Source organism: Mercurialis annua, linkage group LG7, assembly GCF_937616625.2.
Source record: "Mercurialis annua linkage group LG7, ddMerAnnu1.2, whole genome shotgun sequence".
NCBI classification, from domain to species: domain Eukaryota; kingdom Viridiplantae; phylum Streptophyta; class Magnoliopsida; order Malpighiales; family Euphorbiaceae; genus Mercurialis; species Mercurialis annua.
Window position 1 is genome coordinate 6,410,988 of NC_065576.1, and position 66,553 is coordinate 6,477,540.

The following is a 66,553-nucleotide window of genomic DNA, read 5'->3' on the forward strand; positions in this document are numbered from 1 at the left end:
CCAGAGATTGCGGAGAGCTGTATTGGTATCGGACCGGAGAGTTGGTTCTCCGGTAGGGTTAGGTTTTGAAGGTAACGGAGATGAGCTATGTCCGGCGATAAAGTACCGGAGAGATTCAAACCTGTAAGGTCAATGGACGTTATATGACGATTGGTTGAGTCACAGGTAACACCAGACCAAGAACAAACGTTTTTTGAGTTGGTTAAGCTCCAAGAAACCAGAGCTTGTTGTGGGTCATCAATGGCGGATTTTAAAGAGAGAAGAGCTTGATATTCAGACATGACACGAGCTTGTGACGTGGAGATATGGAGATGGAAATGGAGAAGAAGAAGTAGGAGCAAGAGCAGTCTCATTTTTAGGGTTTCGGAGTTTAGAAACGTTTTTTTTGTGGTTTTTTTTTTGGGAGAAGAAGAAGAAGAGGAGGACGAAGAGAGTGAGTGAAGGAGTGAAGAGAAGAGGAGTGGTTAAGAATTTAAATATATTTTGTTTTGTAGTGTAGGTAAATAGTGAAATTTAATATGACTTTTATGATTTATTGATTTTAAAGGTTCATTTATTTCTATGTTTTGGACTCTTATTGTTCGTTAAATACGGAAATTTTTAAAAACGAAACTATTCCTTTCAAACAAAATAATTGTAAATTTCCCTATTTAACCCATGAGTACTTTTTAAAATTAAATATTTATAAACAACTTATTCAATATTTTTTCAAAAATATATTTATATAAAATAAATCCATTTATATAATTAGTTTAAACTCTAATAATAAAAAGCTTATGGACTATTGTAAATTTAATTATCTTCTCCGTCTCAAAATAACAATTTTATTTTTAAGAAAATACATGTTAAAAAATATAATTGAAAAGTAGAAGCATGTATAATTTGTGTCTATTTTTATGATAAATAATTAAAAAATAAAATTTCAAATATTTTCTTCATCCCTTAAACATAGCAAAAGTAGCAATTTTTGTCCACAGACATAAAAAAAAGTAGTGACATTTAATGTTAATTTAAAATAAAATTAATAAAATATCCTCATAATTATGTTGTATGCGCATTAAATAAAGTGTCTTCATAATGATTCACTTTTAAAAAAATTAAAGGATATTATAGAAATTTTTTAATAAATTAATCAGAATTAATAAATTTTTTAATTCTTGCAAAATCGCTATTTTTTTTATTTTCATGCGACGAATAGAGTATCTCATTCAATGGAATGAATTTTTTGAATATCTCACTTAACATCATTTAATAAAAAAATATTGTCATCAATAAAGATAATATAGAAACAGCATAAATAAAAGGTAAATTAACTTATTATTTTAAGACAGATAAAAGTGGTAAATTGGACTATTATTACTTTGAAATGGACCGAGTAAATCATATAGTTAATACATAATCAAATAAAAAATGAATTACATCTTTTTTTTTATAATTGAAAAGAGTAAGCGTCTGTGGGAGGAATCAATACTCGCAACCTTGATAGTTTGCATGCTATCCAACGTTTATATCATTTGAGATAGAACTCGTCGGTAAATGAATTGCATTTAAGGTTTTTTTTAATTGAACTAAAGAAACATAATAAGGTTTGGTATTGGTAGTTGAATCTAATTATACATTATTTACTTTCAACACCTAAATAAAGAGCATTGAAATTAGATTGTCAATTTTCAGCCTGAATTACTTATATATCAATTTTCCTTTATTATGATAGAAAGTTTCCATTCTTTTTCTATGAAAAATTTATGGAACTTGCATGCTTAATAGAAAAAAATTAAAACATATAATTTGGAGAGAAAAGTACAATGATTGAAGATGGTGATCAATAATAGTTCGTAAACTAAATAGTCCTTGTTCCCAACCAAAAGGAAAAATATATTTGCATTAAATTTTCTTGCCCTTGTCATTATTTGCTTCAAATGATTTTGTTGTTTTGTTACATCTTCAAAAAAAATTAGTCTCATTTTGTGTCTTCACCCATGTTATTTTGTAAAATTGTTGTAAATTAAACAGTTTGATTATAAACTCAAATTCCACTAAATAACATGTGTATCAAAAACAACATGTGTATCAGAATCAAAAGAGGGTGAGTAGTTTATTTTAGCCCTATACTGTCTCTTTTTGTATTGATGGATTCTCATTGATATTACTATATCATAAAATAAACTTTAGTGTATTTTATAATTATAATATAAATTTTTAATTTTAATAATTCTATTAATTAAATATCAAATATTTTTAATAAAAATATTTATATAGACATCAAAATAGATCATGATGATATGTATCAACATTCACGCTAATTTTTTTAATCAAAAATCAATCTAACACTTTTTCTTGCATCAGTATTGTTTCGTGCCATGGTAATACTGATCAACTTTATTATATTTTCTCATTTTTAACCGGTCTAATTTTAAATTAAATTTAATTCTGCAAATTTATAAAAGTAATATTTTATTTTCTCTATTTTGATAATGATAGTTTAATTTACATACACATTACACTAACTATTTGTTATATGTTTTCTAAATAAGTATTATACAATTATTAAATAAGTACCATAATATGACTCGTAATATTACAGCTACTGCTGCATTGCTTCTGATAGTAAGCTCACAAGCTTCCTTCAACTTCAAGTAACAACAAACACATTTCTGTGTTTGTTCTCATCAGCAGCTGCAACACAAGATCCATATGCACAGCCTGGAATGAGCTGTCATGAGCTGTCATTTGAAGAATCACACGGATTGATGAGCTGTCATTAGTCATGAGCTATGTGTGTGAGAGTTAGTTAGAGATAGCAGTTACTAATGTGCATTCTCTCCTTGTGTCTATAAAAGGAAGATTGAAATGCCATTAGCTTGTAATCTTGAAATTTTCTATAATCAATAAAGCTTCTTCTTTCTTTCTATTATGGTATCAGAGCTTGAAAAGCTCTCTGAGTTTTAATTTTCTCGAGAAACAAACAGGTATTCCTCTGTTTTTGATCTTTATTTTCTCATTAATCTGCTGCAATGGCAAATCATAGACCAGAAGAAACTCTTTCTAGTCCTTTCTTTCTTCATCCTAATGAAAATCCTGCGTTAATTCTTGTTTCTAATTTGCTTGATGGAAGCAATTATCATGCTTGGTTTAGAGCTATTAAAATGGCCTTAATCTCTAAGAATAAGTTCAAATTTGTTGATGGATCCATTAATGTACCTGATGTGAATGATCAAATCTATCCAGCTTGGGAAAGATGTAATACAATGGTGATGAGTTGGTTGTATAGATCTGTAATTCCTCCAATTGCAGAAAGTATTTCATGTTTAGATACTGCTTTTGAAATCTGGAAAGATTTAAAGGACAGATTTTCTCAAGGAGATGCTTGCAGACTCAGTGATATTCAGGAAGAAATTTATGCTTTTCAGCAAGGATCATTGTCTGTGACTGAGTATTATACTCATTTGAAGACACTTTGGGATGAAATGAATAGTTTGAGACCTTTGCCAGTTTGTATTTGTATTCCAAAGTGTGCTTGCAATGTTACAGAAATTCTAAAGAGAAACAATTCAAATGATCAGGTTATAAGATTTTTGAAAGGATTAGGAGATCAGTTTGGAAATGTAAAGCAACAAGTTCTTATGATGGAACCTATGCCAACTATGAACAAAGTTTTTTCTCTGGTTATCCAGAATGAAAGACAATTGCTAAATTCTTCAACTCAGAGGAATGGAGTAGATTCAAATGCTTTACTTTCAAAGACCTTTGCAGAATCTGGTTATAATGGATCTTATGAGTCAAATGTATGCTATGCAAGAGGCAGAGGAATGAATTTCAGAGGAAATTACAACAGATTCAATAGTTATACTCCACAAGGGAAACCAAAGCTTTGCTCTTATTGTGGTCATACAGGCCATACTATTGACATATGTTATAGAAAACATGGTTTTCCTCCAGGATTTGCATCTAAGCAAAGGCCAGAAAGTTCTTTTGCTAATCAAGTGGAGTATGCAGGTGGCTATATACCAGATAATGTTCATGATAATGCAGGAAACTACAACTTGCAGCATGATCAACAGACTGTGAAAGCTGAAACCATTCCATCATCTGGTTCAGTCTTTCCTTTTTCACAAGAGCAATGTCAAAAGCTTATGGCTTTAATCCAAAAGGATGCTGCTAGTTCATCTTCTGGAACAGCTCATGTGAATTCTTTATCTGCAACTTTTGATCCAGTTCCTAATGATCCAGGTAATATACATCAGTGTTTATTTACTGCTACTTCTTACAAGAACACATGGATATTAGACACTGGAGCCACTGATCATATAGTATGCAACTCTGCATTTTTTCAAACATCCAAACATGTGAAAAATATTCATGTTAGATTACCTAATGGTCAATTAGTACCAGTAGAGCAAATAGGTACTATTCATCTGTCAAGTAATCTGGTACTGCAGAATGCTCTCTATGTGCCACAGTTCACTTTTAATCTGATTTCAGCTGGAAAGTTAACAGATAACAAGCAACTATGCTTGATTCTCTATCATGATTCCTGTCTCATACAGGAACTAGCTACATGGACAATGATTGGCTTAGCTAGAAAAAGAGAAGGTTTATACTTGCTGGATCAAACTGATTCAAACACTGGTTCAATTTCTGCTGTTTGCAATAATGTGGCTCAACATGCAGATAACAGAAAGAATACATCAAGTCTTTGGCACAATAGACTAGGACATTTATCTTCTAATAGATTGCAATTACTTCAGACTATTGATTCTTCTATTCAAATGTCAAAGTTGCAAGTCTGTGATACATGTCATTTTGCAAAACAGAAAAGGTTGCCTTTTCCAACCAGTACTACTTGTTCTGCTAAGATTTTTGATCTAGTTCATATTGATATATGGGGACCAGTTTCTACTGCATCTATGCATGGATATAAATACTTCTTGACTCTAGTTGATGATTACAGCAGATTTACTTGGGTTTTTCTTATGAAACACAAGTCAGAAACAAGAAGTCATATGCAGCATTTTATCACTTATGTGCAGAACCAGTTTGATACTACAATCAAGATAATGAGATCAGATAATGGACTGGAGTTTTCATTTTCTGATTTATATCATAGATATGGCATTGTTCATCAAACAAGTTGTGTCTACACACCACAACAAAACAGTGTGGTTGAGAGAAAGCATCAACACATACTGAATGTCTCAAGAGCATTGAAATTTCAGTCCAATTTGCCTATGAAGTTCTGGGGTTACTGTGTTCTTCATGCAGTCTATCTCATAAACAGGATTCCTTCTCCTGTCATATCTGAAAAAACCCCTTATCAAATGCTCTACAAAAAGAATCCAACCTATACTCATCTAAAAGTATTTGGTTGTCTTGCTTTTGCTTCCAATGTGCTGACTCACAAGTTAAAATTTGATCCCAGAGCTTCAAAGTGTGTATTTTTAGGATATCCTCCTAATACTAAGGGTTCAATCTTGTATGACATGAAAACCACTCAGGTTATCATTTCAAGGGATGTGATCTATTATGAAAACACCTTTCCATTCTCTGAAAATGCAGTCATTTCTCCTGCTATTCCAACCACTTCTGATCTCAGTTGTGAGTTATTCACTCCTTCATCTTCCTTACCTTCAAATACTACCCCTCTCACCACCTCAACTTCTGAACCATCTTTATTCACTGAAGCAGATTTTCCAACTCTAAGAAAATCTACCAGAACTTCTCAAATGCCATCCTACTTAAAAGACTATGTTTTACCTACTAAACACACCACTTCACCTCATCCCATCACATCTTTTGTATCCTATAACAAACTTCCTGAATCTCAGAAACACTTCTCTTTATCCATTTCTTCAACTTCTGAGCCTTCAACTTACAATGAAGCTGCCAAAATTCCATGCTGGCAGGAAGCTATGAAAGCTGAGATACAGGCTCTTGAACTTAACCAAACATGGTCCATCACTGATCTCCCTCATGACAAGCAAGCTATTGGATGCAAATGGGTCTATAGAATCAAATACAGATCAGATGGGACCATTGAGAGATACAAAGCAAGATTGGTGGCAAAAGGATATAATCAACAGGAAGGCCTGGATTATCTTGAAACATTTTCACCAGTGGCAAAAATGACAACTATAAGAACTTTATTGGCATTAGCAGCTGTTCACAACTGGCAACTACATCAGTTGGATATTAACAATGCATTCCTTCATGGTGATTTACTTGAAGATGTTTACATGAAAATGCCACCTGGATTCAGTAACATTTCTCATTCACAGAAGGTATGTAAACTTCAGAAGTCTCTTTATGGTCTTAAACAGGCTAGTAGGCAATGGAATGATAAACTGACAAAGGCATTAATCTCTCAAGGTTTCACAGTTTCTACTGCTGATCCATCACTTTTTATAAAGCACACTGCAGATTCATTTATTGCTCTTTTGATCTATGTTGATGATGTTATCATTGCAAGTGATTCTGCTACTGCTATTTCAAACATAAAAAGCTTCCTGCATCAAGCATTCAGTATCAAGGATCTTGGAAAATTGAAGTATTTTCTAGGTCTTGAAGTCATAAGAACAGCTTCTGGTATTAATCTATCTCAAAGGAAATATGCCATTGATCTCTTGCATGAAACTGGTCTTACAGATTGTAAACCAGCACCTACTCCAATGATTACTTCTAAAAAGCTATGCAAGGATGATAATGATCTTTTATCAGATAACACAGAGTACAGAAGATTAATTGGTAAATTGTTATATCTTTGTACTACAAGGCCAGACTTGTCTTTTGCCATTCAACAGTTGTCACAATTTCTGGATTGTCCAACTTCTGCTCATATGCAAGCTGTTCATAGAGTGCTTAAATACATTAAAGGAGCTCCAGGCAAAGGTCTTTTCTTCTCTTCTTCCACTACTATCACACTCACAGCTTTTTCAGATTCAGACTGGGCCTCTTGTGTTGATACCAGAAAATCTGTTTCTGGTTTCTGTGTTTTCATTGGAAAATCTCTTGTTTCATGGAAAGCAAAGAAGCAAACCACAGTTTCTCGTTCCAGCTCTGAGGCTGAATACAGAGCATTGGCAAGCTTAACCTGTGAGATTCAGTGGTTATCTTATTTGTTGCATGATTTGCATCAAATTTTCACTCTTCCTGCTCAAATTTTCTGTGATAGTAATTCTGCCATTCAACTAGCACACAATCCTGTGTTTCATGAGAGATCAAAACACATTGAGATAGATTGTCACATTGTCAGAGAAAAGATTTCTTCAGGTCTTATTCACTTACTTCCAGTTTCTACTAGCAATCAAGTTGCAGATTGCTTTACTAAGCCATTACCTCCTTCAACTTTTGATACTGCCATTTCCAAGCTGTCTCTATATGATGTATATGATCCAGCTTGAGGGGGGGTATTACAGCTACTGCTGCATTGCTTCTGATAGTAAGCTCACAAGCTTCCTTCAACTTCAAGTAACAACAAACACATTTCTGTGTTTGTTCTCATCAGCAGCTGCAACACAAGATCCATATGCACAGCCTGGAATGAGCTGTCATGAGCTGTCATTTGAAGAATCACACGGATTGATGAGCTGTCATTAGTCATGAGCTATGTGTGTGAGAGTTAGTTAGAGATAGCAGTTACTAATGTGCATTCTCTCCTTGTGTCTATAAAAGGAAGATTGAAATGCCATTAGCTTGTAATCTTGAAATTTTCTATAATCAATAAAGCTTCTTCTTTCTTTCTATTACGTAAGATGATGCATATAAATTTATATATATATATATATATATATATATATATATATATATAATTGGGAATGAAAGAGTGTTTGTGGAAGGATTTGAACCCACGGTCTAACGGTTTGCTGTCTACGCTTATACAATTTGAGTTATAACTCGTTTGTATCTAAAATTATTTTAATGCTTACTTTATATCATTAACTCTTTAAATTAAAATTTATACAATATGTAAAACATTTAAAATGAAAATAAAATCATTTTGAGACAAATATTTTTGAATAATTAGTGAGATTTACATCGACACCCCTTAGTTTTTTTAGCATAATTTGATCCCAAAACAATACCAAAACTTGGTTAAACAAATGTATTTTTTAAAAGATAAAATGCATTAATGCATCAAAATATGTTGCTACCAATTATCATGAGATGCTAGCTTTGGATCCTCCAAAAGATGGAGAACTTTTTAAAAAAAGAGATGAAACTCCAAAAATAAAAGAGTTGGTAAGGATTAGATGGTGCCATAGTTAAAAAAAAGGAGTCCATTTTGGCATGTTTGCTCTATAACACACCAACTAACAAACAAAGTTCTCATCAAAAATTCTTGATCTTTGATTATCATTTAATCAGAGGGTCATAAACCACTATCCTTCGGTAAAAGTGGGCCCCACATTATTTCTGATGTAAGCAGTGTTAAGAACCGACCGGACTGATGGGTTCAACTAATTCGACCAAAAACCAAAATTTTGCCCGGTTCAATCTTCGTAGAATCAAAAATACATGTCAACGAACCGTAAAAGGCTAGAGAATTATTGAACCGATTAAATTATAAAATTATTTAATTTTTGATTTCTAAGTTAGAGTGTGATTTATTTATATGTGTTTATATTTAAAATTTATATATTAAATTTCATATATATTTATTATGAATATTTTTATTTTTTATTTAATTGGTTCAGTAAATAGTTGATTTGGTTGCACATTTAATTAACGGCTACAATAACGAATGCATAACCGATTTAAAAAAACAAATTGAATTTAGATTATAAAAGAATAAAAAACTAACTGAATCAAACAAGATTAGTTGGTTCAATTGCTTTTGTAGTTTGATAATTTCAGTCCGTTATGTATTGTAATTTATGTATAAATCCAACAGAAAAATTAAAATTTTCAAAAATGTATTAATTAAATCAAATTGAATTTGTCGATTTGATCCGGTTTTTCGGTTTGCTTTGGTTTTCCAATCAGGGATGCAAATGTAGGAAAGTAAAAATTCAGCAGTTGTGGGTCCGTTTCATGATATGAGAAACAAAGTGGAACCCTTTAATATATGACCATACGATAATAATACCGTATGATATAAGAGCAGCAGTAATGCTTTCACTTTTTCTATTTTATGTAAGTGAGTGGGGTTCTGGTGTGACACTGTTATAGAATAATAAGGAGAGAAGAATCATCATCACCATCCATCTCTTCCTAGCAATCATTAATCAGCATCTAGCTAATTGACTCCTATGATTCATCTTAAAGAGGATAAAACCATATTTGAACACCCAAACTTTTGTTATTTGATCATTATAGTACCTTAATTTTTGATATAACTCAATGGGAACTTTGATTTTTAATATGCAAAATTGAACTTTGATTTGTTCCTTTAAGTATTGATATTTTAAATACTTTTTGGCACATAATATTAAAAAAGTTCAATTTTGCAAAAGCGGATAATCTTTATCCAAATTTTGGCCAAATTGTATTAAAATTCAACTTTTCCTACTCTCATCTCCGATGGTGAAACACACTCTCCATTAGAAAATGATAATTTTTTTAAAATAGTCTTTAATATTTATTACATTTATAAATTAACATTTAATTATTTTTGATTTTTTTATAATTTTAAAGTTTAAATATTATATCAATTGTTAATAGTAATCTAAGGACCTCTTATGCCTTTTCAACATTTTTATCTTCTTCTACCTTTAAACCAACGAATTTGGAACTCCTATTTTTTTAATCTTTTTCTTCTTTTTTGATCGGTACCGACAGAAGTAATCTCTCGTCCCACATCTATCTTGTCTGGTGGCAGCTCTAAGTAGTAATTGTGAACGGAGCGGTTGTTCGGGGGCTCGCTCGCCCAGACTTATAGTTGACTTCGAATTTGAAAAGATTTAAAAAAATATGGAGTCGTCATATAGTTCTACTAGAAAATATATTTTTTACCGCTAGATAACCTTACTCGCTTATGAGTGAGATTATTGTGCATCAGATCAAAAGATCGGGTTTGTAGACATATTATCGAAACTCTTGGACTTAGCTTATCAACTGCATTATTAATTACATGACATATCTGACTATCTCATCTCAACAATCACGCAATTCATTAGATATAATGCCGGAAATATAAACACATTTGAAAGCAATAAACACGTTTAACATGCATATTGACTCGATCTGTACTGACATGTGATACATGTAGCATGCACTCGCCAACATTCATCTAACTATAAACCGAGACGATTAAATTTTATTTTTAATTAATTTAAAAATAGAGAATATTATTTTTAGTTGACATAAGAATATAAAATATTATTTCTAAATAATAAAAATTATTAAAGTTGAGTTATTTATTTATGAATTACAAATTTAAATATCTAATTGACTCTTTGCATTTTACCTTTTTAAGTTTTAACATTTCTTTATCCCTTCAAGTTTTATAAATTTTGTACCTCATTTTAATAAAACTAATTATTTCCCTTTTAATTTAATATTCTAATTCGGCCTCAAAGTAAAAGTTTATTTATTCTTTTAGGTGCTCTCTAGAATTTTTTTACGAAAAAGGGAAAAATGATTTATAATTGTTAAATGGTAATAATATTGTTGGTGGGGTAAAAAACAAAAGAACAACTGGTCAAATCTTGTTGACTGACATGAGAAGTGGTGTTTTTACATAGAACCCCACCAACTTCTTTTTCTCCTCTTTTAACCTTTGCATAATGACAGACACAAATATTCTAATTTCCAATTTTATCCCCAAGTAATTGTCAAAATCACATCCTTCTACTTTTAACTAAGTGACAATAAGGGGACCCAAGATAGGGACATACTAGTAAGATGGTCCTAAAATTAGGCTAGGAGAAGATGATTTTTAAGGACCTACTGTGTCTTTTTATGGACGATATTACCCTTTAGGATTATGGTGATAAGTGACCTATCTTTAGGCATTTGTCTCTTTCAATGCATCAAACAGCTCATGAGGGTTTCCAAGGCTAGTTTAGTCAAAGTTATGAAGGAATCAAGACTTAAATATAACAATTTCCCCCAACTTTATAGGTAAATCAGTCTTAAATCACTGATGCTTACTATCATGTTGTTTATATATACTTTGATAATGCTTCTAATCTGGTCCTGAAAAATAAAATTCATCTCGCTCCGCATTCTTCAACTCAAATGACATCATTTGATAACAGAATAACTCTTGATCGGTTACGAAAACTATTTTTTCTTGAACCTCATTTGCCATAGGAATCTGGTGATATCCTACTTTTGCCATTATTGCAAATTAATTTATAAATTGAAAGACAAATTATTAATTAAGGGGCAATTAATTTACAAATTATGGGGTGAATTGCAAAAATGAGATTAATTGACCTTAACCACTAATTTTAATACTAATTTATTTATAAAATTAATTTATATACTAATTATTCATTTACAAGTTGACGGGACAAATTAATACTTAAGTCAATAAAATAAAGCCATTGATTAGGAGTATGATCTATTGTTACTATTTATCTATAACTCGGATTAACAATTTAACTAAGTTACACTAATATTAAATGTGAATGATACTACTTGAGGTCTTAGTCTAAGAGCTAAGTCGCTCATTATACACTGGTTCGTCTAATTTAAAAAATAAACATTAGTAATAATTAATCTCTGTTAATTTTTACTAATAATTAATTTAAACTAAATCTTTCTGATATAAAATTCATATGATAAAAAAATATTAAATGTGTTCAATTTATTGAAATAGAATATGATAACATAAAAATAAATATATATAATAATATTATATTTAAAATTCATACTGTCTCCTCTTAATAAAATCAGGCAATTTCTCTTAATCACTTTCTAAGTTTTTCTACTAAGGGTATATTTACTAGAGATGTTTTCTATTCGGTGATTCTCCATCATTTTTGTACTCGTTTTGATTATTAGTGGATGACTCGTTTCTTTCGCATGTAGATGTACGCTTTAATGCGAAACCACGTAAATTTCTAGTGTTATTTATTTATTTTGCTAGATTAATGTTTTTTTATAATTGTTATATTATTATTTGTTGATCAAATTCATAATTAAATACTTATCGAATGGTTTCGATTACGCCGCGTGTACCTATTCCGTCAGGAACCGGTCACGACAATTGGTATCATGTTACAATAATATTTTATATTGTTAAATAAAATGCCAATAAAATAGGTATAGTTACATGTTAAGATAATATTTTTAAACAAGTTCTAATAATTTGTAATAATTTTTTTCTTTTAACTCAATAAATTAGATAAACTGTTTCATTTAATTAGAGTTTTAAACATTATTCTTATAATTTGTAATCATTGTTTCTTTTAATTTCAATGTATTATATAAAATATCTAACATTACAAATTGTATCATAAAAACAACTATTAGTTTTTGTTTGATGAATAAAAACAAGGCCTAATGTCTTAAAAACTCTCGACCTTTTAGCCCCTTTTCAATCATACCCTGACGTTGTAAATTTGTCAATTTTACCCTATTTTGCATTTTTGTGTTTCAATTGTACCCTGAAATATTAAATTAACGTCTTTTGTGTTTGGAAATTTGTTTAAAACATTCTACATGTCTCGCATATATTAATTGTATATTTTTAAAATTTATTTAAATTTAGTTAAATTAATTAAGAGTTTAAATTAGTGTTAATTTGATTATGGTTTTTAGTTAGTTTTTAAAAATAAAGGACTTATTTGTACTTTTTTGAATAAAAAAGAATTTAATTTCATGTTTAGACTTAATTAATTGAATGATTTTATCATTTAAGTAAAAATATTAACAAAAATTAAAATATTGGGGTACAATTGAAAACGGAAAATTCAAAAGTGGATAAAATTGGCAAATTTTCAACGTCGGGATAGAATTGAAAAAACAATTAAAGCTGAGGGGTTTTTGAGTGATTAGGCCTAAAAACAACTATTATTTTAAATTTTAATTTTATAATTTGTTTTAAGTAGTATAATTTGCATTTTTATAATTTGTTTTAAGGAGTATAATTTTATAATATTGAAAAACTATAACATTGTAAAGCTTGGGGTTAACCCAACGCTAGTGTTTTTTCAAACTCTTTCACGTAGTACTAGGAAGAAAAACTTTGGGGTTAGAGTTAAAAAAACAAAAACGAAAATAAAAATTAGTTGTTCTAAGCCCAAAGCATTTTCCACCCCAGAAAATACGTTGTCTCAATTCGTAATTTAAGTCTTGAAATTTGTTCCTTTTGTCTCCTCTTCTTTGGACCTCTCTACTCCTTTTATATATTTCCTCAATTACTACTACTAATCTCTAGCTTTGAAATAAAACTTCTCCTTAATTATCATAAATTATCCTTAATAAGTAATTAAAATTTTACTAAATGATCAATCCCATAATATTCCTACTAGTCTACTACTACTAATATAAATTGCCATATGCATGATTTTGTCCCATGCAAATCTTGGTGCTTTGTTACTTTCTAATCCACCAAAATATAAATAGAACTTAGATTAGAATAGCGTCATACGTATCCTCAATTCGTATGTGAGTTGATGAGACGTTAAATAAGGCTATAAATTCAAATCGTACTTATGAATATAATTATTTAAAATTTATAATTAAAGTTTTATCTCTCACAAAAAAAATCTACTTTATTTGAGTGAGGATTAAATATAATAAAAAAGATTTAAATGTGACGTCTTAAAAATACCCGTATAAAACCCCTCATATATCTGTTTTTTTTAAAAGATTCAATGATTAAAAAAAGCTAAATTTTTTATGAAAGTTTCACAAAAATATAAACTTTTCAATTTTACCCAATTTATCCTAAAACGTATGATTTCGTTTCATTTATGTCAAACTACACACATCAGCGCCACGTAGATGCCACATGAGCAAAATTACATAGTTGGACATTATTGAAACGAAATCATGCGTTTCAGGACGAATTGGATAAAACTGAAAGATTTAAACTTTTATGAAAAGTTTGACCTTTTAAAAAATAGTGTCATTTGATTATTAACATGAGCAATATGTTTTATTACTACATTAACTTTATTTTCACAGAGTTAATGAATTCTATGTATTTGAGCCAATATATATATGGTGGAGTATTTTTTTATAAACCGAAACTCGTATGAGAAAATAATTAATTTGAATTTTGAACTTTATATTGCAAGATTATATAATTTATTTTCAGTCATTCTGAATTTTTGATCAATTTTTTTTTTTGATAGTTGGGGAGAAAAAAATACTTGTGGGAAGAATTAAATCCACGATCTTAACATTCAACGTTTAACTATTTGAGCTACAATTTGTTGGTTACCATTTTGATTAATTAAGTACAATTATTTTTATTTTAAATCAAATAAGAATAAAACTATATAATATGAATAAATTCAAAAATTTAGATGATCCAATATTATCGGTAATGGATATCAAATAGAGTAGTTTATTCTTAATTATTTTAAAATAAAATAATTGTTATGAGATGATTAAAATAACCAAAAATGAATTAAAAAATCCGAATTATAAATTTCAAAATTCGCCCTTTCCTCAATAAATAATTGATCAAATTACTATTAAACCCTTCACATTTGACATAATTCACACTTAAGTCCCTTCTGTTTGAAAACTAAACTATGTGGCCCCTCACTTTTGCTTCCGTCAATATTTTAGTCCCTCCATCCATTTTTAGTGTTAGTCAACAAAGTTAAAGAACTAATGGGTAAATTAATTATCAAATTTGAGGGACGAAATCGTTCATAAAAATAAAAGTGGGGTTAAATCGTTGAGAAAAATAAAAGTGAGAGGCTATATAGTGTAATTTTCAAACAAAAGGGATTAAACTATAAATTATATCAAATCTGAAGGGCATGATAGTAACTTGCTCTTAATAATAATTACGTAAAGGGATGATTACGAATACGAACTCACAAACCCCGCAAAAGTCCAATTTCTTTGTCTGGCCTTTACAAGATTGTAGATGGGAACCAAATTGTATTTAATGTTTCTTTAAATTCAACTTTAGGGAAAGGGCTAATAACTCATTTGAAATTGCATTACTATATCCCGATCAATGCCTTCCCCACAAAAAATGGCCATTGCTATATCCATATGTGACTTTTAAGGGCATGGATTGGCAGGCTTATCATTTTCAATAGATTAATTGAAAATTATTTCAATAAATAGAAAGAAATGAGTTAACAACTTTGTCACAATAAGATTGTTGTTCATTTAACCCTTAGATTTAGTATAATTCATATTTATATTCTTTTTATTTCAAAATCAAATAATCTTTTATTTTCACTAACATTTTAATTTTTTTTGATTTTTTTTATTAGTCAATAGATTTAATTGATAAAATTATAATTATAATTTAGTCTTTAAATTTAAATTTAAATTTATTTTTAATATAAATATAAATTATATTTTAATGAGATCTATTGACATAATGCGTTTAATTATTTTTTAATATTTTTAATATTATGATTCTAAAAACAATAACTTTTTAGCTTTAAAAGTAAGAAAATTAAAAAAAATTAATAAATAGAAAAAGACAAAGAAAATAATAAAAAAAATAAATAGAAAAAGACTTAATCATTTAATTATACTACCTTTCGACTTTTTTCATTTAAATTTCAAACTTTTACAATTGTCAATTATTACCTCAATTTTCAATTTTTAATTTCAATTATACCTATTTTTTATATTAGAGTTTTTACACTTGAAAAAGTTTAAACATGTCTCTCATATTTGACATATAGTTTTAATTTTTAGTACTTTTTTAAAATATTAAAAACTTATTTGAACTACGTGTTAAATATGAAAGGATATTTGAACTTTTTAGAATAAAAAGGTTCCGGATTTTGAAAGTTAGAATATAAATAAAAAATTTAAAAATTTAAAATGTTTTTAAATGATTAGGGAGAAAAAATGTGAGGATGAGAAAGATGTATATTTATATTTTATTTAATGAAAATGGCATCACAAGCAATGGAAAATTCTTATCTTGTTCAATAAAAATTCGTAAATTTTGTTCAATCAAATGTTAAAAAAATAAAAAGAAAGAAAAGAGAGAAAATTAAATAAATTTTTTAAATGTTTGATTGGATAAGTTTATAGATTTTTCATGGATTATATAAGTCTAAATAAGATTTTTCCGCCGAACTATGTACATTAAAACATCGTAAACTTAAAAAAAATATGTCAATTATATTTTATTTGAATAGTCAAAACCGAATATATTGAAATCACTTATAAATTTGAGTTAGACCTACTTATAAATTCAATTAATTATATAATTAAATAACTAATCATATGAATTAAACCAAGTTGATTAAGCTACTCTAACTATCTATAGGATAGCCACAAACTATACTGCTGATATTATTACTGCATGCATGATAAATAACAACAATAAATTATTTTGAAGTTTTATTTTGTTAGACAATGACAACTTCTAGAGAAATATAATTGTTTATCAACGTATCTTAGCTTAATTAATTACTATATCTTAAACATCGTTATCTTTTTCAGGATGGCATAATAATACTATAATATCTAGTCACTAATCCAAACGTTATAGCTAAGCGTCGTTGTTCGCTATCGTAGGTGTTAGTTTCTACAAACCTATTCAAAGGATCATGTAATATATACTATCTAATTATATTAGGGGTATGAAAACAGGTTCACAGGTCGAGTTCGTTCCGTTCCGTGTCGTGTCAATTTATTTTGTTGACATAAATAAGATCAACACGAATATGATGTATTTAATAATCATACTAACACAAACACGACACAAAAATTAAACAAATTTTACACGTTAATTTGTATAGCTCATTTAATCTGACGGATCGATTATTAATTATAACAATAAAATTCATTTAACTTATTTATCATAAATGAATTTTATCTATATATTAAAATAGATCGAAAATAAATAATACAATCACAACATATTTAACATTTTTATTGATAACGAGTTAGGCATGTTGACTTGAATTGTGTTAAAAACGAGTTAAATAGGTTCACGTGCCAATTCCGACACAACATGTTTTAAACTATACATAAATTAATTGACTTATTTATAGTACAAACATGTTTAACTTCAATCACAATTTATACTAAACAAAATCGAATTTGTGTGTTATAATTCATTTTGACAATATTACTATTCATATAAATTGTCAATAACTTCTGTTTTCAAGTTGTCCCGACTATACGCTCATTAGATTTAATTTGAATAAACCTTTTAAATACTAAATTAAATATCTATTTTGCAAGCTAATCAATAAATTATATATATTAACCTCATGACGTAAATGAGTTGATAAAGTGCTCTTTTAACTTAAGTGAGATCGTGGGACCGTGCTCATGTATGCATCCATTTAAAATTTGGACTAGAATTTGCCTCCTGCAACTATACGGTTCGTATGAGAATTAGTTTGATTGTAAAAGGCTGAAAGATGCCGTTTCATAATTGAGACGTATTTAAAAAACTTCATACACTCTGTAAAAAAAAATTATATATTTTGAGATCACATTCTAACTATTGGAATGTGGGGCCGGGGTGACGAATTAGGAGCAAAGACACTCCCTCAGAAATGAACCCTAGTGCTAAGGACATGCCAAAATAGTCAAAAAAAAAGAAGAAGAAGAAGATGGTGGTCCTTGTAATGGTATTGTGGGGGACCAAAAAAGCCCTATCCTTTTCTAAACTTGGCCCGACTCAGATGTGGGCTTTTTAATTGGATCTTGTCTTTATCTTTGTAAACTGAAAGAAACCGCTGCTTCCACCGCTATATTATTTATTTTTCATCTACCCAATTGGATGCTCGAATTTTGTATATATTTGTCGGAAGAATCAAGCTACAAGATGAGCCATCGCTTTACTAATCCTTAATTATCGATCTGTTTTTTGTTTTTGTTTGTTTAATTTAGTAACCACATAAGACCGATCAATTCAAATGGATTGATTATAAATCAGAGTTCAATCCGGTCTCCTTTTTAAATCGAATTTTATGTTTCGAGAAAACCGGAAAAAAGAACAAGAACTATCAAATCGGTTAATCCCGAAAGCTGTTCGGTTTTCTGTTTATTAGTTAGACTCTGATTAATTTATTAAGTTCTAGATCTATTGTAGAAATATATTTATTTTTTGTTTAAGCAGTTGAATCAATGGTCACACATATAGTTTTTAAAAATCATTATATGTATGGTGATGTATATATTTATAAGTTAAATGTTTGAAATATAGGAATAAGTGTTTTAAAAATCAAAACGGTGGTCAGACTAATCAAGACAATATTTTAATTTAACCAGTTCACCCGCCGATTGAGCGGTTGAGTGGAATTATACATAAAAATAAATGTTGGAAGTTCAACTGCTGGTTTAACAAGTTCAATCACCTATATAGTTGCCAGTTTAATCTGATTTAACCAATACAATATGATTGGATATGATTTGCATTTTATAAGATCAATTGAACCGTAAGCACTTTAGGAATGCAATCAACCCTTTTCATATAGTTGGATACATTTACGTGTTGCACATTTTTTATTTTTATAAAGTTAATTTTCATGTTTTATTTATTTAATCTTTCTATAACTTTTTTTCTTTTAAAGCAATGCAATTTTTGGCTTTTGGTATCATAAAAGACACTAAATTATCTACTTTTTCTTAGTTGGATTTGCTTTGATGTGAGCAATTTGTAAAGAACAAGACAAGCTCTCAGCAATTTCGTTTGTTTTGTAGCTTGTATCTCAAGTCTTTTTCACTGTGTTTTTGCTTGATAATGCAGTGTTTGTCAATTTGTCGCTGGTCCTGAGGTTCATCAATGTCATACTGATACATATATATGTTGAGCTTGTGATACTGCATTGATTTTACCTTTTGCATACTCAGAATCATGCTCTACTAAACTCAGCTTTTCTATGACAATTTCACTTGGCCCTTGTTTGTTTTGTATCCTTTTACCCTACATTTGGTCTCCTATCATTTATTTGATGTTTGTCTTTTTAGTATTGAGGAATGAGAGTTAGATCCTTTAACAAATTTGAATTTCTAATAATATCCTCAATGTACTACTATACATAATAGAGCTATTTAATGGGCCGCTTACCCATTGGGCCCGCATAGGCCCAGTTAGATTAAACTGAATTTAAATTCTTAATTTTTATGATTTAAGTGTGATCTTGTAGTTGTCCACCTTTAGCTATAGGCAGCTTCGTCCATATTCGAGTCAGACTCGAAACACAAATAAGAGGTTATGTCTAGTTAATGGCAGAACCACATTAAGATTTCCTAATTTTTTAGGAGAAAAAGTTTATAATGAAGTCAAGACATTCAAAAACCGGTTACCATTTACATGTCATTTAGTCCGTACTAGAAAAAAATATCCCGATTTCATTAATGAATCTTATTCAAATGTGTCTAAATCGGGTACAACACATAGTAATTTTTTATGACACCACTCGAACTCGAAACCTTGTAGTGGATCTAAAATTGAGTTATATCCAATTTATATAATCTGCTACATTTAGTTGTAATAAAATCCATTAAAATCAAATCCAGAAGTAACATGCAAGAAATGTATTCTATGTAAACCCTAGAACTAGGAATCAGGATTATGTGTTTGGCAAGCGGCTAGAAAAAGGGCACCAGCTCCAGAACCACCATGAGAAGGCTCAATTAATACATTGTCTGAATGCTCATTCCCAAGAATCTCCCAAACACTGCTATGTAGATAGTTTCTAAAGACTCTATAATGTTCATAAAGTCCTCCTTCTACACTTACTACACTTTTCTTGTTTTCGACTCTTCCGAGTTTCTTTATTATTCCGACAATTCCGGCCCCAGCGAGACGGGCTCCACGTTCCGCTACTATGTCACAAACCTCGGCGACAACAGCCCTCGCGGCTAGTGTTGGATCTGCTATCTAAGATGCAACAAAGTACAATGAGCTCAGGGCTGGTCCGCCCTTGATCGCGACGAATATTGATATGGTGACTGATATAGCATTAAGATTAATTAAGAAATGTTACCCCAAAAATTTCTTGTAGCTTTTCACCAACTATTCCACGATCGTCTGATGCATCTTGATGCATTGCAGCCATATCAGGTGAACTGTTGATGAACCAATATTTAATTGAAATTGGTTAATAAATTAATTTGATTAATTTTAGAATAATTTGAGTTGGCTTCATACCTGAGTAGGAATGGAATAGCCAGTTTTGTAGGAACATGATCTCCAAATAATGATGTTTCTTTAGCTATTTTTAGTAACACTCTTCTCACTATTTCTCCCAAGTATGTTGCTGAAATCATCTTCTCAAATATCTGATTTAAAAAAAGAAAAATTTAAAAGATGAGTATAACAACATCGACTCACTAAATTAGACCGACTTATATGTGTTGACACGTATAATCCGTTTATTTTTGTGTCGTGTTCATATTGGCATGCTTAATAAATTAATGAGTCGTGTTTGTATTGATCCTAATCGTGTCACCGGAATAGATTGATACGATATAAACACAACCCGCTAGCCGGTATTAACATTCTTAGAAAATACTGTTGTTGCCTCACCTTGGTACCAGGATTTGAGCTTTCTGAATCCAAAGTAGCATCAAATTCAGTAATTGGAAGTTCAGCACAATTGAAGTTTCCCCATTCCATACTTATTGCCTACATAAAATTGTGTACATTTTTTGAATAATTAATAAAATTTCATCTCTATAGTTGCATTTGTGGGGTTAAATTTTATTTCAGTTACCAAACTGCAATGTTGAAATAGTCAATTAAAAGTAAATATTCGTTTTGAAATAAACATATAGTTTTATAATCTTAGATTAAAAAATATGGCGAGTATTCGATTTCCATTGTTCACGTAAATAAAAATTCACCGAATATTATCTAGTGATATATATACCATTGGTAAAATTAAAATTTAGTTACTAAAATGTAAGAATTTAAAAGTCACATCCGTTTTTTAAAATCATTATAGTTTGGTAACCGAAACAGAATATACCCCTGCATTTGTAAGTTCAATTAATAGGAAATTGGAATACCATTTCCCCTGAAAGAGGTGAAGGGCCATGCCATTTTGAAATTGCTTGGACTGGTTCTACATAAGCAGCATTTGTGGTTGATGCTAAAGTTACTGCAGCCACTGTATCTTTATTGTAATATCTTCCTCCACCTAAATTTCCTACTGTTTCATCAACCTGATTATAATTATAAAGAATCAGAAACTAATTTTTTAAAGGGCTAATGTCACCATTTAGCACAACCTTTAGCGGTTTTTTTTCGATTTAAGCCCAACCTTCAAAACGTTTCAAATAATAACACAATCTTTCATTATGTGTCATATATTAGCATAAATATCTAAAACGACGTCGTTTTGGTTGTCCGTACGAACAAAAACGACGTCATTTTAACAAAAAAACAAAATGTAAAATGCATATCGGGCTATGAAATGAAAAAGTTGGGTAAATGGATGAGACGTTTTAAAGATTGTGTTTAAATCGAAAAAAAAAACACTAAACGTGGTGCTATTTGATGAGATTAACCCTATTATAAATCATTAATCAACAAAGACTCAAATCAAAATAATAATAGATCTAATTTGTTTAGGCTTACCATTGCAAAAACTTGCATGTTTAGGCCTTGTTTCTCTATAGCTCCATTAATATCATTCAGTAATGCTTTTCCAACCTGATTCATATCATTATTTGTTAATTTCATTATATTGAATTCCATTTTAAAATCAGTTGATATTAAGTGGAGAATCTCAACCGGCATATAAATACATAAATTAACTTAGTTAGTTCGATTAATTAGAAAATTTCAAACTGAAAACTGAATCGAATCAAATCAAATTAACTAAACTTTTCATAAACTTATCAACCATAGCCAAACCGAGTTTAAATTTCAATTTAATTTGATCGGTTATATCCGAAGGGGAATAGCGCACACCTCTCTAGCTAATTAATTTAACTTGATTAGTATTTAAAGTCAAGATTATGGGATTTTAAATTTAAACTCGGTCACCAAAATAAAATAAATTAAATATTCGAGAGAGACTGAGAAGCAAACTGAACTGTATCATCAGCTGAGAAAGTTTTCCATTGAATAGCAGAGCCGGAGGTGGATGCAATTTGGTCGACTGGATATGAGACTGTAACACCCAATTTTTTCATTCTTTCTGATCCATCATTTGCAATATCCCCAGGATTTGCTGCAACAAATTTAGCTAACTCCACCGCAACATAATCAAATAATTCCTAAACAATATATCAAAATTTTAATTTATCTCAAAAATTTATCTCAAGTACTGATATTTTATTTTTATTTCAAAAATTTATTTATTTGAAAGTGCTTGTACAAACGATGGATCAAATCAAGTAAATTTTAAAGATCATATTTTATATATCTGATGATGAGTTACAATTGCTGATAATTGAATGGCAATAGGTATAAAAAAGCTCTTCAAATTATTCATAAAGATCATGTAAGTCCTTTTAATATAGTTTCGGCTACTTAAGCCTTCAATATTTTAAATGTGCAAATAAACCTCCGCGGTCAAAAAAAAATCACAGAAGTGCTCTCTCCAAAAAGAGTTTTTTTTTTTGCACCACTTAAAAAAATTAAGAGCTTTAATAGCCAAAAAGAGCTGAAAAGACTTATGTGCTCTTTCTAAATAATATGAAGGATTTTTTATACCTTTGGCTTAAATAAATATATTTTGCAAAATAATAATAATGACAATTGTTCTAAAACTGCTTTTAGATTGTGGATCTGTTTTGGACTTATTGAGTTGCTGTTCCAGGCCCAATAAGAATATGCAATTTCAAGTTTCTAAAATTGGAATTCTTGATTTTGTTTACCTAATAAATAATAACAAGTGGATGAATAATACAATTTCATAGCTACAAAATCACATTAATTAATACAATTACTCTAATTCATACCTGAGAAGTAGCAAGCAACAAATTGGAGGGTATAGAAATCTCTTCCCTATGTAAATCAGTAATAGGCTCATCCTTTCCACCAAGTCTAGCACACAAAATCAAAAAATTGTTCCCCCTCAAATTTAATCCGTAGTATTGCCCTTTTTCGTCCCTGACATCAAAATAATCGCCACCAAATTGTTAAAGTACATAAATTATCACATTTTAATAATTTTTTTTTTGATAAATGTTAATTTTATTAGCACATCCACGAAGCCGTGGTTGGATAAGAAGGGCCAATCATCAAAATCACAGATCAAATTTGGTTACGGAAAAAAATCCGAACTCCTAAAAACATTATTACAAGCAATTTTTTCGACGGTAAACAAAGTGATAAGATAGTACCCATTAGGCAGTGAAGTAGCGTACGACACAAGCATGTCAAGAGTAGTATTTTCCCCGGCAGCAAGAGATGTCTCCATATCAGATGCTAATGCATTAGCCACCTTTAAAAGCTTAGCGACCGGAGTCGCGCATTCTCTTGCAAACTTACGAACAATACGCTGCGTTTTCTTCAATTGCTTCTCTTTTTTTCTTTTGTATTGAGTTATAGTTGCAACCGCCACCACCAGTACGGCTGTTGCCACCGCGGCCACCGTCACGACCACCTCCTTTCTCATAGATTCTTGAATTTTCTGTGTTGATTAATTAGTGATCATAGGTTTAGTAGAAGAAGTTTCTTGATTTGGATTTGTGGTTAATTGTGATTATTTTGGGAAAGAGAGATCAAGAATAACAAGTATCCGATACTCATGCATGCATAGAGGAACGAGTAACACGGAACAAGGCTAAATGCTATCATTGCTGTTTCTAAAATTGGTGAGTTAAATATTTTTTTTAAATATTAATTATCAAAGATTCAAAATTCAATATTATTGAATTTAAGAATGTTATATGATCTCACATCAAAAAAGAAGAAGAATTAATATTTGATCACGTATTTCTTATTTTTATTAAAAAAACATAAATAAAGTGGTATTTTTTTATTTTTTTCTTCAATTTATGTACTTTTTATTAGAAAAGGTGATAAACAAAATAATGCGATAACTAAACAAAATATGAGGTAGTGTGTGAAGATTTTAATTTTTTTTTCTTAGAAAAGGTAAATGCCAAATCGAGCCAAGACACTATAAGTGTGAACAGTGTCAGTATCAAATTGGGACGATGTCGTAATTGTTATAAATAATACTCCCTCCGTCCCACTCTAATTGACAAAATAACCAAATTACAATAAACAATACAAACTAATAAATGACATAGATAGTTACTTCTATACCCCTCTATTGATAATGGAGCTAATTAAAGCTATTAGAATATTAGTTAAATTCTCATTAAATATTCACCATTTTCCCATAAAAAGTTTAAATTTAAATGAGGGTAAAAATGGAAAGTTAAAGGGAAAAATTATAGTTATTGTTGGCTAAAGGTTACCCCTATTTTTGATATAACATAAACTTTAAAGAAGTAAGGCTAATGTTGAGTATTCAGTGGAATTTGAGTAAATGCAGAACCAGGCTCAAGCTAATTCTGGAAGCAGAAGAATAGTCAAAGATCAAGAAAGAACAAAGTATGAACAAGTCTGGATCATCAAGCACAATGGGCCTCAAGGATTTATAGATTTATCTGTAAAGGTAAATGGGCTAAATAAAGTCATTAAAATTCTGAAGCTCTAGAAAATGTTTTTGATTCCCTTTTTGATCAAAACGGTTTTAAAGATTGTGACATTATCAAAATGTCCTTTTCAGTCACATGCACACACAAAGAATAAAAACATTCCTTTGTTTTCTAGTGTAACGGTTTTTTCACAAGCAATCATTTTCTCTTTCCTATTGCTTCTAGAAACTGGATAGGTGGCAAATCTTTAAAGGAATCTTTGTAAATATCTGAGGGATTTTTAGAGAAAAGGTTTTCTATAAATAGACCATCTTCCTCACCTTTATCTTCAAGCAAGATTTCTGAGTAAACAATCTTTTCAAAGCTTTTCAATGGAGGTTTTAATGTTTTGCTAAAAGATGCTTTTTACTCTTCGGTTTTAAATCTGAGCTTCATTATTTAATGCTTTACTTAACTCGGTTTACTTAATAGGTTGATTTGTATTCAACGAGTTATTTTGCATAAACAGTTTTGGTTAAAGGTTTTTGTAAACACCTAGGTGATAAGTTTTCTGGATCTTGGTAAAACCAGTGGTTGGGAAATCAGACTAGAACGGGTAGTGTTTAGCTCTGTATTTCAAGGCTGTTGTTTCTTTCCCGTAAAAGAAACTGGATAGTGAAAATCCCAAGAGGTATTCCTTAGGGAGTGGATGTATGCAGTTGCAGAACCACTATAAAAATTCAGTGTTCTTCGTTTACTGCTTATCTGTTTATTTCCAGTTTAGCTTTAATCATATTTGCATTAGCTTTCGAATATTTTTATAAGCTATTTTTACTAAAGTTTTTAATTCTCAATTCACCCCCCCTCTTGAGAAGCCATCTGGACCAACAATTGGTATCAGAGCAGGCTCTGCTTGCTTCTTGCTATTTTAGCATTCTCAGAGTTGATTAATGGCTACTCATGGTGGATCTTACCTAAGTGCTTCTGGGCTACCAGAAGGAAATTCCATTACTAGACCTCCTCTATTCAATGGATCTAATTATGATTATTGGAAAAACAGAATGAAAAGTTTCATTCAGTCACAGGACATTGAATGCTGGAAAAGCATCTTATATGGAGTCACTCCTCCAATCAAGGTCAATGCTGATGGAACAGAAGTAAGAAAAGATGAAACTGAGTTTACTGAAGCTGATTGGAGAGTGGTACAGACTAATGCAAAAGTTATTACTATGATTCATTGTGCTCTTGACATCAGTGAATACAATCGTGTTAGAAACTGTGTCACTGCTAAACATGTATGGGAAAAACTACAGGTTACCTATGAAGGAACCGACCAAGTAAGGGAAACTAAGATCAATCTTCTTCAACGTGATTATGAGCTTTTCCAAATGAAATCTGATGAAGGTATGTCTGAGTTTAGCTCCAGATTCTCTAACATCATCAATGGTCTCAAAAGTTTGGGAGAAAACTTTACTGATGAACAGCTGGTGAAAAAGATATTAAGATCTCTGACTGAGAAATGGGAAAGCAAGACCACAGCAATCATTGAAGCTAAAAATCTGAAAAACTACAGCTTTGATGAACTCATGGGCTCTCTCATGACACATGAAATGGTGAAATACAAGGGAAAGGAGATAGCTCAGGAAAGAAGGAAGAAAGCTGATCTGGCTCTGAAAATTGAATCTGAAAGTGATGATCAAATCAGCTCAGATGAAGAAATAGCCCTGATGACCAAGAGATTCACAAAGATGTATCGCAAGGGAGACAAACGATACAGAAACAACATGAAGAAATTCATTAAAGGAAAAGTTGACTTGGAAGGAGCTGATGGCTTATGTTTCGGGTGTAACAAACCTGGACATTTCAAAGCTGATTGTCCAAAACTGAAAAGATCAACAAGATTTGAAAAACCAAAGAAGGGTCTAGCAGCTTGGAGTGATTCTGATGACTCAGATAATGGAAATGAAGATAAACCAGAAGAGAAAGCTAATCTCTGTTTAATGGCAATTGAAACCGGAGATAACAGTGGTCAAACTGATGCATATGAGGCTGATTCATCTGACAATGAGGTAGAAAATCTAAAACATTTATCTTATGATGAATTACTTCATAACTGTAATGATATCTTTATGGCTTATAAGATTGTCTCAAAGAAGTATGTCAAACTGAAAGCTAAAACTAAAAATGTCATTTCTGAAGCTAATGTCAAAATTTCTCAAACCAATGAAACTGAAAAAGAAAACAAAATGCAAAAGGATTTTGACTTAATGACTGAAAAGATTCAGAAAGCTGAAACTGAGGTTTCATTCCTAAAGAAGGAACTTGAAACTTCAAACAACCTTAGAATCAATCTTTTGCAACAGAATGATGCTATGCAAAAGAAGATTGATCTTCTCATTCAAGATCTCACAAAATTCACTAAGGGAAAAGCTAATCTGAACATGCTTTTGGGAAATCAACGTCCCTATGGAGATACTAGCGGTATTGGTTTTGAAGGTTTTACCAAACCAAAGAAAATGGAATCATTCCTAAAAAATATTCCCACAAAAGTCAAAACCATAACCAAAAGGACCTTCATTCCTTACATGTCTCATGCTACCTGTTTTTACTGCAATATCAAAGGTCATGTTTCGAAGTTTTGTAAAGCTAAACAGAAAATATTTCAGACTAAACTTATCTGGGTTGTCAAAGGAACTAAACCTGAGAAAGTCACTAACCCAGAAGGACCCAAATCAGTTTGGGTACCTAAACATGCTTGATTTGTTACAGGTTTGCCTAAGGAGCAAGGATGATCAAAATTGGCATATGGATAGTGCTTGCTCAAGGCACATGACTGGTGACAAGTCAAAATTCACCAGTATCAAACTAAAGGATAGAGGAACAGTCTGCTTTGGTGATGACAATAAAGCTAAAATTATCGGAATTGGAGCTATTGGCAAATATCCATCTATTGAAGGTGTCTCTTTAGTGGATGGACTGAAGTACAATCTTTTAAGTGTAAGTCAGCTCTGTGATAAGCAAAACAGAGTCATCTTTGAACCAACTCACTGTGAGGTACAGGATCTTCACAATAATAAAACTCTCTTCTTTGGTAAGAGATTTGAAAATGTGTATCTGGTTGATTTCAATGACTCTCCCATCCCTGATATTTGTCTTGCATCTCTTATGGATGAAAGTTGGCTTTGGCATAAAAGATTAGGACATGCTAGTATGCATCTCATTTCTAAACTCTCTAAAAAGGAGCTGGTTCGTGGTTTGCCTAAACTGAACTATGAGAAAAATGATGTTTGTGATGCTTGCTTAAAAGGTAAACATGCTAGATCTTCTTTTAAATCCTCTGGTCATATTGCAACTACTAATTGTTTAGAGCTGCTGCATCTTGATTTATTTGGACCAATTACCCCTTCTAGCTTAGGAGGAAAATTCTATGCCCTTGTTGTTGTTGATGATCACTCCAGGTACTCATGGACATTATTTCTAACTCATAAAGATGAAGTATTTGAGAGATTCGAAGTTCTGTGTAAAAAGCTCCAAAATCAAAAAGGACTCAAAATCATCTACATTAGAAGTGATCATGGAAAGGAATTTGAAAATAAGAAATTTGAGGATTTCTGCAACTCCCAAGGCATATCTCATAACTACTCTGCTCCCAGAACTCCTCAGCAAAATGGAGTTGTTGAAAGAAAGAATAGGTCTTTGCAAGAAATGGCTCGAACAATGATTAGTGAAGCTAATCTACCAAAGTATTTCTGGGCTGAAGCTGTGAGTACTGCATGCTACATCCAGAACAGAGCCTTAGTAAGGTCTACCTTGAAAAAGACCCCATATGAACTGTAGAGAGGAAGAAAACCCAATGTAAGTTACTTCAGAATTTTTGGCTGTAATTGTTATGTTCTTAATAACAATAAAACTCATCTTGCAAAATTTGATGCTAAATCTGATGAAGCTATTTTTATGGGTTACTCTGAGCACAGCAAGGCTTATAGGGTTTTTAATAAACGATCTCTTCTTATTGAAGAATCCATGCATGTAGTCTTTAAAGAAACTAACAATCCTCTACCCAGTAGAGATTTGTCTGGAGATGAACTCTTTACAGGTAACAGCAACAACTCAGAAGAGAATCAGCAGCAAAATATCCTGGATGAACAGAATGTAAATCAGGAACAAATTGAAACTGAAGAAACAGAGAACCAGACTAATGAGCAGTCTGATCAAGCTAATTTGCAGAACGAAGCTGTCTCTAACAGCAATGAGGATCTGCCAAGAGAATGGAGATATCACAAGTATCACTCTCAAGAAAATCTTCTTACTAGTCCTTCTCACAAAATGATGACTAGGAGTGAGCTAAAAAAGATGATTGCCAATGTAGCTCACATAGCCTATGTCTCAAAAGTAGAGCCAAAAGGAATAGAAGAAGGGCTAAAAGATGAAAACTGGCTTCTAGCTATGCAAGAGGAGCTAAATCAGTTTGAGAGAAATGAAGTGTGGAATCTTGTGCCTCGACCAAGGAACAAAACCATTATTGGAACTAAGTGGGTGTTCAGAAACAAACTTGATGATCAAGGCAATGTTGTCAGAAATAAAGCAAGACTTGTGGCTAAAGGTTATAATCAAGCTGAAGGCATTGACTATGATGAAACATTTGCTCCAGTTGCAAGGCTTGAATCTATAAGAATGCTTTGTGCATATGCTAGCTACATGAATTTCAAACTACAGCAAATGGATGTAAAAAGTGCCTTCCTAAATGGTTATCTAAATGAAGAGGTATTTGTGGAACAACCTCAAGGTTTTGAAAGCTATGAGTTTCCTGATCATGTGTTCAAACTAAAGAAGGCTCTGTATGGGCTAAAACAAGCTCCTAGAGCATGGTATGAAAGATTAAGCAACTTCATGCTTAAAAATGGTTTTTCCAGAGGGAGAGTTGATAAAACATTATTCATCAAGAAGCAACTCAGAGATATTCTCATTGTACAAATTTATGTGGATGACATAGTTTTTGGATCCACCAAAACTAGCTTGTGCAAAGAATTTTCTGACATGATGAAAAATGAGTTTGAGATGAGCATGATGGGAGAACTCAACTTCTTTCTGGGTCTGCAAATCAAGCAATGCAAGGATGGTATCTTCATCACTCAGTCTAAATATGTCAAAGAACTTCTCAAAAAGTTCAAAATGACTGAAGCAAAAGCTACAAAAATTCCAATGAGTGCCACCTTCAAAGTTGAGAAAGATGAAAAAGGTAAATCAGTTGACTGCAAACTTTATAGAGGTATGATCGGTTCATTACTTTATTTAACTGCTAGTCGACCTGATATTCATTTCAGTGTTTGTGTGTGTGCTAGATTTCAAGCTGATCCTAAAGAGTCTCATATTATTGCTGTTAAAAGAATTCTTAGATATCTTCTAGGTACTCAAGAACTTGGTCTTTGGTATCCAAGAGATATCTCGTTTGATCTTGTGGGATATAGTGATGCTGATTTTGCAGGAAGCAAAACAGACAGGAAAAGTACTTCAGGAGCATGTCAATTCCTAGGTCATGCATTAATTTCTTGGTTCAGCAAAAAGCAAACCTCTGTGGCTCTATCCACAGCTGAAGCTGAATATATAACTGCTGGAAGCTGTGTTGCTCAAATAATCTGGATGAAACAAGAGCTAGAAGATTACAACCTGAGGTACACCAAGATTCCCATTATGTGTGATAACACCAGTGCTATCAATTTGACAAAAAATCCTGTCATGCATTCTAGAACTAAGCATATTGAAATCAGACATCATTTCATTCGTGATCATGTTCAAGCTAATGACATTGAGCTAATTTTTGTTCCAACTGAAAAACAGCTTGCTGATATCTTCACTAAACCCTTAAATGAAGAAACTTTTTGCAGGATTCGTAGAGAGATAGGGCTTATGATCCTAGAAAGTTGATTGCTCATGCATCTGCATTTTTTTCTGCTCAAAATAATATCTTTCCTGTTTTTGGGTTTTAAATGCATTTTCAGTTTTTATTTGATTTCTTCTAATAATCAATCTGTGCTACTTCTCTTTTCTGAATTATTTTTATCTTGCATCTTTATGATCTTATCTTTAATAGTTATTGTATTAAACAAAAAAAAAGGTGCATTTAAAAAAAAAAAAGGGATCAGTTTTGTCATTTGAGCTCAAATAGCAGAAATTTGAAAATAAATTATCATAAGCTATCTTTTCAAATTTCGAAGAATGCTGGTAAAAAGGATAAAACTGTTTCTAACGGATCTTTAGCTTCTAGACTTCTCTTTAAAACGGTAATATGTCCTTGCCTCTTATCTCTGCCACGTGGAAAAGATCTCCCTTTATTGAGAATATCCTTGATAACACGTAATCTCCACAGGATCAGCTCTTCAAAATTCAAAAAGAAACCACCTTTGGTTTCTTCTTTAAAAAGAAAATCACTTGACTGATTTATTTCTATCGTTCAAATCCCTTAGAGTTACTCCTCAACACATCGGTCTCACTTGATTCTTGCATCTTCTCTCAACCGTCTGCAATGGTTATTAAAGGAAGGAAAAGGGCTGCTGTCATTGAGTCTGATGGGTCTACCTCAAAGACTCCCACTTCGAAAAAGGCAAAAACTGAAGGAGCTAGTTCAGTCAAAAGCAAAAGTTTGAAGGAAGAAGGAGGAATGGCTGTTAACACTCTGATCCGGCCAAAGTTTATAGATTGGAAATTTTTTGGGAAAAAGGACATGCCTTTTAGAGAATGGTTCGAAGTTCAAGGATGGTTAAGCTTTCTAAAGATCAAAGAGGTGATGTATGTTCTGTTGGTGAAAGAATTCTTCTCTACACTCTCTGTAGGAAAAGAAGACTGCTTTAAGGTGACTCTTAAAGGTAAAAGCTTTATCATTACTCTTGATGTTCTTTCAGAAGCTTTTGGAATACCAAACAGAGGAGCTAAAATAGCTAAGAAGAGTGAGATCAAGAAAGCTTCAGACTTTCAGGAGGATCAATTTAAAAAGGAAATCTGTGAAGGAAAAAGAGCTGGACTTTTAGATGTTTCTTCAGCATCTCTGAGTACAAACTTTCGGGTATTACACAAGTTCATTACTGCTTTTATTGCCCCAAAGTCAGGTTCTCTTGATTATGTGAGTAGTATTGAGCTGTGTTTGATGTGGCACATTGTTAAGAAAAGGAAGTTCAACCTGTGTTACTTGATCATGAACTTGCTAACCAACTCTTCAAAATCTAAAGGTATGCCCTATGCTATGTTGTTAACTGTGTTGTTTGATCATATTGGTGTAAACTTGTCAAAGGCAGTCTCTACTGCTTTGAAGGAGTCAGATGTGATAGGTCAAGGCTTTGTGTCAAAAACAAAGAAATTTAAGGAGTCCAAAGAAATTGAAACAACTCAGTTTGTGGATGATGAAGAGCTGGCAAGTGGTGAAGATAAGACTCAGGAAAAGGAAAAATCAGAAGAGGCATCTGAGAAAGAGGTTAGCTCTGAGGAGAAGGAGGACTCAGAAGAAGAAGCAGAATCCTCAGAAAAAGAGATTTTTGAATCTGCAAAAAGAAAAGATTTGGCTTTGGAGGTTTCTGACTCTATCAATTCAGAGAAGACTGACTCAGAAGACTTGGAGACTCTGCAAGAAGCTCTTCAAAAGAAAAGGAATCAAGGCTTCCAGATCAAGGCCACTAGTACTCGAATTCCAAAGCTTCCTATCCGAAGAAAAATTGTGTTAACCAAGCATGGTGTTCCAAAAGAAACTGCTCACAGGAAGAAGGATTCAAAAACTCCCTCACAGGAGCTTCCAAGTTACAACATTAATGACATTGTGGAAACTGGGAAAAATACAGAGGAAGAGAACATTGAAACAAAGAAGGACATTGAGCAGACAACTTTGGGGGACAAAACAAAAGGGGAGACTAGCAAAGCTAAGAAGACTGTTGAAGCTGCTTCCACTGAGGCTAATGTGGACACATCTGAAGCTAAAACTCGAGCTCTTCTAGCTGACAAATTTCAGATGTTTGATAGAGCTGCAAGAGAAAGCTTGGATTTATGGCTTACTGAGATGAAAAAGGAGTTTCTGAACTTGATGATTCCAACTGCTCCTATCTCTGCCTTATCTCCATTGAAGCAAGTTGAGAAGGAATCAATAGGTACTGATGTTGTGAGAAGTATCTCTGGAGCTGATCCAGAAACTACTGAGCCTTTGAACATTGATTCTCCTATCTCAAAAGCTGTTCAGTCCAGCATTCCCCCTTCTGTTTCTAAAAGAGCCACCCGTTCATCCACCAAGTTTGAAACCGCAAAGATCTCACCTGGTGAAATAGGTTCCAAGGACAAACCTGCTGTTTTAGAAGATTAATCTAGCTGTTTCTAGATTTTTAGCACTTTTTTATTTTTCCTTAGAACTATGCTCTTTATGTTTTGCTTAGATAGCTTATGCTTCATTTTATTTTCCTATCCATGCTATTTTGTTTATTCCCCTTACTCTTTTTGATGTCTGACAAAAAGGGGGAGTAAATACTTGTGCTTTTCTTTCTTGCTCTTATATATATGAATGCCATTTGCTTGCAGAATTTTCTACATTATCTTTTCAGTATGGCTGTTTCTGCTATAAGTCTTACATATTCTAACTGATCTCATCCACTGTTTGCTTCTATCAAGATAATTTGATTAAGAGTCTTCGTGCAGTTGCTTTTTAGAAAGAAGTTAAAGAAACTCTTGAAAATTAGTTTGGCACAAATTCAGGGGGAGCTAATTTGAGCAGAAATCAAACTAGTTTTTGAAAATCTGCATCTCATTCATTCATACTGTGATTTACTTCTTGTCTCTTAAATCATTCTACTTGTTCAAAGTTTTGTCATTATCAAAAAGGGGGAGATTGTTGGCTAAAGGTTACCCCTATTTTTGATATAACATAAACTTTAAAGAAGTAAGGCTAATGTTGAGTATTCAGTGGAATTTGAGTAAATGCAGAACCAGGCTCAAGCTAATTCTGGAAGCAGAAGAATAGTCAAAGATCAAGAAAGAACAAAGTATGAACAAGTCTGGATCATCAAGCACAATGGGCCTCAAGGATTTATAGATTTATCTGTAAAGGTAAATGGGCTAAATAAAGTCATTAAAATTCTGAAGCTCTAGAAAATGTTTTTGATTCCCTTTTTGATCAAAACGGTTTTAAAGATTGTGACATCATCAAAATGTCCTTTTCAGTCACATGCACACACAAAGAATAAAAACATTCCTTTGTTTTCTGGTGTAACGGTTTTTTCACAAGCAATCATTTTCTCTTTCCTATTGCTTCTAGAAACTGGATAGGTGGCAAATCTTTAAAGGAATCTTTGTAAATATCTGAGGGATTTTTAGAGAAAAGGTTTTCTATAAATAGACCATCTTCCTCACCTTTCTCTTCAAGCAAGATTTCTGAGTAAACAATCTTTTCAAAGCTTTTCAATGGAGGTTTTAATGTTTTGCTAAAAGATGCTTTTTACTCTTCGGTTTTAAATCTGAGCTTCATTATTTAATGCTTTACTTAACTCGGTTTACTTAATAGGTTGATTTGTATTCAACGAGTTATTTTGCATAAACAGTTTTGGTTAAAGGTTTTTGTAAACACCTAGGTGATAAGTTTACTGGGTTTAAGTTTTCTGGATCTTGGTAAAACCAGTGGTTGGGAAATCAGACTAGAACGGGTAGTGTTTAGCTCTGTATTTCAAGGCTGTTGTTTCTTGCCCGTAAAAGAAACTGGATAGTGAAAATCCCAAGAGGTATTCCTTGGGGAGTGGATGAATGCAGTTGCAGAACCACTATAAAAATTCAGTGTTCTTCGTTTACTGCTTATCTGTTTATTTCCAGTTTAGCTTTAATCATATTTGCATTAGCTTTCGAATATTTTTATAAGCTATTTTTACTAAAGTTTTTAATTTTCAATTCACCCCCCCCTCTTGAGAAGCCATCTGGACCAACAGTTATGTTAGTTTTGTCAATTAGAATGGGACACCAAAAACTCCATATTTTGTCAATTAGAGTGGGACGGAGGGAGTAGGAATTATAGCATGACATTATATTACTCCCTCTGTCCCACAAAAATAGGCCATTTGGATAAACACGGAAATTAAGAAAAAAATAGTTAGATTAGTTAAAATTAGCTTATTTATGTACTTTTCCATTTGTAGCCTTTAATAATTTTTTAAATAAATAAATAATATATTTATGACTAATTTTTGTATTGCTGTATTTTGCATTGATATTAAAAATTGACATTTACTCCACATTGAATCATAGAGAAATTAATTAAGTTGAAGATAACAATGTATATTTATTAGGGGTAACTAAGATCTTTAGTTTTAAAATTACTAACCAAAAATAGAAGGTGGCCTATAATTTGAAACGTCAAAATAGAAAGGTGTCAAAATAGAAAGGTGGCCTATTTTGTGGGACGGAATGAGTATTTTTGAAATATATATAGCTTGACATTGTATTATTTTTGAAATATAAATTGAGATTAAATAATAATAAGTAACTAGAATAGTAATTAATAGATCCATCAATGCAGTTTCACAAAAACTGGAAATTGAAGTTTTATTTATTTACTCATGTAATATAAATTAAATAACACGTTTGACCTTACATCACATTTTTGTATTCTCTCATCATTTCTTTTTATAAACATTCTTTCATCATTTTAGTTAATACTCCCTCTGTCCCACTCTAATTGACAAAATAACTATATTTCAATAACCAAGACAAGTTAACAAATGACATAAAAAATTATTTATATACCCTTCTATTGATAATGGAGCTAATTAATGCTATTAGTATATATTGGTCAAATTTTCATTAAATACTCACCATTTTCCATAAAAGACATGGTTTTAAATGAGGGTAAAAATGGAAAATTAAAAAATAAAATTATAGTTATGTTAGTTTTGTCAATTAGAATGGGACACCAAAAACTCCATATTTTGTCAATTAGAGTGGGACGGAGGGAGTATAAAACAAACGTGTATTCATAAAAGGATTGCACCCATCACCTTTTAATTTCATTATGTGAAAATTTCTAATTCGATGCCCAAAAACTGGTAAATTAATTAATGCAAAGGTATTCTAGAAATTATTTGATTCTTTTAAAAGTACCCAAAAGTGAATAAAATTTGACTTAAGTAATAATTTGTTCCTTCAACTTATAAGTAATGAATAATTAATATATAAAATAATTTTATGAAAAAATTAGTTATGATTTTGGTGATTATAGTCCATTAACTCCATTTTAATAAATTAGCTTATTAGTTGAAAGAGCAATTTGCCAATTGAAAGACAATTAGTTTACAAGTTGAGAAGATAAATTGTCAAAATGAAATTAATTGTCTATAATATTCAAGTCAGACTGATTTATCCACAAAATTTATTTATATAGTAAGTGTCCATTGTTTTTAAGTTGAGAAAAAAAATTGTTACTTAAGTCAATAAAGAATAAAGTTTAGTGCAAGAGGATCTTTAGAGTAAAATAGTCATAAAATATATGCAAAATCTATTTTAAAATTCTCGTATTTTTTCCCTAAAAGTTGTTTTTTTATTTGGTTTTTATATTTCTGAAAACAGTTTTATAAATTTTTATGTTGACAAAAGTGTGAATATGTGGTACACTCTCAGAGATCAAGTAAACTGCTATTGAAAGTACACAAATTAAGTAATTAAAGAAATAAAAAAGACTTCATACTGTTTTAAAAGTGCATAGTTTATATTTATACTACAATCATTTATATTAGTTTTGTTCTTCATATTAATAGTGTTGTTAATGTAGTTTCAGGCTTTGCAGGTGCACCCAAAACAAAATAAAGGTTTGTTTTCTCATTTATTTTTATACTTACTCGCTCTTTATTCTGTTTTGAATGAAGCAGATCAATTTACAGAAACCATCGCAAAGAACCAGAACAACAACAAGAAGAAAGGTATGACTAAATAGCCTAAAAGTGAAATGATCAGCAATAGTAATAATCAGATTGTTGTTTACAAACAGAAAAACTTAAAGTTTTTAAAAATTCATTTGGTAGATCGTCTTCTCAGAGATACTTTTAAGTATCAATTTATCTTTGTTTTGATTCATAGCAGTATTAATTTAGTGATAATTAACGATTTTTTTTTTCACCATCTGGATGGACTCATAGTGATAACCCTACTGAGGATCCTCTTTGTTCTAGGTCGGGGAAATCAAAGAATTCAAACAAGAAATTGATGAACTGAAAAGGTGAAAGAAAAAAATCAAATATATTTCTCTATAGTTTTTATACTTATCATTTTATTTTTATTTAATTAATTTGTTTATTCTACCTAATCAAATTAGCAATTAATTGTGTGTTTCTGTTTTTGATGTACAAAGCAATTTTTATTCTTTTAGTTTCCTTTTTTTTTCCTATCTGGATTCTTGATACTTTTTTCCATTGATTTTTAGGATATTTAATTTTTTACTATTTTCAAGTTCAACACTCCTATTCTCTATGTCAGTATCCTTGATTCTCTGATTTCTTAAAGGTATAATGTTTTTTAATCAATAATGGCTGCATCAAATCATGACTATAACATACACTTATTTGTCAATTGATATGTAGAAATTGTTTTCCGTTTTATTTAAAATTCGATTAATCAATTTCTGTTAGGTGCATTATATCAATTCTTAACTGCTCTTACTTTACATTTTTATTGTTTTTGAATGGTCCTTGATGTTCAAAGTTGTTTAATTTGAGATCCAAGAGCTAAAGTCCAATTATATTTTGCTCTGGTCAAACTTTGATAAAGGGTGGTATGTTTTTATTTTGAGGTTTTTTTAGCCTTTCTTTGTTTAATTTGATTCTTTTGGTGTTTAATCTCTCGCTTATGGAAATGATGATAATTGCTTTGGTCTGTTCATTTATATTTTTATGAGATTCTTTTACTTTGTTGTTTTGACTGATCCATGTTTAACTTTCAGCCGTTTAAGTTATATGCTAAGACCATGTTGTCAATTTTTCTGTTTTTTTTTAAATGTTTTTTTTCTTTTCGCTATGTTTTGTAGCTGTAGGCTATAGTTTGATGATATTAGATTTTGAAATGTCTCATTTGTCATTGATATCATAATTTGAAATATAGACACTTTCGGTTCACTACTTATTAATTACAGTATTTCATTTCATGTATAGGACTATTAATTTTGTAATTTGTGGGCAGATGGAACTGAAGCTTTCTGAAATAAAATACAAGATTGGAAGAGGTAGACACATGAAAATACTTTACATTGGACTGTATCTTACTGAAAAAAAAATAAAAACTGGATATGGATATAGTGAAGCTTGAACATCTAATACCTGTGTTGGAGTATCCAAATCAAATTAACCGTAACTGGACAATGGATGAAATTTCGTTATGTGCAAGTGTGAACTTGCATGGTCTCGGTTCCTAATTAATTAGTAGCTGAAAGTTCAATAATTAGTTGAAATATTTTGGAAATTATTTGTTTTTGTAGCCTTTTTGGGGTTTTTTTTTTAATAATTGTTAGAAATTGACAAGTGTTTTCTTACTAAAATGTCTTCCTGTTAGGCTTGATTTACATTGTTGGTCAAATATTTTTATTCATTTATAACAAAAAAAATCATTTAGGCTTACTAATCTAAAAAATTATCTATAAATGATTATACTCCTAAATTATTTTCATTACATAATTTGAGTGCAAATTTTACACTAAGATAGTACAATTTTTAAAATCTAATATGGTTGACATTATTTTTTTATTTTTTTAAAATTATTTTTATATTTTTTATACAGTAGTGGATCATTGATCACTTTGTTTATTGACTTATTATTTTAATAATTTTTATTAAACTAACATAAAGAATTTAATAATTAATATTCATATTTGGAATTTTATGTATTTAACGTTATTACTTTTTATCTAACAAATTTAACATAATTCAAAATATTTAACGGTTATATAACGGTAAGGAAACTTAACGGTAAGGAAACTTAACGGTAATAAAACGGTTCTCTTTTTTACTATATATACTCACTTTACTATTTCTCTCCACTACACAATTTATTTCATTTTTTTTATATAAATTTTATATAGTCTTTAGAAACAATATGAAATTGTTATTAGTTTTAAATATTATAATTATTATTTTAATGTTAATTACTATGTTTAATATGTCATTAAAAGAATTCTATTTCTTATTAGTTTTTTTTGTATTTACTATTCTACCTTTATTAGTTATTGCAATATTTATAGATTACGTATTATAAATATAAAATATAATAATATATTTTTATTTTTATTACTCCCTCCATTCCATATTGTTTGACGTTTTAGTGTTGGATACGCAAATTAAGGAAGCAATTAATAGACTAGAAATTTCCTAAACTACCCTTAAGCCCATACGTTGTTTGCATTTGTTGTTTCTCTTTTGTTGCTCTCTCTGCAACAATTTTGCCAAAATCAAAACCAGTGAAAAGCAATCAAAACCAGTAAAAACGAATAGATTAAAACCAGCATTTTTTTGGATTCAAGTGCATCTGTTCAAAGCAGCCCAGATCTGAGCTGTTCTTCCTTGAAGAACAGCCCAGAGCTGTTCTTCTTTGAAGAACAGCCGCCATGGGCTGTTCTTCCTTAGAAAGAACAGTCCATGGAGGTTGTTCTTCCTCCTTAGGAAGAACAGCTGACCTGTTCTTCCTCCTTAGAAAGAACAGTCCACGGCGGCTGTTCTTCCTAAGGAGGAAAAACAGCCTAGCCGAGCTGTTCTTCCTTGAGAAGAACAGCCACCGTCGGAAAATTTTTCCGGCGGTCGGTTGGTGGTGGCTTTTTTTAAAAAAATCTAAAAGATATTTTGTTTCGGTTTAAAATCGAAGGATATATAATTTTTTTTAATTAGATTTAAATTTTAAATAATATAAAATTAAATTAAATTGATTTTACTGAGTAAAAGTGGGAAAATATGGTCCGATTTAAAATTAATTTTCTATTTAAAAATTAATTTTTAAATTTTTTTAATGATATTTTTAATTGATTTATATTTAATGTGAAATTTATTAACTTTTGAAATTTTAGGGAAGATGGTTTTATTGTTGAAATTTTAATGTTAGGTACTATTTAAAATATTTGTTGAAATATAAAGTATTGATTTGAACTTTTTCCTGTGAAAAGATGTCAATTTAATACCTTAAGGGTGCAATTGAAAGACGAAAGGTGAAAATTTGGGTAAAATTGAAGATTTTACAACGTGAGGGTGCAAACGAATTGGGGCTAAAAGGTGAGGTTTTTTTCCAGAGGATAAGCCTAAAAATAATATGAGTTAAACATTTGCGGCAGCGGAATGTATTTTAACTGCAATTAACACTTTTATTAAAACTATTTGTGTTTTCAATATTCGGAAAGTGGTAAATGATCACTATAGCATTTGAGTTACCTTTAAATGAAAAAATTAGTTTCGTCCGAAGCAACGCGAGGGTTTTGTACTAGTACAAAGTAAAGATATAGTATAAAATACAAAAAGCTTAGATAAAGTCTAAAATATATCCGAAAAATACACATACAAATGTAAAATTAGTGGTGTTAAACTTAGTAAATTACATGTAAATCACATTATTTTATTAGGTTTCAGGGATCCTAATTTCCGACGATTTTCAAAGAAAAGGAATTTGGTAACTATTTTCTATTCGGTTTGATATTTCTAGTTATATTTGTATTAAAATTGGATGTAGTTTTTTTTTACGATTAAAATCGAATAAAAAAATCAATCTTATAATTTTGAATCTAACCGAATTGAAGTTGTCTATTCAATTTGATTAATCGGGTTTGATTCGGTTTTGCACAAAATTATCTGCTAAGGCTACTCATCAAGCTTCACAAAGCTTGTTTTCTACTAAGATCATTTATGAGCTTCACCAAGTCTTCAGCCATGGAAAAAATAATAAACAAAATTAACTTTATACTAATCTTTAAAATATTATTGTTTTAATGTCTTTGTCCATTACAACACTTTTCATATTTGATAAAACTTCTTCTCAAAAGACGAGCAAAGAAAACGAAATTAAAAAAAATATGTAATGTTGACATTAACAATAAAAAATAAATAAAATAATTTAAAATTTAGAGTTGATAGCACCATTTTAGATCAAGGTTTAATCTTGAAAAAGAACTTATTTTTTGATTTTTGTTGTTTATGGTTTAAATTTTAAAATCATCAATTTTAATTACTTTTTAATTTTCAACTTCAATTATGACTATTATTTAAATTAGAGTGAAAAAAATTGATTATGTCCTTCATTTTACTTCATAATGTTCCAATTTATTTTTTTACCATCACAATTTTCAAGAATGAAGTAATATAAAAAATTTATTTGAACATTTTTATTTTAATTTAAACAAATGGTTACAGTTAAAACTGAAAATTAAATATGAGTTAAAATTGAAAATTTTAAACGTTTTGAGTTATAAGCAAAAAATTTCAAAAAATGAGATATTTTTCAATAATTAAATCTTAAATTAAATATATACTTTTATCTAATAATTTGCGAGTATATATAATAATTAAATATATCTCATTACGTAGAATGACCCCATGCTGAGCTATTTACAACATAGAAAACTATGCAAGTACACATGTGTACAGTCGGCCCTCTGATAATTAATATACATGGTGGATCAAAAATTTATTAATTATTAGAATTATTAATTTATTGAATTTATATAGAAAAATTTTAAAAATTAAAAATTATATTTTAAAGCATTTGCACTCATAGACCTAATATTAATATTATATTATAAAAAAGACCAACTAATTAATATATTTTTACAATCACTCAATTTAAAAGAAATAATATTATATTCATTTTCATAAATCCCAAATTAATAAAATAATAAAATAATTATCAAAAAATTGTATTTATAAAGTAAAATAACTTCTAATATCTTTTTGTATCAGGGTTGCTTCATATTCTCTTACTTGCTCATCTAATAACTTTCTTTAAAATTTTCTCAAATGAATAAGAAAGTCATAATTTGATGGTATTTCAGCTTCCACCTTACGAATCAAGGTTTGTGTTGACCCAAATAAATCACCAATTGTTGTATTTTTTAAGTGTTGAGCAACATTTTTATGTCCCACATATAAATTAAATAATTTATTATATTTATATATAATATATTTTTTTAAAACAATCTCTCTAATAATTAATATACATATAAAATATGTTTTAAATTTTATTAATTATTAAACAATAGAATTATTAATTATCCGACGTGGAACGAAGTTGGTTTCCTCAATTTTCTATTAATTATTAGAATTATTAATTTATAGAATATTAATTATCAGAGGGTCGACTGTACATGGGTTTGCAAATTTATTGGATAATGGATGGTACATGTGAGAGTTCTAGATGCAAAATTACAGCACCGACACAATATTTATTTGATTGAACATTCAGGTCAAAAAATCACATCTGAATCCGAGAGAATTTTGTGGAATTTTTGTTAGAAATATTCATGGAAGGAACCCTTGTTGAAAAAGAAAATCAGGATTCATTTAACTTTAACCAAACCTCCAACAATACTAATTTTACATATTCTATATTTTTAAATTTGAATTATAGTCATTTTTTTATTTTATTTAAATTGTAAATTTTCACTCTTGGGGAGACGTTTTACAAGGTGTCTGTCCCTTGGAGAGACGTCTTCCGAGGACGTTCCTTAATTTTATTTTAAAATAATAAAAGGACAAGGAGGTAAAAAAAGGCGGTATCTAATAATATAGGGGCAATATTTAGTAATACCTTTTTTTTAAGATAACCGTTGATAGTTTGGTTCAATGTTTTATAATTTATTTTTACAAAAATAAATTAAATAAAAAATGAAAAATCCACTTCATTAAAATAAAATATTTTCATTTTTTTAGTCTTATTTTTTTATTATAAATTAGTCTGTAATTACAAAAATCATAAGGATTTAAGTCTTATTTATCTAATACTTTGAAAATTTTAGATGTTATAAAAATATTTTTGTTACTATAAATGTTTTCTTTAAATGTGAACTGAATTTATTATAAAAAATAATTTTAGATGCTGCATTTTTTTATTAATTGAAGTCTTTATACTTTTTATTTGTTGCTTGGATATAAATAGATAAAAATATGAAATTCAAAATATATTATCAATTTCATCGCAGTGGAACATATATTGATTGATTTTTACTTTTAATTATGCCAACTAATATAATTTTGGTCCAATATAAATTAACAACCAAATAAATTTATCTACTCACAATTTTAATATTTTTATTAAATATACTATAATTTTTTAAATATTGACAGTTTGATACATCACCTTTTAAATCCTTACTAAATATAAATATACCTTCGACTCATTTCCAGCTGACATACAACATGTATGATAAATTTTATACATGTGGATGGATAATATTACGGCATGTATGATAAATCTTATACATGTGGATGGATAATATTGTGCCACACCGAAAATAGATATATTTAGCAAATATCGAAAAGATAATAAATCGAACTGATAAGATTTAAAAATTGCAATAAAATTGATAAAAATGCTAAAAATGTAGGTAGATAAATTCGTGTAGCCAAATTAATATATATGATTTACACTTTGATGAAAGATAATTTTTTTAATTTATAATAAAATATTTTTTTCATTTTAATTTTACAACGCCAAAATGTATAAGCTATGTTTTTTTTGCTATTTATGAATAGAGCTCATAATGGGATGCCTAACGAGATAAACTAATAACGTGCTTTACTTGCTCTCTTTTTTATATAGATGTATATGAAGAGTAATGACATAGCCAAAAAATTAATCATGGACGTCGAACTATATAAAATATAATAATTTAATCAATGATTTTTTATAATAATTAGGATAAAACTTATAATTAAGATTTTTTCTTTATAATTTTTTTATATAATTTTAACTAATTCTGATTAAGACGGACGCACAACCCACCATTAGATGGCTCCGCAACTGATGAAGAGGTCTAACCATTAAGTTAAGCTCTCATTTGCCTCCATATTACAAATTATTATCTATAAAGATCTCTCTATCTATTAGAATCTTGTATAAGATTTTTGGATCAGTAGTAGATGAACTCCAATAGATTAATTATTTAATACATTCTTCCTATATTAAATTAGAAACTGGCTTTGCATCTGTCATTTGATTTTTTAGAAAGATATTAATTGATTTATATTTTTGAAAAATTAACTGAATATGATAAAAAAAAAAGAGGATAAAAAAATTGGAATTGCAATGTTTTTTTGTACTAGACGAATACTTGTGCTTTGCATGGTCTCTTCATTATGTAGATGCTCTTGGCTAATTAATTACAATTAATACGTGTGAATTATTATTATTGTAATTTAATATTCTCTGTATAGATTTCTCTACCTATAAAAATCTTGTATAAGATTTTTGAAATAGCAATTGGCTGTGCACCTGCCACTTGCTAAAGTGCCACTTGCTAAAATGCCACTTGCTAACAAAACTTTGGAAAATTCTTACCTAGTTCCGGTCCATAAGTTTTCCATGCACCTACACAATAAGGTGTTAGAAAATCTAATATAATTTTCTCTCTTTTCTCATTATTTTCTCCTTCTTCTCATTTTTCTAACACCTCATTGGATAGGTCCATGAATTTTTTATAAACCGGATCTAGATAAAAATTTCCCCAAAACTTCTATGTATGTAGTAGACGAAATTTTGTAAATATATTTGGAATCAAACATTCAAACCTTTCCTAAAAAAACATCCAAACCTATATACAATGTTTTTCTATTTATTTTATTTTATTTTATTATATAAATAATATACGAATCGTTCAAGTCAAAATGAATTAATCTATCCAGATGTACACATCTTTAAGTATGATATAATATTTTACGTGTGTTAACAAATATATATACTACCCATCATGAGTTGGCTATATTAGTCAAAAGTATGGACAGTAAGTATGAGATTTAAAGAACCAAGGTTCGAGTCCCATATCCCACAAAATAGAACTTATTGGAAGAATTTATGGATGAGTTGTTAAAAGACCCATATTAAGTGGAAGGTTCGGACGGTGGGATGACATAGCCTCTCCGAGGGTTTACCCAGGTGGTCGGGCTCTGTTGGTCATTTTACTCACCAACTTGTAATAGAGTGGACTTTAAGTCCGGGTTGTCGAACCCACGAGGAATGTAGAGTTATGATGAGAATGAGTTTAGTTGTCACTCAATTCGTTTAGCACACAAATAGCATATGAGTTTTGGATCACAATTAATTACAAACAACTAAAGTAAACAAGACTAAAATTTAACAATAAACTATTCAAGCAACGATTAACTAAACAACGGAATAAACAAGAAGTAAAAAAAGTTTAAGGGTTGCTAATCAAATCTATGAATCCTAGGTAACCGAGGGTTGTTTGAAATATTGGTTTGGGTCAAGTCTTTCTAAAATGCCTAATCCGCTCTCTCGAGTCCGCAATTAAAGCTAATTGAAATTATATTAATATACCGAAATCTAAATCGCTCTCGCGTAATTAGATTTCGATAATACCAAACGAATCCAATCACGAAGCTTAACTTATAACCAAATAAAACCTAAACCGTTCTCGCGTGATTAATCCTTAAACATATGATTTCTAAATTCGACTAATTAAGTGACCCTCGCTTAAGCAATTAGTCCAAAAACCATAGATTAGGAGATCAATCTAACCTAGGTCAATAAGCACAAAAATCACATCAAACCCTAATTACATGTCACGACCCAAAATATTGAGCCGCAACTGGCGCTAGGGAACGGGAGTGGTAGCTCCGGAACCCGTAGCAAGCCTTAAATCACTATTAATTTTTCGCAAATAATAAACAAATAACATAAAGCAACAGAAGCAAGTATACATAACATGTATACACAAACATTTACACTAACTGTTCTGTTATCCTCGCGGGCTCTAGTTACCGTACCTCGTACGAACTGGCCTCGCGGTACTATATACATCAGTTAGTATATCCAACATATCACTGGCACCTAGTGCCGTGCATAACATATAAAACACGTAGCCTACAAAAACCTATAAACTGGACAGCAAGTAATATGTACACTCAATGTGTACTGCTGTCTAGGCTACGACTCTGCCAACGCGGGACCACTATTGCAGCATTCACAGAAGTCAGAAACTAACATATACAGCTGACTTCTGGACTTCAAAATTGGCCTCTAGCTAAGTCCACAAGCTAAGCACCTGAAAGACATCAAAGGTGAGGGGTCAGTATTTGGGGAAATACTGAGTGAGTTGACATTTACTAACAGTATTAATATAAAAACATAGCATCGCATCTCAAGAAAATATTAATATAAAACATATAAACATGTATTTGATCCGTGTGAAACTAATATCCTAGCATGCGACACATCTCTCGAATAATCATATATCATTCAACCCAATCGTAAATATCAATTGCGAGTCCAACTCGCTGGTGGCCCAGCCACTAGATACGGGGACTTCCAGGCTACACCGTGGCCGAGTTCACTCTGCGTATCGAAATCATAACCCAATCGTAAATATCATATTCATCAACAGCTCCCAGTTGTGTCAAGTCATTTCTCAATGCAAACATACTAGACTGACTCGATACTGGTGATCACACAGCCTATTGACACCCAATAGGTAGCTAGTTTCTTCGGATCGCATACTAGTTCTCGCATATAGAAATTAAATAAACATATAACATCCAACCAAATATATATAATGCGATGCGTGAAAACAATGTATATAATTTCATAAAATAATTTCAATATATATAATACATGAAAGTAAAAGTACAACTCACAGTGACCGCTATCCAATCAATAACGAGGTCAATATGATAATATGCCCGTGCTAGACCACGTCGGTTGACCCCACCGTTTGCTGACACGTCTGATACATATAGATCAAATACACGTTTAATACATAAACGTGAACCTTAAAAACCTAAAACCCTAGGTTATAGATTTAAGTTATCACCCCTTTCGTTTCGTATTCGTTTCTCTCAATTTTGATAACTTCTTGATCGGATTCTTACTTAATCGATGTACTTATCTTGACTATTTATTATGTTAATGTTCATTTATATAATGTTTTATATCTATTTCAAAACATTTCACTGAGTTTCACACTCAATTCAAGCTATCAGAGGTCCTTTTTCACTCCCGGAAGTCCCACGGAGATCCGGGTCGAGTTAGGGCACGTCGTGTCACCTTGGAACGTCGTGCCCTTCAATTTTTGTGAAGGGCACGTCGTGCCCTTCATGGTGCACGTCGTGCACCCTTGTGGTGCACGTCGTGCACCCTTGTGGTGCACGTCGTGCGCCTGCACGACGTGCTGAAGTGCAGCACGTCGTGCACCGAAGTGTGCAGCGTTTTCCGGCATTCCTGGATCATTTCCGGAGCTCCAAAACTCCTACAACTTGTACCAATTCATACCCACTTCATTTATGCACAAAATCTATCAAGAATCCTTACAAAAACGATGAAAAACGACTTGATTCTTGACGTATCGATTCAAACTTAATTTCGTAACAAAACAGCCTATAAAACACCATTTTCACCACCAAAAACCGAAATCTTACCTTGATATGATGCCTAAGATCAGTAGAGCATTCAATTCCGAAGAGATTGCCGCGAGAATCGTCCGAAACGGACGCCGAACGGAAAAACGACGGCGAAACGAAATCGATCGGCGATTTTTTTCACTTTCTGGAGCCTTCTTCTTTCTTTCTGATTTCTTCATTTCAAAGGAAATCCTTATATATCATGGCTAAATTCTATTTTTCATCCTTGTTTTCTTTAATGAATACAATCTATCCTTTAAACTTTTCTTTCGTACGATTTAGTCCATAGCTAAATCGTTAAACTCTTTTATTACGACTTATACGTATTACTTATATCCGATAAATAATACGAAGCTCGATATCAACACTTTCCCGTCAAGTTTATAAATTTCCATTTTTGAGACATAGTGGCTAAATTACCACTTTGGTCCCTGAACTTCATTTTGGGCTTTCCTTGACATTTTTCCTTTTAATTCCAATTCTAACTTTAGAATTGAAATATAACCTTGATTTCCGCATAACTAATTTCCCAAAACCGACCTACTTGAAACTCATTTATCTTAATTTTATCGGATAACTTTCCGATGTCGCCACTCTGGCGACTCAAAATTGGACACGTGGTCCAATTAGCTAATTAATTATTTTGGGGTATTACATTACAAACCACCCCTAATCAACTAATCATCACACAACTATCATAAGCAACCCCTAAATAAGGGGTTTAGCCAATCATAACTATATACTAACATTAAAGCAATAAACATTAAACATTGTAAAAGTAAGAAATAAATACCTTAAGTAGTTAATGGAGCACAAAAGCATAAGATAAAGAGTATGGGGCTTCACTAATAATAACTTGCATTAATAAGGATTAATCCCAAAAAGAACAAAATCTGGAAATTCTTTATGAAGAACACCAAGAACAATAAAGATTCTCACATAAAAGTGAGAGAAAAAGGAATTACAACTACACTAAAATTGATGTCTCCTACACTAATGAGACATACCCTAAAAATAGAGATAAAAGTGTTTATATAGTACTTTCCAAAAAGGGAATAAAAATAACCTATTACATGAGTGTTTGGTCAAATAAAGAAGTGGGCCTCAAGTCTTGTGTCTTTATAATTCGAAATCTGAGCCCAATGTTTTACCCTTGTCTCGACCGAGACATTCATTAAAGGAATGTGTCTCGATCGAGACAAGCTTCTTCAAAAGCTACTGCCTGAAATTCCTCTCTTGTCTCGATCGAGATACTTCCATAAGTGTCTGTCTCGATTGAGACAGGCTTCAATCATGGATTTTTCGATAAGACTTCGCTCCTTGTATTCTTTGTCGATTCTTTCACTTTCTTTGCCAAAAATGCTCCAAAACGCTTCAATGCCCTGAAAAGCTTAAACACATAATAAGGCACATAAACACCTCAAAATGCACGATGAATAACATAAAAACGTAATGAAACGACTCGAGTGAATAAGATTATTTGACTCCTATCAGGCTCCGCCCTTAAAGAGTAGTCGGACTCCTCCGGGGGTTCCCTCGTTACCAAAAATATATATATACATGTCTAGATTAAAGCTATCAGTGTGCAATATTTCCCTCTCGACTTTGGATCTTAGCACCCCAAAAGACTGTCTGTACAAATGATCTCGGCCTATAAAAAGTGGAATTTGTACTTGTGAAAATTATCGAGTAATCAGAAATAAAAAAGAAGAGCCAAAATTACGTGTTTTAGGGAGTTGAACGTCTTATGAGTGGCCTATGTGAGCCAGGAACAAGGATTCCGGAAAGTTGAATGAAAGCCGGCTCTAAACATGATCCAAAAATGTTCAGATCCTTAACCTCTCGCTTCGTTTAAGTGGTTACATACCTATCTATTTATTTCAGATGAGCCTTCATTTCATAGATTTTTTATTCAGAAAATGAACTGCCAGAATTCCTCTATATCACCAGGAAAGAAATAGATTATATACCGTATAACCCGACCAAGTCATAATGGTAAAAGATATCATACGTAGTTTGATAAAATTATGAATATATTTGATAAAAATTCTATGTGTAGGCTTTGGGAGAAAATCTAGAAGGTCTTTTTAGTTTTGATAAACTTTTTTTTTGTTTTGCTGAAGAAAAAATAAATAAATTTGAATAATTTGAATAATTTTTTTGTTATAATAAATGTACGTATATGTATCTTGGTAAGAGGTTTCGGGTTCGAATCTCACTCCCCCTCCTAATTATTAAAAAAATGTACGTATATGTATTTTACCTTTAACGTGCCCACGTGTCGTCTTAAGCAGTGGCGGAGCCATACTGGGGCGACCTACGGCGGCCGCCCTAGTTGGCCGGAAAATTAAGAGGGGGGGGGGACCGATTCCTCCCTCCACAGCCGCCCTATGGTGGAAACTAAAGAATGCTTTATTAGCAAATTATAGGAATAAAAAATAATGAAAAAATAGGTTAATGAAGTAGAAACATGGTTGATATTATTGAAGTGATGATTTTATTTTAAAATTTCATAAAAAGAAAGGAAGATTTATAACAACGACACACATAAGATGCTCTGTCGTAGTTGTATGCCTGGACTCATTTTAAAGAGACTAAAGCCATCCGTTTGAGTGAATCAATCAGTTTCTACACCAGTTTCTCCACCATTATAACAATAATGTAAATTACATAAATTTTTATTACAAATACCTGAAAAATTTCTTAAAATCTTCTTTAATATGCTTCCACCAACCATCCAAGATAAGGTTTGAACCAGAATTAAGATGTGTGTATACCACATCTTTAAATCACATTACACCTCCTCAATTAGCACCGAACAGTTATCAATATAATACCTAAAAGCTTTGATAAGAATAGCTGATAATGCGTAGTAATGTTATCACAAACATTTCGTAAAGTGCAGTTTCTAAACTTCGGCTTAACCTTTCCATCTGATCATGTTATCTCTATAACAATGGCCCATTAACCCCGAGACTAGTTTCTCTTTTATAGAACTATTGAAACTCAATAATATCCTTCTTTTCCACACAATCAACCTAAATTAGTGGGAAAAAAGGTAATGAGTGCAAAACTATGAATCCCTGCAATTTTATCTTACAATTTTATCTTACAATCTATCAGGAATCAGAATCATGATACATTACCCATATAAAATTCAAATAAATCCCTGCAAACTTATTGAGATTCTTCATCTTCTTCTTCTCCAAAAAAATTTATTTTTTCTTTATCTATAGAGCTATGGAAGAGCCGACTGAAACAAATTTTTGCAACCAATATGTAAATTTTACTAAAATATACCAAACTCAATGTAATTTAACAAGACACAACAAACTATATACCATACGATCGTCAAAACTACTCGCTGTCTCACTCGGGTTCTTATTATCCGCAACAACTAATTGTAAGTTTTCTATCTAACATTAATAAATTATTTAAATTTAAATTTACTTAAGCTAGAAACTCATTGAAACTCAATATTACCCTGCTCTCTCACAGAATAACCCTAAATAAGTGCGAAAAAATGTATTAAGTGACAAATTGTGAAGTAGGAACATCTAGGACTGTGTAAGAGCCGACCGAAACAAATTTTTGCAACTAACATGTAAATGTTACTAAAATAAACCAAATTTAATGTAATGGATCAAAACACAACAAATTATGTACCATATGATCGTCGGAACTGCTCGCTATTTCACTCGGGTTCTTATTATCCGCAACATTTGCTTTTGAGGTTTCTATAACATTGGACAATAATAATTAACATTAATAAATTATTTAAATTTGAATTTGCTTATGCTAGAAACTCATGGATTACAACTGCACTAACACTAGAAGAATATTAAAATAGAAATTCTATTCAATTTGCAAAGAAGACCTTACATAGTTGGACCTATTCTATTTAATTGGAATTTTTAAAACAAAAAATTGCTCAACTTTCTTTACTCAAACATGGGCATGGCTTATCAATGTTAGCTAGAAAATTGCAAATAAAATAAAATTACGGGAGACTCACTGGTTTTTGCTAAATCTGCAATACTCGAGTGCACTCTGTTTCTTTTTACTATGTGTAGGCTCTAGGAGAAAATCTAGAAAGCCTAGGTAGTTTTGATAAACTTCTTCGTTTTGTTTTGCTCATGAAAAAATAAATAAATTTGAATATTTTTTTTGTTATAATAAATGTACGTGTATATATTTTACCTTTAACATGCCCACATGTCGTTTTAAGCAGAGACGGAGCCACACTGTTGCGACCTGTGGCGGCCGCCCCAGCTGGCCGGAAAATCAAGAGAGGGGACTGATTCCCCCTCTACAGCCCCCCATAGCTGAAACTGAGTTGTTTTCAAGAAGTTTGGTTCAACCAATTTTCTTGGTTAGTGTATAGTATAGAAAAAGACTGAACAATGCTTCTACTGTTATCTTTTTACTTCTTCTAATTCAAGAAATAAAAGCTTTTACAGACAATGGTTTTACTAATTGGAAAAAAGCGATCCAACTTTGCAATGGACATGTTGGTGCAGTAGACAGTGCTCATAATGATGCAAGACGTAATTGTAAAAATTTTCAGAATCAACGACAAAGTATTTCACATGTTATGAGTACGCAAAGTCGTGAATCAGAAATTGCATATCAAACTCGTTTAACAGCGGTGTAACGTTCGATACGCTATCTTTTATTGCAAGGTCTTGCATTTTGTGTAAATCAATGATAAAATTTAGAAATCCTAATATAGAGTAAAGTGTTATAATTATGGGTAGATAAAATGATAACTTTAAAATTAACTATAGATTGAATATTTCGTGCTTATTTAGTTCAGCTGTGTCAAGATTTAATAAGGATGTTTATGAATGTTTAAAAGATATTATTTTTATCAGCATTCATCTTAATAAAGTTAAAGTTATATTAAAATTTTAAAGTTATCTAAGGAAATTGCAAAATGAATAATTGTGCTTTTCCACACATCGAATAAAACAGAATAATGAATAAGCACTTAATTAATTAATTAATTCATCGTTTTCTGTCGCATCTTGACATATAATATAGAGATAAAACTAATTAAAAATAACTGCAACACTTAATTTATTGATTAAATCATCTTTTTTGTCGCATCTTGACATATTATATAGAAATAAAACTAACTAGCGAGCAATACTACAATTTCTGAAATAAATTCATAAGGTTGAAAGAGGATACGATTGTATCCGCAAATTATATTTAAATTTGGTTTATGATCAAGTACAATCAGAAGATCAGTTTAACAATAATAAATATTATTTTTAAACGGAGTGTATATAATTAATTAATTATGTTTTGATATAAATGACATTGGATGTCACAATGTATAGGTAGATTAAGCCAAGAAAGGAAGTCTTAAGAAAAATTCAGATCGCAAAATCTCAAGTGGAGACTAAAACTATAGATTTGTATTAAGATTGCAAATTATTTAGTTTAAATTATTGTCAGCGATTCTAGAATAATAATAATAATAATAATAATAATAATAATAATAATAACTGTAATAAGCTGGACCTTTTAAGGTGCTTTCAACTGTAATGATCATGCATACATCACCGATTCTAGATTTATTTTATATTATATAACAAATTTTATGGATTACACAAATCGGTCTATGTATCAACAAATAAAACAAAATTCATGAATTTTATGCGATTGGTTGACAAGTTGTTATTCTTTTTCAAAAATTTAAAATTTAAAATTTTCATTGATAATAATAAAAATAACATAAATAAATAATTTTTTTTAACAAATTGAAAAAAATATTTCAACCATCAAAAGGTTATTTCAATATATAAATGGTTCAAATACTAAGACTGTAATTTTGAAACCGTTTGAATATTGAAGTTTCAAATTTTCCAAACATTATCTTCAATATAGATCTAAAAGTTATGTTAAAGATAATCCACATTGATGAGGAAAATAAATATAAATGATTTTATAAGTGTGGAGGTTCAACCACTTATTAACTAGTTCTAATTATTAGGTAATAGTTGGATCTGAACACATCTCATAAGCATGTGAGTTGTCACATTCTCACCAATTTATAATCAATTACTTTTGCCAAATAATATTTCTAATATGGTATTAGAGCGGGTCTGATTCGAAATATTAATTACCCAATTGTCTGTCTGAATATTCTATCCCAGCGGCCCGGTTTGGTTTTGCCGATGCATATCACAACACAATTATAGTTTTAGGGGGGGTTCTAATTTTAAATGACAACTGTCCCAGTTGCACTTGAGGAGTCGTGTTAAAGATAATATCACATTGCATAAGAGAATAAATATAGATGAGTTTATAAGTGTGAAAATTCAACCACCTATTAACTAGTTCTGGTTATTAAGTTACGGTTGAACTTAAACACATCTCATAAGTATATGAATTGTCACATTCTCACCAATTTATAATCAAATACTCCCACCAAATAACATTTTTAATAAGTTATCTTCAAACCGCTATATTTTCATCTTCAATTTTTTTAAAAGATAAATTTCTATCCTGAAAGTACATCTGATTAACAAGAAATTCAACAAAAATTAAGACTTAATAAAATTTTAGATCTAAAAAGATTTATAAAGTAAAGATTTTTTTAGACATAAGTATAAAAAAATACCTTATAGATAAGTGATAAGTTGGATGGAGAGAAGATAATCTTCCGATTAAAATCAAAAATTATTTTTTCTCACACCCTTTATAAAATTAAAATGAAAAGGAATTTAAAAAGAAGAAAGAGCAAAATTTAGAGAGATAATGGTTGTTCTAACAAAGACACCGTATCATCTTTTTCAACAAGTCCTGATCTCAATGAGGGAAAACAAAACAAAACATATATTTAGTATGTAGGGATGCAAAAGCAATTTTTTTCATTAAATTTATATTCCAAGATTTTAATGTAAAAAAATAATATTTTTTAATAATAATAAATATATCCTATATATATGATTAATATTATAATTTAATCAAAAGTTATATATGAAAATACATTTAAAAAGTAAATATTTTTTTAATAAATAATAAATATTTATATTATATTTATATTTTTTTAAGAAGTTTTTTAATTGTTCAATTCGGCTATTCATCCACTCAAATTAATAGTTATTCAAACTACAAGAATGTTTGGTCTTTGAATGAATTTGATTAAAAAATATTAACTCTTATTAATAACAATTCAAAACTTCGCTCTGCAAATATATCAATAAAGAAAGTAACAAAATTTGCAAAGAAAATAAGTATTTGATAAAAAATTTAAAAAATCATTCAAAAATAGAACTATAAAATTTATTTCGGTTGAGTCAAAAGAATTAATAGTTAACTAAAGAAAATGATCCACCATGGATCAATAAAATAATCGCAGGTGAAAAAATCAATGTTTTGATTAACAATAAAAAAATCGATCACTATGATTTTTTTAATAAATTTTTGCAAAATATGTTAATTTGTATTTTTGGTTTTTTAAATATACGTAATTAAAATAGAACCACATATATCACTAAAATCTTTATGCGATGTGCAATATTCACTAACTAGTCAAATGGTTTTATTGATAAAAATTAAATGTAATTTAATATATACTTTATAATAAATTGATTTACAATTTAATAATTTTTATAAATTATAAAGATCAGTTACTGATGAGTAAATTAGAAATGAGTAATCTGAATAAATTAAAAAAAGTAATTTCTGTCACTATGAATAAATTGTAAATGAATTACATACATATTTTGAAAATTATTATTTTGGATTTATTTCCAATTTTAAAAAAACTACTTGTGGATTAATTAATAAAGACTATTTTATATTTTATTTTTATCAATTACTTGATGATTATATATATTTGGTGAGAATTTTTTAGATAGACTGAGTCTACTACGTTCTCCGTAGATTAAGCCAAATACGTAGTAACACCTCATAAAAATAATGGTAAAATTGTAATAAATATGCAATAAATGTGTTCAGATTTTGATAATAATATTATAATTTTACCATCATTCTAATAAGTTCTTATGACGTGATTGACTTAATTTACGGATGATGTGATAGACCAAGTCCACCTAAAAATTTCTCATGATAAACCTAGTAAAATTATAAATAAATAATATATATAGCAGATGATATATAGTTTTTGCTTAAAACAACTATATTTTATTACTTATTGTTATGTTTTAAATGTTTTGAAAACGAATAATAATTTAATTTTAATTAACAATATGTTTAGAGGAAAGCAACAGTAAATGTCTTCATCATTAAACAAATTTGAGTGTTATGAATTTTAACTTTGTAATATAAAGAAATCAATAAAAGATAATAAAACTCAAAAGATAATATTTTTAAAATTTCAACTTAACTAATAAAGACAGCTAGTATTATTGAACTCCAAATATCAGGTTTAAATATAAACAAAGTATTATCACTATTAATAAAACATTAATTAATTAGATAATCAAATCAAATTTATTGACAACTTGTACACGTACAACAACGGCCATGTTTGGTTCATGGAATGGAATAGCATGGAATAGAATAGCTATTCCATGAAGAATGGAATAGTTATTCTTTACTTTTTGAGAGGAGTAGTTATTCCATAAAATCATGGAATAGCAATTCCATGGAGTTACTATTCCATGAACCAAAGTGAGGAATAACTATTCAATACGGTATAGCTATTCTATTTCGGACCTATTCCATGAACCAAACATGGCCAACAGGGAAAGAGGCAAGAAACCTCTAAAAAAAATATACTTAAAATCTTAAAAACTTATAAAATAAGCTCCAGGTTCCATATATTCAGCACGTGGGTATTAAACACGGTCAACGAGTCAACCGTGCTAGAACATTAGGGCATAATTTGCCCTAGAAAAAACTTCTGCTGCTAAAAATGGAAACTTTTTAGCGACAAACATAAGAGAAATTTATAGTGTTTCACACAAAGAAACAAACTTAAAAAGCTGCTGACGGCCACAAATGCTTAATTAAGTAAAGCTTGTCTAAGGTTTCTTAAGAGATCCTTAATTGTCATGGAGAATTCACCATCCATCTGCAATTTATAGTCAAAATACAAAGAATTAATTAGAGATCATTTATTGTCAAAATACATGTTACTATTTCGTAGACTTTATGGTAATATATGATTTCTTACTCTATAATTAATCAGCTAATTAAACAGATATTGTAAAAAAAAAAAATCGAGTTTTGGAGTTTGAGCTATAGAGGAAGATTTTTTTAAGAAGAATTGGTCATCTCTCTCTATCCAATTTTATGAAGGAAAATTTTGGGCTAAGTATTTTTCACGGTTACCTAATTATGATATTTTTTACAAAATAGTTACCAATTTATAAAAATTTATAAAATGGTTTTCGAACTATTATTTTTAACGGTTATCTAACTGTAGTTTTTTTATAAAACGGTTATCTAATTATAGATGTCCATAAAATAAAGTTATACAACCATGCAACAAGCTGGTAGTTATTTTGTAAAAAATTATAATTTGACAATTTTTTTTAAAAAAAAATTATAATTTAATAACCGTTTTAATTTTTTTTATCATTCAGCAACATTTTTTATGTTTGATTAATTGCTAAACAACTAGATTTCCTTATCTAGACGGATATTTGTTGGGATTCATATGAGAGAAAAACAAATTCATCGTTTAATGATTTTGTAAAGAACTGTTGGATTAAATATTTTTTCGATTATCAAACTATGATTGTTTTACAAAATGGTTGTTGAATTATGAAAAATTAAAAAAATAGTTATCGAAAGATAGTTATTTTATAAAATGGACAAATGGTTATCAAATTGCTACCTAAATGCACATTTTTGCACCGTCCACATCAGTAAGCTGATAACTGTTTTGCAAAAAAATATATTGTTTGATAGTCATTCAGTAGTTTTTTTATAACTTAATAGAACTTTTTGTAAAACAGTTATTGCTATAGATCAGTAATTAGTTTTTTAATTTTTTATAATTAAAGAATATATTCTGGTAGCCGTAAATATATTGAAACCGAAAATTATTAAAGCAACAATATATAGTTATACAAAAACAATGAGGGAAGTTAATTTGTATAATACCTGAGCAACAATAGTAACGTCAAGAGTAGAATTTCCAAAAGGCACCACTCTGCAATTTCTGATATTCAAATGAAACTTCTCCACTGCATATAGTATCTTCACTATGCAATTATTTTGTTTTTCACAATGGATTTTAATCAGAACATCTTTGTCTGAAACCCTAGCTTCGATTTCCGGAAGTTGTGATTGGTCACATATTTCACCAGAATTAATCTCATTGGTTGAGGATGACTCATCATCATCTACATAAACTTTTGATTTCTTCACAAAAACTATTGATTCCATAGATTTCATTGCAGATTGATCCTCTAATATCTTTATTCGTTCTTGTAAATTCTTCACGTACTTAATTGCATCTCCAAGAACAGAAGCTTTGTCCATCTGTAAATCAACATTATCAATTGAGTATATGTTGCACGGAAACTTGTTAAATTGTATATTTCGCGCATTTTATTTTTGTTTTTGGAAATGCTTGTGAAACTCAAGCTCTATTTATAACATATTTTTATAAACCATGAAAAATTCTCCACTTTTTTAGCCGTTTTCATTTTCGTGCTACATAACTCAGTATTGTTAGATTTTATGTTGTACTAAGTTACTAACCCTCTCAATTTAAATTAATTCAATACCCTTTTACAGAAGGTTTTTTTAGATTTATAAGTTAGTTTTGATTCGACCTCGATCTCAAACTCAAATAATTCACTTCCAGCGATCATTCAACACTTGTTCTTTTGCCTCTTACTCATTAAATTTATTTAAACAAATTAAAATCATGCTAATTTTCTTTCAAACACATATGATTTTATCATGGAAATCAAGAACAGAAAATAATATTAATAAGACAAAAGACAAAATTCCTCATAAAATTAAGTTTTTAGGTTAAAGTATACCTTTTTCAGACCAGGAATCACCGCTGAAAGGGCAATAAATCGCTGGCTAAGCTTTTCTCGGCGCTTCCTCTCCGCCATCACATGATCTTGCGCATCCCTAATTATTACTGCACCAGCCTTCTTATTGATTCCTTGATTAATATAATAGGTTGAACCCGGATGGAACAAACTAGTTTTTGAATTTCCATCGATACCCATTTCGATCTTAGGCTTTAAAGTAATCGATTCGACCCCATAGATCTGTCGAGAAGCAGCATGAGATGAAGAATTCAAGTTTTCGAAAGATATAATATGAGAAGAAGAAGGAGAAGTGATTTTTTCATGAGTGGTAGTGCAAGAATTCCAGCTACTGGTCTTCAGCTGTTTCGCTGGGTTTTGACCTAGATCGGCTGGTGCTCGAAAATTCTCAACACTTTGATGATTGAAAATTTGGTTATTATAAGAAAAAGATTGAAATTCAAGATCGTCGATGGAATAATCAAGTGTGTCTATTTGGTATTGGTAGTTAAAAGCAGTTGCTTCCTCCATTTCCTGTAAATAAAAACAATTTATATGTTAAGTTTAACTTGCAGATTAAGGGTAATTGATTCTAGGGGTCACTGTACTTTTCAAGAATTGCAAAATGGTGACCAAACATCAAAACGTAACAAATTGGTTACTAAACTTTCAAATATCTGATTTTGGAAGGTTTTTAAGTGTTTTACGGTCAAATTATACATACGTAGTAATTAAATTTTGATTATTTATAACAAATAATATCTTATATTTCATATATACACAATCAACAAAAAATCGACTTGAAATAATTTTCTTCGGTAACCAAAAATCCTTCTATCTTAACATAACCAAATAGTATAGTAACTAAAATGTTACGTTTTGAAGTTCGGTCACCATTTTGCAACTTTTTAAAAGTACAGTGACCTCCAAAATCAATTACCCTGCAGATTAACGTACCAATTCAGAAACCCATTTAACATTATAGCAAACTTCTGTTGTTTCTTTAAAGAAATTTCAAGTTTAGACCCTGAAAATATTATGCAAGAAAAAAATCATTTAGACTTAAGATTTTCGAACACGAAAATTCTTGAAAATAAATTCAGTTACACAATTTGACACTATTTTAATGAAGAAAACGTATCGAAACAAGATTTGTAATTCAAGAATGAACTTGGAAAAAGATTAATTACCTGTCAAAAGGATAGGGAAATTCAAGAATTTGCTGAAGAAGACTCAAGATTTGCCTTTACAGTAGGTAATAAGAAATTTGCAGTCTTTTAAAGAAAAAAAAATATGCTGATGATTAATACAGGAGAAATAAACATTAAAATAGTTAAACTCCCTCGTGTGAAAATGTTGTCTACTGTCTCCATTTTCCTTCGAGAAATCACTGTTCATTTGGTGGCCCTATCTTTTATGTTTTAGTATTTTGTCGTTTGTTGACCGTTTTTGGCCATTAACATTATTTGGATATTGTTATAAAAAAAATGCTCCATCTTTACCATTTTTTTATTTTTTATCACTATCGTTTTTCTTTTAGTTCAAATTTTTAAAATCGTTATATTTTTTAATATTATTTAAATTTACTTTTTTACTATAAGATTTTCAATGTAAAGAGTATAGTTAAATTTTTTCACTCTCCAATTTAAATACGAGTCCTTACCGAAAACTTTAGGAGATTCTTTGGTTTATGATTGTTTGGGAGATTTGGAAAAGTAGGAATTCAAGAGTTTTTCAGAGTGCGGATATTGCGAAGGAAACGGTGATTTTCAATTGCTTTAACAAGGCGGCTTTCCTTTATAAGCTTTGTAATAGGAGTTTTTCATACTCGGGTTTGGATTTTTTTAGAAATCCATTCTGTATTCTTTTTTCGAACTTGTGACTGTGTGTTTGTCCGTTGCCCATTGCCTAAGCCTCTAGTGTGCCATTTTAATGTGACACTTCTTGTGCGAAAGTTTTGAGTAGCGGTTTTGCCATTTCTTGTGGCTTTTAATGAAATTTCTATTCATCAAAAAAAAAAAAATTAAAATAAAAAATTGAATTAAATTGACAATTTTTTTTTTGATGAATATAAAATTTTATAAAAGCCACAAGAAGTGGCTACTCGAAACTAAAAGCTTTCGCACAAGAAGTGGTACGCACAAGACGACACACTAAAGGCTTAGGCTAAAAGAAACGAGTCAAAAATCAACCGTTAATTTGGATACAGTATACAGAATGGACTTCTAAAGAAATCCAACCAGAATAATTGAAACTCCTATTACAACACTTATAAATAAAAGCAGACCTCGTAAAGCAACTAAAGATGACAGTCTCTTTATCCGAAAGCTCATTACTGAAAACTCGGCTATTTCTACATTTCCATAACTCCCAAACAATCAAACACCATAAAACTTCTCATAGCTTCCAGTACGGACCCCTCGGAACAATAGCTTGTGGATTCCAAATCTGCGTAAAAAAGGAAGAATTCACCTGGACTGCACTAGTGTTCTCTCCTTGATTATCAGTAGCAGATGCCCGACTTCTCTGATCAGTAATAGCAGCGGGATCCTGGAGAACAGCAGCAGCAGCAGTGGGATTCGGAACAACAGCAGCAACAGCGGGATTCTGAGAAACAGCAGCAACAACACTTCTCTGAAAATCAGCAGCAGCAGCGATAACCTGGAGAACAGCAGCAGCAGCAGTGGGATTCAGAAGAACAGCAGCAACATCGGGATTCTGAGAAACATCAGCAGCAGCGGTAACCTGAAAATCAACAACAGCAGCCGGATTTTGACAATTTTAAAAACTTGAATTATAAAAAAAAGTCAAAACTGTAATAATTTCTAGTAGTTAAACTTATTACTTGTATATATATTTACCATCAAGAAAAAGAACTATCTCCTATAATCCTTTATCAACTTTCTTGCTTATACAATGTCAAAGTTGATAAAATTATTGTATTGTTTATTTCTTATTAGACTGGATTCTAATGGACCCTCTTGAAAGAAGTTACACTATTCTTATAATTAATCACCTATCCACCAACTTCATAATCATTAAATAATTTCCACTACTCAATTTCATTAATGAAGTAAATGATTTACAAGTACATATAGATACTATTTGAATATCAATAAAATTATAAATTTTATAAAATATATAATTTCAAATAAATTAATCAATTTGATAACTTAAAAAAATTATAAGGCTAAATCCATCTATAGACCTTTGTACTATATCATTTTTGTTTAAAAAGCCCTTATACTATTTTTTTGTTCTTCAGATCCCTGTACTTGGCAAAATTCTGATTTTTAGGTCCTTTTAAGGGAGTGGAGGAACAAAAAAATTATAAATAAAGGGACTGGAAAAAACTAAAAAAGAACCTAAAAATCAAAAATTATGTCAGTAGAGGGACCTGAAAAACAAAAATATGGTACAGAGACTTTTTGAACAAAAATGATATAATACAAGAGCCTCTAGATGAGTTTAGCCAAATTATAAGAATATATGAATTCTAAACGTACTTGTCTGCTTTCTCCATGATCCTGAGGTCCTGGATAGTCCAGTTTCTGCAAGGCCTTAACAATCCTATTAAGAGTTTGTATAATGTATTTTCTTTATTTCTATTACCTTTTATGTACTTCATAAAGAATCCTACCTGGAGTAGTACAAAGGAAAAAATGGGTCCTATTAGTAGGGGCAAAGAAAAGGAATGGGCCTAATGAGCCTCTAATGTACCTATGCAAAATTTAATGACTTTATTATACAAAACACAGTAAAAAGCTTATTTAATCTCAAATTTATGATGGTGATTTTGCTTTCTTTTTTGATTTCTATACTCTTGCTTTTTATAAATATCTTTAATATCGACGACACTGTTCAGTCTCCGGTGAACAAAGCTGCTTCAGGAGGAATAACGTGCAACAATAATGGTGATTGAGTCTTTGAATTCAGCAGGAACATCGTGTGTATTCGGTCATTCAGGCTAAGTAATGGGGAGTTTAAGATGGCTTGAAGATCGCTTGGGTCCGAGGCTTTAGAAGCGTCATTCTTGAGATGGATACACTACTTTTGCAGCTAATTTTTTGTTGTTGCTAAAAAACATTTTGCAGCTTTAATTTTAAAAGTTGCTGCCATTAGTTAAGTTATAGCAGCATTTTACAACAAATTTTATTACCAATTACTTAAGGCAACGTTTTATTAGCAGCAACATGCCACAATTTTTTTCGTTGCTATATGTTAATAGTAACAATTTTAACACTATTAACAGCAAAACTATTTGCTGCTAATTCTGGTATTTCTTGTAGTGATAGCAAGTTGGCTATCCAAGCCCTTACTAGGGATGATATGGCCATTAATGCTAATACCAATCTGATTAGCGACATTAGAAGCATTTTGAAAAGAGATCGGCAAGTCAGTGTTCGTCATGTTCATAGAAAAGGGAATCACTGTGCGGACCGGATGGCTAGCTACAGCTTCAGTCAAGGTTTAGGTCTTTTGATTCATGATAGTTTGATTCACGATGCGTTGAGTATCCTTATGGAGGATATAGCGGGTGTTTTGTTGCCTCGTCTGTATAGATCCTCTAGTTAGTTTCCTGGCCTTGGCCTTTCTTCCTTTTAAAAAACGATTAATCCTCTAATTTCCTTTTATGACTTGATTTTGCAGCAATAAAACCTAATTTCATTCAACAAACAGCCGCCGGTCTGCTTCCTCCTGCTAGCCGCTGATTATCTACTTCTGTAATAACCCATAAATTTTCAAGGTATTAGATCGTGCCACGTGTCTTAAATTATGAAATTTAGGTTAAGTAGGTCGGAAATGGAAATTGAGTTGAGAATTATAGTCGGAATAAGTTTATTAAGTTGATCGCAGAAGAATAATTTTAATTGGTAATTATTATTCGTTAGAGTGGGTATTAGCGGAATTAAGAAAAAGCTAAGAAAATTAATATAAAATAAAGTGTAGGTCCCGAACTAATAAATTTTAAGCTGCCGTCCATAAAATATTTTTAAGAATTTATCAGTAAAATTTCAATGTAATTTTTAGATTGTTTTAAAATTGGACGCAGATTTTAATTAAGGAATTGAGTTAAAGTACGAGATTGAGCTGCTTGAGTCTCGTTGTACTTTAACCAATTTATATATATCATCTTCTTCATCTTCAGAATGAAGTTACCGACTTCATTTTCTTTCCTTTTCACGTCAAAACTACGACATCATTTAGGTTTATCGTTTTTTAATCAAATTTGATGGTTTTTATTGCAAAACGATAATAACTCGAAGGGATATCAAGGTGAGCATGTCGTTTTGCTATTCGTTTGATTGTTTTTGATGGGTTTTTGGTTAAAATATTACAGTTTCAGCGAAACCGTACCATTTAAGCGTATTTGATTCATTTTAAGGTTTTGATTGATGGTTTTGAGAGTTTTGGGATTGTGAGTATGCGTTTTATTCGCCTTATCACGTCAGGATGGACTCAGACGAGCTTTGCTCTGCCTTGGTGAGCAAAACAGATTCTGCTCACCAAGAGTAGAGGTTTGCTCGACGAGCAGAAGGATTCTCGAGTCTAGAATGTCTCTAGAGTTAGATTCTTACTCGAGTTATGTTTGTTTGTTTCCTAGATCCGGCGAGGCAACCAGCTACTGGACAAGGAGCTCGTGAAACTTGATGTGTGTCGTTTGATCAAAGTTTTTGGATAGCTACTAGTGAGTTTGTATGTGTTTACATTTAATGTATTGAAAGTGCATTGCTTTCTAAATGTAAACTGTTTTATATAAACTGCATAGCATGACTTATTATCAAAAATGTTTTGTATGAAATACACGCATCATTATTTTGAAACAAGTATAGATCCTATGAAACATGCTTTCCTATTGGGCGGGAATAGAAACTACGTGATCATTAGTTAAGTGCAAAGCTATACGCTACTTTGTTTGGTCAAGAATTTACGAGGTTAACTCTTTGGAATTATCCCGGCACCTGAATTTAATGAGTTAACTTGGTGGAATTATCCTGGGACTCATACCGACCATTGGATTTGAGTAATCTCGTTAACGTTGAACTATCCCGGGACTGTACTAGATGGTATCGGTTTAACTCGGTTGAACTATCCCGAAACCTAACCATCAGGAGTAAATTGATCGTCTCGATCGAAAGAAGGATTTAATTCAGAAGATTCGATGAATCGAGGATTAAGGTTTCAATCGGAAGTTATATTTGGATAAATATGAATGATTTATATCATTGTTTTGTTTTATAGAATACTCACTTATAAACTTATGAACTCACTCAGTTTTGACTGACCCCGTTGATATGAACTTTTTCAGGTAAATAGTATTTTGACGTGACGGGCTTCTACTTTTGTTCCAATTTTTTGTTTCAAGTATGTACAAAGAAGGTTTCGATCGATAGCGCTGTAGTAGTCGAGTCCTAGATGTTTATGTGGTTTTGTCAAACGGTTTTATGTATTGTCTATACTCTGATGTTTTGTAAACTTGTATAGTTTTTATCTGTACTTAATTAAACTGTTTTCTTTTGATGTGTGAAACGGGGCAATGCTTGATATGTGGCATCATATTATAATACCCTAGTTTTTATGTACAGTTTTCAGAATATAAACAGATGTTTGTAATTGTATCATTTTAAAAATCTTTTCTAAAAACGTTTTGTATGATTGCTTATTTTATTTGATCGCGAAAAGTTAAATATAAATGTATTTACTAACACTCGTAAATATAATAAATCAAATTGATAAAATTTTAAACTTATAATACACTTGGTAAACGAGATGTAATTAGAGATAAATGAATATATTTCACCTTAAACTTATAAATACATCGAGCATTTGGTGATTGTTTAGTTAAATTATTTTAAGGTCTTAACCTATTGTAAGATATCTATGTTTCTATATCTTATTTTTATTTTTATTTTATCTCTAAATGTTTTTGTTTTTAAATTAGTTCATGTACTTTTAAAAATAGTTTTATAATTTTTTTTATTTCTTTACTTAATTCTTGTACTTTCAAGAATATTTCACTTGGTCTATGAGAACTCACCACGCTTCCACATTTTTATTAACATAAAATGTTTATAAAACTGTTTTTCAAAGTATGAGTACCAAATAAAGAAGAAAAAAAAAAACTCTTAAAGACGAAGTAAATAAAAAAAAATTTAAAGTACATAAATCTTAACATAAATTTTGGCTTTTCAAAAGCAAATAAAAAAATTGTCAAAGAAATTGCAAAAGGCATAATACATCATATGAACATTCTTCTTATTAATGAAGTTAAATTTAGATTTGAAAGTTATCCATGTACAAAAGGCATAATACATCATTTGACATTTATACTATACTTTTTTATTCTCTGAGACCTCGAAACTAATTTTATATTCTATTAGATCTCTTATTTTTTCTTTTGTTCTATTTAACCCTCAACTACAACTTTTTTGCTGATCTCATCCTTTTTGTTAAGCGTGAAAAAAACGTGTGTGTTCAAACGATTTGAAGCGCGTGAAGAATAATTAAAATGTATATAGATTGTCCTATTTAGTCTATAAACTATACTGCTTTGTTCTATTTGACCCCTGAATTATTTTATTTTCCTACTGCACATTCAAATTATTAATTTTAGCCATTTAACCTTCTCGAGAATACAATTATTTAATTTTCAACTATTTTATATCGATCATGAATGATTAGAAGCATATAAATTAATTTACGTACGATGACATATAATTTATTTTAAATTTTAATAATATTTTTAAAAATTATTAACGACAATAGAAATAAAAAAAAGTACAAAAATAAAACATATTGAAATTTAGTCAAATAATTACATGATATAACTTCTTGTACATCTAAGTATTTGTTTACATTTCAATAACGATAAAGGGAATTTGTCTATAGGTTTAATTGTTTAAAAATTTATTATTTTTAGTGTGTTTCACAAATTTTCAATTTTAAAAATTTTAATATACCATCTTTTAATTTTTTACAATTTCAAACTTTTCAAATCAATTCTGAATTTTTTAAATTTGTGTTAAATTTGAAAAACACGCTAAATTTCATAATTTTTAAAGTAATTAAGCATTAAATGATTTTTTCTCAAATAATATATAAAATACATCATTTTTTTTATTTTAAATAAGGCTTAAAATATTTTTTGAGCCCTAAACTTTGTCCTTTTGTTCCCTATGACCTTTAAACTATTTTAATGTTCCATTTGACCTCTTAACTATTTTTTTTATTCTATTTAACGCATGTCAAGAAAGTCATGTAAGCAATTTTATCCACGTCAGCGCGCGTTGTGTCCACGTTTCAAATGAGGGGTTAAATAGAACAAATTCAGAAGTTCAACACCAAATTAGTTTAGAGATCGCAAAAAAT

The 66,553-nt window shown here is 30.4% G+C and overlaps 4 protein-coding genes and 1 long non-coding RNA gene across 5 annotated transcripts in view; 2 read left to right on the forward strand and 3 right to left on the reverse strand.

Annotated features, from left to right (window-relative positions):
- LOC126655113 (leucine-rich repeat receptor-like serine/threonine-protein kinase BAM1) overlaps positions 1-463 on the reverse strand; it is a 3,998-nt gene extending 3,535 nt beyond the window's left edge. The window contains exon 1 of the mRNA XM_050349113.2: positions 1-463. This exon is cut by the window's left edge and continues 2,246 nt beyond it. Coding sequence (XP_050205070.1) covers positions 1-353 — 353 coding nt within the window. The 5' untranslated portion in view covers positions 354-463.
- An 18,933-nt stretch (positions 464-19,396) lies between these two features.
- LOC126655094 (probable hexokinase-like 2 protein) lies at positions 19,397-23,799 on the reverse strand. Its single transcript, XM_050349094.2, has 9 exons — positions 23,365-23,799; positions 22,981-23,131; positions 22,111-22,293; positions 21,650-21,724; positions 21,079-21,234; positions 20,597-20,695; positions 20,219-20,349; positions 20,055-20,136; positions 19,397-19,948 (listed from the first exon to the last, which is right to left on the reverse strand). The coding sequence occupies exons 1-9, from the start codon at positions 23,637-23,639 to the stop codon at positions 19,625-19,627; spliced, it is 1,476 nt and encodes a 491-aa protein (XP_050205051.1). The 5' UTR covers positions 23,640-23,799; the 3' UTR covers positions 19,397-19,624.
- A 7,336-nt stretch (positions 23,800-31,135) lies between these two features.
- LOC126656695 (uncharacterized) lies at positions 31,136-32,950 on the forward strand. Its single transcript, XM_050351302.1, has one exon. It carries the CDS (start codon positions 31,136-31,138, stop codon positions 32,948-32,950), a length of 1,815 nt encoding a protein of 604 aa, XP_050207259.1.
- Positions 32,951-36,336: 3,386 nt separating this feature from the next.
- On the forward strand, positions 36,337-38,170 carry LOC130014799 (uncharacterized). The gene is made up of 3 exons (XR_008789536.1): positions 36,337-36,539; positions 36,756-36,835; positions 37,792-38,170. It is a non-coding gene; the product is annotated as an uncharacterized LOC130014799 (long non-coding RNA).
- A 17,760-nt stretch (positions 38,171-55,930) lies between these two features.
- On the reverse strand, positions 55,931-59,463 carry LOC130014508 (transcription factor bHLH19-like). Its single transcript, XM_050349404.1, has 4 exons — positions 59,374-59,463; positions 58,187-58,717; positions 57,297-57,677; positions 55,931-56,259 (listed from the first exon to the last, which is right to left on the reverse strand). Exons 2-4 carry the CDS (start codon positions 58,712-58,714, stop codon positions 56,191-56,193), a joined length of 978 nt encoding a protein of 325 aa, XP_050205361.1. The 5' UTR covers positions 58,715-58,717; positions 59,374-59,463; the 3' UTR covers positions 55,931-56,190.
- Between the last annotated feature and the right edge of the window lie 7,090 nt (positions 59,464-66,553).

Bases quoted from the DNA above. Each gene is read 5' to 3' on its own strand.
- LOC126655094 (XM_050349094.2), bottom strand. From the start codon at position 23,639: ATGAGAAAGGAGGTGGTCGTGACGGTGGCCGCGGTGGCAACAGCCGTA. The intron at 21,725-22,110 runs GTTCAGTTTGCT...GATATGAATCAG, and splicing joins CTTTCTCAGCTGATGATACA to GTTGGAAAAGCATTACTGAA. The intron at 21,235-21,649 runs GTAAGCCTAAAC...AATTATAATCAG, and splicing joins ACATGCAAGTTTTTGCAATG to GTTGATGAAACAGTAGGAAA.
- LOC126656695 (XM_050351302.1), top strand. From the start codon at position 31,136: ATGGTTATTAAAGGAAGGAAAAGGGCTGCTGTCATTGAGTCTGATGGG.
- LOC130014508 (XM_050349404.1), bottom strand. From the start codon at position 58,714: ATGGAGGAAGCAACTGCTTTTAACTACCAATACCAAATAGACACACTT. The intron at 57,678-58,186 runs GTATACTTTAAC...GTTGATTTACAG, and splicing joins TGATTCCTGGTCTGAAAAAG to ATGGACAAAGCTTCTGTTCT. The intron at 56,260-57,296 runs GTATTATACAAA...TATAAATTGCAG, and splicing joins ACGTTACTATTGTTGCTCAG to ATGGATGGTGAATTCTCCAT.